A 72,089-nucleotide genomic window follows, 5' to 3' on the forward strand; every position below is an offset into this window, starting at 1 on the left:
GACAAACACTTCCTGTGAGGAAGGCAATCCCCACTTCCCAAGCTCTACTCAGATGGGAAACCCTACTGTACCCCCAATCGATTCCATCCATCCTCAGACTGAAGAGTTGCTATTAGTGAACCAGCCAGAACAGGAGATTGGGACGGGTGATTGGGGCCATTTCCTTCCCTAATTGCAGCACTCAAATACATGGTCCTTGTTTCCTCATGAGTGTAATACATTGAAATGGGCAAGTAGGCAGAGAAGGAGGTAAAACAACACTCTGGAGTGTGTATGGTGGGTGTATGTACAGTGGGAGCACTGAGAATTTGTCTCTGTGGGTTCTGAGCAGCTTCCTGGATCCATCCATCATCGATTAGTTGACGGTCAGTCCCAGGTGGAGTGAGAGGCAAGGCATCATCAGTCTGCCTTGTTCCCCATACTTTCATAATCCCTTGTCTAGAGGGAAAGTTCAATCTTTTTCCTCTTTAAATTATATCTGCATATTTACTGAATAGATTATATGTTCACGTGGTTCAATATTTCAAAGGCACCAGAGTATACAGTGAAAAACTTCTTCCTCACCTTAATTCCCAATGACCTTAATCATTCCCAGTTCCCTCCGAAGAAACACGCAGTATTACCAGTTTCCTCTTTTTTTTTTGAGATGGAGTCTTGCTCTGTCACCCAGGCTAGAGTGCAGTGGCACAATCTCGGTTAACTACAACCTCCACCTCCCAGGCTCATGCAATTCTCCAGTCTCAGCCTCCCAAGTAGCTGGGATTACCACCTAATCCACGCCTGGCTAATTTTTGTATTTTTAGTAGAAACAGGGTTTCACCATATTGGCCAGGCTGGTCTCACACTCCTGACCTCAGGCGATCCTCTTATCTCTGCCTCCCAAAGTCTTGGGATTACAGGCATGACCTAGCACACCCGGCCTCCTGGGCATTCTTTCAGGTATATTTACATATTTTTTCTCACTTGTTAGTCGCCATGGCATTGTAGCTTTAGGGTAATTGCAAGCAGGTGCTTGCTGGAGCCAGGGTGAGTCCCTGACCCTGCCCTGTCCCTCGCTCTTGGTGCCACCTGAAGGGCTGCATGGGGACTGTCATTTCCAGGTCAGTAACATGGTGGGCTTAGCCAAGCCCTCTGGCTCAGGATCTCTCACTGGCCACAATCGGGGGAAGCCAGAGAAGCACCCACTGCATGCTAACTCAAGTAGCAGTCTGCAGGTTGCAGGTCCTCAAAGGCTGCTGACCATAGACATCAGTTTCTTGCCACTTGGGCCTGTCCACAGGGCCACCCTCAGAGTGAGCACGGACACAGTCAAGAGAGAGCAAGATGGAAGCCACAGTTTGTATCCTGGTCTTAGAAGTGACATCCCTCACCTTTACATGAGGGTGTCAACTCCAAAAGGCCAGGGTCATTGGAGGCCACTCTAGAGTATCCCACAGTAGTTCTAAAAAGAATGTATTTTAATGCTTGTGTGGTGTTCCATGCACCATCATTATTTAACCTCGTCTTCATTGATTGGCATTTAGTTTTTATTATAAAAATGCTTTAATAAACATCATTTCACAAATATACATGATATCAGTGGGAAAAATTCCAGGTATTAAAATAATTTTTTTTTGGAGACAGAATCTTGTTTTGTTTCCCAGACTGGGCTTGAACTACTGAGTTTAAGTACTCCTTCTGCATCTGCCTCTCGAGTAGCTGAAATGACAGGTGTGTGCATCGCCGGCCCTGGTATATACGTGAAGTTTTTGATTCCCTCTTTTCCCTCATGTCCACCCAATCCATCAGGACATCCCATGCTTCTAGCCCCAGAGTGAGTCTCCAGGGCCTGCTCCTCAGTAAGACTCAGGAAGGTGTGGAGCCCGGTCCGCCTCCACCTCGCTCTCCACACCAAGTCACCAACTCTCTGAGATACACACCTGTCTGCAGCATCCTCACACAGGCCCTCTGTTTCCTGCCTCTTGTCCTCGTCTGGGCTCTCCTTTCATAGCTGGACAAATACTAACTCATGCATTACCACCTCCAGGAAGCCTGCGTGGATTTCCTGGGCTAAATTTCCCCATCAGGGTCCCATGATATCTCGTGCAGGGCTACATCTTCAACACGGATGCTGTTTCAGAATGACTGCTGGCGTGTCTGCCCCTGTCTCCCTGTAGCCCGAGAGCTCCCTGGGGACAGAAGTCTCCCCTGTTTCTCTGAAGCTCTAGTGCCTCAAGTGGGTGCCTCGTGCCAGGTCACTGCACTCTGATGGTCAATACACGAAGAATGGATTAAAAATGCCCCGCTGGCAGTCATTTAAAGTAGAATTTTCTGTCATATTTGGGACAAATAAAAGGAACGGTCAGTTCTGAATATTATGCCCCCGCCTGCTGCGAAGTATAATTTTATTCCTGGAGTTTGCCCCCTTGGGTTCCACATCTTTTTCAGACAGTGTTGGGGCACAGATGTGGCCACCTGAGAGCTGCTGAACTTTCATCCTTTCCAGGTACTCCGCCAGCAGCCTTGTGTCAATGAGACCCTTAAGGGTCCTTCGTCCCTAGGCTGAGTCACAGAGTCCATGGCTGGCTCTTTTCTGGACCTGGATAACCCGGCCTTCCCCAGGGCCCCTCCAAGGGCTGTCCCCTCATGGCCAGCTGTGGGGGACAGAAACGCAGGTTGCCTCAGCAGCCATCAGAGCCTGTCCCCCTTGGGATAAAGAGACTGATGGTGACCTCTGTGAACCAAAATTCTAAGGGTCAGCATAGTGAGGAGTGGTAGGAAAGGTGTGGACTGAATTCCATTTAGGTGAGTTTGCGATTGACCCTCCTAACTCTGTCCACCCTTGCTATGTGACACTGAGCAAGTAGCTCAACCTCTCTAAGCCACTGTTTCTTTATTTGTAGAACAGGCATCAAAGAGACCTGCCCCAGGGGACTGCTGAGGTGATTCAGTGAATAATGATCCTGGAAATGCCTGGTGTGGTGTCCAGGAAAGGAGAGCCCAGCCCCCACCACCTCACAGAGCCTTAGTCCCTCAGAACACTCTTCCACTCCTTCAGAGCACACTGTCCAGGTTGTGATTTTATACTCACTGGAGTTAGCCCCGTTCTCAGCCCCAAGTATCTAGTTTCCATACTGGACCATGAGCTCTGAGAGCTGGGACCATTTTGAGCACAGTTTTGATCACTGCCTAACCACAGGGCACTCAACAAATATATGTGGACTTGACAAATGCTGGTTCCCTTCCCTTGATGGCCTTGACTCTTTTCCTTTCCCATCCAAACATCACGCACTGCCTATAGAACAATCACACTTCACAGACACCGAGGACTTTCTACCTGCCATTGTTCCAGTACCTCAAACATATCATAGCAAGTCTCCACAGAGCCCTGGAGGAGGCACTATTGCTCCCACCACACTAACGAGAAAACTGGGAGCTTAAGTAAATTGCCCTAAATCACTCTATTTGTAAGTAGGAAAGCCAGGATCCCTGGCCTATTCCAGCCAGAGATCAAGCTTCATTTCCTCTGTAGCTGGTTTCATGGGGTATGAGGAGTCCACAAATGGGGCAGTGCTGCTGGGGGCAGGCAGGAGGTGGTCAGCCTTGTCCAGGACACACAGAGCCCAGAGCTGTTGAGCATCACCAGGGTCCCCCAACTAGGGGCTGCCCTAGAGACAGGAAAGTGGCCTGGAGGCTTTGTCTGATTATCATCACCGGTTCTTCACAGGTAGGTGCCCATCCAGGGCTGGTCCTCCCAAAGGGGGCTTAACCCAACAATTTCCTGGACATGAGCAACATAAATAACCAGGGGACCCCCTCTAACTTCCCAGCCAAGCAATCAGCCGCAGGAGCAGTAGCCGAGGTGGGTGCCAGGCCCCAGGACTCCCCTTCCTGGCTGGCAGCAGTTGCAAGCAGGTGCTTGCTGGAGCCAGAGTAGGTCCCTGACCCTTCCCTGTCCCTCACTGTTGGTGCCACCTGAAAGGCTACGTGAGGACTGTCATTCCCAGCCAGGGCAGCCAGCACCCTTGCAGATTAGATGCTTAAAAGCCAGCCTGGCCAGGGTTGTGTGCAGCAGGAATATGTGGGAAGTCCCCATTTCCAACTCAGCTCCAGCAACTCACATTACTGTCCACAGAGCACAGTTAGTAATTGTGAATTCATTGTGTGCCAAGGAAGACTGCTCTGGGCAGTGGCCCTGCTTGGCATGAACTTCAGCGTTGGAAGCATTTATTCATACTTTGGTTCATTCATTGAATGCTTTTCGCTATCTGTGTGGTCTCGGACACCTTACCTAATTTCTTCAAGTTTCTTCACCTATAAAAGGAGAATATTAAAGGTACCAACCACATAGGGTTGTAAAATTGTGACGCTTGTAAAGTACTTAGCATAATGGCTGGCACATTGTCAGTGCTTGGGAAATCTTTCTGATTATTGAGCACTTGCTGACCACCTCTGTGAGCCAGGGCCTGCAGATGCCAGGAAAACAGAAAGGAGAGAGATCAGATCCTGCTTTTAATGAGTTCACTCAGTAACTGCAGAGACAGATGTGAAAGCCCCTTATTTTAGTAAAGTAATAAATGCTGCAAGGAATCATGGAGGAGGGAGGAACAAGCTGCCTGTGGTACGGGAGCTAGAAAAAAATTATTTAGGCAGATAGTGAGGGTAAGAGAGTCCTCGGTAAGATTTTCTTTTAATAGAAAGCAGCCCCAAATAATTTCTTTCCTAACAAAAAGCAGCCTGAAAAATCAAGCTGCAAGTATAGATAAGCAAGCTAAAAGCTTGCATAGGTAAATGCTGGCAGCTGTGCCAATATAACACGGATACATGGAAGTCAGGTATATTCAACATGAAAGTTCCCTCTTTCCTTCTCTGTCGCCACGTGTGCAGTAAAAAGCAGGCAACATGGTGCTGGTCTCCTAGAGACCCCATCTGCGTAGTAAAAGATTAGGGCTGGATGGCCAGCTTCTTTGCCGTTTATGCAAACGGCACACCTGGTCTGACCAATCTTTCCTGCCCTGTGTAAATCAGACACCGCCTCCTTAAGCTTGTCTATAAAACCCTGTGCATTTCACCATGGAACAGGAAGATCCACTTAGGAACCTCTCTCTCCTGGAGAGATGTTCTCTTTCTCTTTTCTCTTTCTCTTTTCTCTTTCCTTAGCCTATTAAACTTCTGCTCTTAAACTCACTCCTTGTGTGTCCGCATCCTCGATTTCCTTAGTGTGAGGCAGGGAACCTCCGGTATTACACCAGACAAAGGATGCTGCTTCACCTGGAAATGTCAGGAAGCCCCCAGAGACAGTGACACTACAGCTGAGACCCCAAAGGGGGCACCTGGAGAATGGAGCTCAGACAGGAGAGGCTGTACTCAGCCCCCACCCTGGCTTGGCAAGGGGAAAGGAGGGCATGAGACAGCAGCCAGAACTGAATGGAGGCAGGGAAAGCAAGGCTTTTTATTGAGACAAGATCAAGGGAATGAGCCTGGTGGATCCCAGAAGTCACTGAGCAAGAGCATAGGTCCAGGATGGAAGAGCAGAAAACTCAAGAAGAACGCAGCAGTGATCTCACATCACCACCTGAGGCAGGGGCTTGTCTGTGGCTGGGAATGCCTGCTTTCCAGTGTGCCATGTGAGCACACAGCCACCTTAAAAGGACCAGAGATGGATTAGGCCCGCAGGGACGGGGTAAGAACGAGAGGCAAAGGAACTCCTGAAAATCAGCAGCCACGATGGAAAAGTGGGCAAAGGATAGGGACATGTAATTTATTAAAGATTCCCCCATATCAAACAAGCATATCAACAGATGCCCAAATTATAGTAAACAGAAATATACTGTACATTAAGGCAATAATGAAATAATATTTTAAAATCACTCAACTGAAAAAATTTAGAAACCTGCATATACGCAAGTGTTGATGAAGATGGGAGGGAATAAAGGAAGTGCCACGTTGGTCTTCAAGAGAGAATGTAGCTGCACTTCTGCAGAAGAATAAACATGTACCAAATCAAGCACATGTTTATTCTGTGACCCAGTTGTTCTACTCCTGGGAATAGTTCTCAAAGAAATTCTCACCTACATCCATAAGTGGCATATACAAATTTATGCCCTCCAGCTTTGTTTGTACTGGTGGCAGTTCAAAAGCAATCCAGAAGAATGAATGCATAAAGTTGTTTTAATCCGCAATTTGGAGAACTACAAAGCAATAAAAATTGTTAAATGAGTCATACAAAGAGCAAAAGGAATGTGTCTTAAAACACAGTGTTGAGAGAAATGGTTAAAAAAACCCAGAATGTAATATATAAAACAACACTATATATAGGCATTAAAAGACACACAATACAAATAAAAAACTCAGCAATATATATTTTGCAAGACCCAAATGAAAGATACATATTACACATTATTGCCTTTGGGAAGAAGGGAAGTGGGAGTGGTCTATGGAAATAGAAGAGATAAAATTGATCATTAGAAAGATGGGATCTCACATGGAGCAATGATCATATTGAGGAATATGAGTAACTAAACCTCTTGTACCTGAAGTAAAAAGCAAAAGCGAAAAACCATGGTGTGCTTGGGAGCCTTTGCTGGTGTTGGGTGCCCAAGCACAGGGTGGGTGCGAAGCTGTAGGGTGAGGCTGTGGGTGACAATCAAAGGAAGGGTGGTCACTAGGGGCCACATACCTGACATTGTTAAATGATGCAGTCAGACGTGGAGAATGGACAGGCATGGGGAAACCAGTTACAGTGCCATTGCCATGACTGAGGTCGGGTTGGCAAGCTTCTGGTAAGAGCTAGAGAGCAAATATTTGGCCTAAAGACAGTGGCCTGGGGGTACAGGGTATTGGGATCTGGGTCTGGTTGGTGGCAACTGGAAGAGAAGAAATGGGGCCAGATATGAAAGTTGCCAAGGGGACAGAATTGACCAGACTTGATTCCCAGGTTTTGGGGAACTAGGATGGTTAGTGGGACCATCAACCAGGACAGAAAATCTGGAAGGACGGGGAGTGAGCTTGAGGGCAAGAGTTCATTTCTAGACTTGCTGAATGTGAATGTTTGTGCAGCACTGAAGAAACGTCTAGTGCTGGACATCCAGTGTCCAGCTCTGGAGACCAGAGGAAAAGGTGAGCTTCAAATGCAGATTAGGGCGAGTGGCCGGCATGGCTGGTTGTCCACTGGTATTTGTTCACCACTTCCTCCATCCCAGCCAGGATATCTCTGTGCCTGAGGGGAGCCTGCTCCACTCCCAGCTGGAAGGGCCCTGGTTGATTGAGCTGTTCCATTCCCCCTGCCATGGTCATTGGTTTGGGATTGGGCATATGATCCAAGAAGTCCAATCAAGGTGAGCCTCAGGACTCCTACGCAATATCCATATTTTACCAGCTTAATACCTCGTGTGTGTGTGTGTGTGTGTGTGTGTGTTTGTGTGTGTGTGTGTGTGTGTGTGTTGTGAAAGGAAAATAAATCTCAGGACCCCCCGAAATCACTAAGCCAAAGGGAAAAGCTAAGCTAGGAACTGAGTCAGGCAAACCTGCCTCCCATTTTAGTCCTAAATAAGATAGCTACAAAATATATTTTTTTAAAGCTACATTCTTCCATCACGATTTGCCCACAAGGAATTCTTTGTAGATCGCAAGATCTTTACCTGAAAACAGTTCTGTTGAATTTCACCCTGGCAATGTGAATTGATAGTTTATGTTCACAGGTGTGGGACAAAGGACAGACAGAACTCAAAGTCATCCCTCTGCTCACCTGAGACAAATGCGTATCTAATTGCTTCCTCTGCCTTATTGCTTTTGTAAAGACGCAGATTCACTGAGTCAGATTAAGGCATAAGTGACTATTATTCTACCCCCTCTCACATGTAAATTGTGTATTCAGTGAAAGGCTGATCAAAGACCTCAAAGAATGCAACCATATGTTTCTTGTCCACCTATGACCTAGAAGGCCCCACTTTGAGTTGTCTTGCCTTTCTGCACAGAACCAATGTACATCTGATAATATTGGTTGATATCTCATGCCCCCCTCAAATGTAGGAAAACAAGTTGTGCGCCCACTACCTAGGGCACCTGTGGTCAGGACCTCCTGAGGCTGTGTTATGGGCACACATTTAACCTTGGCAAAAAACAAAAAACAAAAAAAAATTTCTAAATTGATTGAGACCTCTCTCATACTTTTGGATTTATTGTTTGTGTGTGTGTGTGTGTATGTGTGTGTGTGTGTGTGTGTGTGTGGTGTGGTTTGGTTCTATGCAATTTTATCGTGTGTAGATTTGTGTAATCACCGCAGCAATCATTTATCAGTATTATTTCTTGGTCTATATGTTCAGCAATGGTTTCTTAGGGGCATCTTTAATAGATACTTAGGGCCATGGATTTGGATGAGATTTCCCAGGAGAAGGTGCAGAGAGAGAAAAGGAGAAGGCCTGGAGTGGAATGCCAGACAGAAGAGGGGCTTTGCTGTGACCCCTGGTAGAAGCTTCCTGGAGAAGGGTCTGTGAGGGTAAAAGACCCCAGAGCCATGTGGTCTGGGGCCTGCCCTGCTCTGCTCTTGGCAGCCTCTGACCTGGGCTTTCCAGACAGGTCTATTTTCAAATACTCTGCTCATAGGTCCCATAAGCCGTTATCCCTAAAATGCCAACATTTAGGTGCCTGAGCTACACTTCCTAGAAAGCAGTTTGCCTCTGGGATGCTTTGTCACTTCATATGTACTAAATTTGGGCTGGAAAAATGGAGCTATAGTTGTAGAATATATCAGTCAGTAAGATTCAACAACTGTAGCTAAAGTTTGCTGAAGGGACCCTGAAGTTACTACTGCAAATCTAAACACTGGGGTCTTTTGCACCCCCCAGCACAAGGCCTGGCACATTAGCGACACTCCGTTGTGGAGCTCGGTTGTTTGTGGTCAAATTCTACAATTTTGGCATCTTTTTTCTAACAAGAGAGCAGAGCGCATAGCTGCGTGGAATCTCCTGCGAGCCTCAGCAAGTTAACTCCTAGGAAAGTAGGGAGGACGCTTTTCCCCAAGGGAGAGAGAGGTGCCCTACTTCTTGAGTAAAAATTTCATGCTCCATATATTTTTGTTCAGTTATGTGAGCATGAATTCTTCAGTCTGTGAATTCTAAAGTTGGAGGATTCTGACAATCACAGCCCCAGACACACACAGTGGAAAACGCTCCTGTCCTTCGCTGGGCAGAGGCAGCTCCTGAAATAAAGCAGCAGCGCCCCCTGGTGGCAGACCTCAGTGCTGCATCCCGCGGAAGGCCAATACCCTCCTTATGAGAGGTCCTGCTTGGTTAACCCACCCTCAGTCCTGGCCACTTCCCAAAGACACCTGGCTTACCAGCCTCAGAGGCTCCTAGCCCCATTCTCTCAGCCTGCCCAGAGAGCCTGGTGTGACTGAAGGAAGTGTGGACCTGGGAGATAGGGACCGACTGACACTGCTCCCTGATGTTTGTGCTTCAGGGGCTGTGCTGGTTGATGGGAACCCTGCATCTGAGAGCGCGTGCTCTGAGCGGGAGGCAGAGCCAAAACCGTAACACCCAGAGCTAGAGACTCCGGCCTGGGGTCCTGGCTCTGTCCCGTATCAGCTAGGAAACCTAGGGCAAGCTGCTTAAACTCTCAGAGGCTCAGCTTTTTCATGAGCAAACAGGAAAACAGGGCTAATGATTAGTCCTTGGCTTAAAATACATCCCGCGTGTGAAATTGCAGGTATATAATAGATTCACTAAATGGGAGGTAATTATACTTATTAATGTCATAACAACTGGTCAAAGAAGAGAGTACCGGGAATTGGGGGGTGGGGCGTGATCAGAAAAGGCTTCAAAAATCAGGAGACATTTCGCCTGGGTTTTGAAGGAGGAGTAGGAGTTTTCCAATCAAAGGGGGAAGGGCATTCCGGATGGGTGAACTGTGTGTACAAAGGCATGGGAGCAAGAGGTGCTATGGTGCATGTGGGAAATTGTGAAGTGTTTGGTCTAAGCCTGAGGCGGGGGAAGTGAATCAGCTGGAGCTGAAACAGGACAGGTGAGCTGGGATCACTCTGGGAGTAGGTTGCAGGAATCTGTATTTGATAAGGAGATTCCCAAAAGATTATGAGGCTGACTTCCCAAAGGCCTAAAGTCTAGAAACTATCACTGTACCTGACATCCTGCACAATTCTCTGTAATCTGCACCACCACCTGGCAAGACAGAGGCTATTGTCTTTAATTTACCCAGCAGGCAGCAGAGACTCAGAGAGGTGAAGTGACTTGTCCAGGATCATACAGCGAATGTGAACCAAGATCCAATGCCCGGTCAGCTTGACATCAAACCCCATCCATACAATGAGTGCTCAGTAAAAGCCAGCCATGACTCTATGTGCTGGTGCTCTTTAGGGTGGGGCAGCCAGGTGTGCTGATATCCTGTTTCCCTGACATCCATGCTGTTAGAATTTCAGGGAAGATGGGGCAGGGTCAGGGAAGCACACCCTGTGGGCCCGATTCTGAAGACAGGTACACACAGGTTAGAGAGCTTTTCCTGGTTAGAGTTGCTCATTGGAGGAAGAAAGTCCTGATCTTCTCAGGCATTTACAAGAGATAGTTTTGTGGGTGTGTGTATAATTTTCTTTAAATTTAAAACAATCTCAAACTTACAGAAAAGCTTCAATTGCAGCACAAATAATGTATGTTTCCTGAACCATCTGAGGGCGAGTTATCAACACTTACTCTCCAATGCGTCATCACCCCCAATACTCCTGTGTATTTCCTGCAAATAAGGATCTTCTCCTACATGGTCAGTCCGAACAACCTTCAGTCACAACTGAGAAGGTCAGGTGGTGCATCACTGCCGCTCAGTCTCCCCATGCCCAGTGATTTCTTCACAGTAAGTGCATCCAGTTCAAGTTGGCATGCAGCATTTTGTTGTCACATCTCTTAGTCTCCAGTCTGAGGCTGTGCTCAGTCTTTACTTGAGTCTCATAACCTTGACACTTTCGAAGATGAAGGACCAGTTATCTTGTGGACTGTCCCTTCACTTAAGTGTGTGCTGATCCCTTGGGATTTGATGGCAGGAACATGGCAGAAGCGTTATTCCACTGCACTTGATTTCAGTTTGCCCTGTGTAAGCATTCTTTTTTTTCTTTCTGTTTTTTCTTTTTTTTTTTTTTTTTGGACAGAATCTCGCTCTGTCACCTAAGCTGGAATGTAGTGGTACAATCATGGCTCACTGCAGCCTTAACCTCCTGGGCTCAAGTGATCCTCCTGCCTCAGCCTCCTGAGGAGCTGGGACCACGGATGTACCACTATCACACCCAGCTATTTTTTTTAGAGGTGGGGTCTTGCTGTGATGCCAAGGCTCATCTTGAATGCTAATGTTCACTTTGATTATTCATTTAAAATGGTGTCTTCCAGAGTTCTCTGTAAAGTTACTCTTTTCCTCTTGTAATAAATAAATATTTTGTGAGGTGGTATATTGAGACTGAATATTCCATTTCTCATCAGACATTCGATTTATTCATTTTTTTCACTGTAGACTTGTGGTTTCTTATTTAAGTCAATGGGTTCTAATCCATTACTCTCATGATTTATTTGATGCTCAAATTGTCTCCGATTTGGCAAACAGGGAGTCCCTTGAAGCTGGCTTCTATGTCCTTCTGACACGCTCCCTTGTTCTTTAAGTGTTCACTTGCTTTCTGGTTCAGCAAGGTATCTTGATATCCTGGGTTCAGGCCAGGTATGGTAGCTCATGCCTATAATCCCAACGCTCTGGGATGCTGAGATGTGAGGCCAAGATTTCAAGACCAGCCTGGGCAACATAACAAGACCTTGTCTTTACAACAACAACAACAACAACAACAACAACAACAACAAAAGTGGGCAGACATGGGGGCATGCACCTGCAGTCCTAGCTACTCAGGAGGCTGAGGTGGGAGAATCACTTGAGCTCAATAATTCAGGCTGCAGTGAGCTATGATTGCACCACTGCGCTCCAGCCTTGGTAACAGAGCAGGATCCTGTCTCAAATAAACAAAAACAAAAACAAAACAAACAAACAAAAAACCCTGAGTTCAACTTGTGCTTTCACTATCCCATCCCTGGAGTCAGCCATTTCTTCAAGGAGCCCCAGTTTCTTTCAGGGAGAATAGAATATGTGGGTGTGAGCTGTGCTCATTGCTACTGGGGGAGGTGCTGTTTCCAGGCCCCATCAGTGAAATGTATGTCTGTGTAAGTATAGATAAACACACATTTATGTGTATGTATATGTAGACATAATATTTACAGGTATATTTCTATATGTAGCTATACATTCATATATTTAGATCAAACATTTACTTATTTGATCAAGCCCCCTTTATGTTACCAATCTGTCTGCTAGATGACTTTCGCACTTTCAGAGTACTATGGATGTCAAAGCTTTTCAAAACCACCCAGTCTAACCTCTTTATTTTACAGATTAGGGATCTGAGACCCACAGTATGGCAGTGACAAGATCCAAGTCTTGGGACACCTAGCCAGGAGGGAAGAATTTGAGGGAGAGGTGGAAAATATGCGAGGCTGAACTGACCTTCAAGGACAAGAAGGCTGTGTTCAAATAGATGGAGTTTGTCTTCTGGGAGAGGAGTGGGCTTATCCAGGATGATCCCAAAGGCAGATTGAGGACCAGTGGGAGGACATCCTGAGAAAGCAGATGCCAGCTTTAGGCAAGGAAGGACTTCGTAACAGGCAGAGAGCCCATGTTGGAAACAAGCAGCTCTGCAAGGTGTGGGCTCACTGTCTGACTCCCTGGGGGGCTGCTGCCTTGGAAGAGGCTCCTGCTTAGAGAGGTTGGTGGAACCAGGGTGCTCCAGCTCCTTTCCAGCTCTGAACCCCAAGATTAGCCCACCCCTGCCCCAGCAGATCACCCTGAGGATCTGGAGGGTCCTTGGTCTTTACACAGCCTGGTTCCCTGGCTTGATTCTTTGAAAACTCTCTTCAACTCTAGGTTCTCCTGCCGCCAGCTGTCTCTCCTGAGTCCTGAGCACCACATCTCTGAACCCTCTGGAGCCTCCCCTCCCTTGGCTTACTGCTCCCACCACCCTCTCTCTCCACCTTGCAAGAGACACTCTCCCTCATCCTGGGTCATCACCCTCTTTAGAGGCGCTGCCTGGCCACGAGTTTGGATATGGGGGGTGAGCATGGGATTGGGGCCAGCCTCCCATGAAAACTGCAGAAGTACAAAGCCAGACGCCCTTCCTGAGGTCACTCAGACTTGTACGCCTTTGGGGTTGAGCCTTCCCCGCTGTAGGGTTGAAGACTCCTTGACTTATTAAGGGTCCTAGTCCTTTGGAGTCCATCTACGGAGTTGTAAATGAACTGCTGGGGATGTCTGAGAACCCTGTGACCCTGGGGACTTCATTCAGCGTCCCATCCCTGATATGGGTCAGATTCATCTTGACCTCTGAGTGCTCATAGCCAGGCTCTGCCAGGTGGCCAGAAGATGGTGCTGCTGGGTCAGAACTTGCATGGTTACATGTAAATGAAGCTCAGAAAGGCCTTGCGTGTAGGGCAAAAGGGAGGGCTGGGGACTGAGAACTAGAGGCTGTGTGGTCCACTAGAAACATTCTGCCTGTGCATTATAAGCACAAACAGGCATACATACCAGCAAATGTGTGTGTGCACACACACATATCCATACCAGTACACACACATACACCATACATACTAGTAAATGGATATATGTACACACATAACACACATATATCTCTCTATATATACGTGCATACATACCTGTATATGTATACACACATACATGCATGATAGTATACACACATATACTAGTATACATACACATACATACAAACCAGTATATATGTCTAAAATAGATATAATACATATACACACACATACAGAGCAGTATATTGTACACGCTATATGTTAAGTGTGAACATATGTATGCACACAGCCTACGTGCATATCTGTGTGTATGCACAAATGCATGAGTTGGCACATACCTGTGTGCAAATATATGCACACTGCAGTAACTTGGCCCTGGAGTTTGCACCACTGACTTCTGCCTCTGAGGCTCAGGAAGCCATCATGCAGGCTGATCCAGATCTCCATTCTCCTTGCAAATATTTTTTGGATCACAGGTGGGCAGGATCTTGGCCTTACTTGATGCAGTGCACACCTCCAACAGGCATCACATGGAGTGCAGCCGGGAGCAAGATTCTCATAGCAATTACAAAGATTCACAAGAAAATGTGCCCTCCACTACACAGCTGTAATTTACATGCTTTCAAACCTGATATGGAATGACTGTGGTTTCCCCTGAAAGAAGTATCACTGATCTCTGCACAGGAGAAACAAGGTGGGCACTGAGGGAAGGGCTTTGAAAGTGAGATGGGAGCCTGGCTCCCGCCCCAGCCTGGCTAGAGATCTTGAATGTGGGTTTCTGAACACAGCATGGGGCTGTGACTGGGTGTCCCTAAGAAGAGTGGTCAGCATGCCGTGCTCCATCACCAGGGGGTTAGATGTTGTGGGTCCAGCTGAGGCAGAGAGGAGATGGGAATATAAGACAGGCCAGCTCCTGGCCTGGCAGCTGAGGCCTGCAGGCTGCCTGGCCATGAGTTTGGGGGACCATGTCAGGCCGGTAGGCCACCTTTCCTAACAGAGACACCCTGTGGCAGTGGCCACTGCAACAGACCCTCAGATGAGGTGCTGTGACTAGGACTTGACCCTTTGGACTTGGAAAGCATCCATTGGGCTGGGGGGCTCTTAGAGTTATTTAGAAGGAGGACCCCGAGATTCCCTTGAAAGAGATGATGTAATCCCAAATGCTAGAGAATGTGACCTCATTTTATGCTCCAAGTAGCTGACATTGGAATTGGGTTATAAATGCATGTTTGCCTTTCCTGAACAAAGCAGTTTTTGCTTCCCAGGGGTGTGTGTGTGTGTGTGTGTGTGTGTGTGTGTGTGTGTGTGTGTGTATAGGCCCACTGGCCCAGATGAGTGTTACATGGCCACATCTTTAAAGCATATTCCAGCAGGGTAAGCTTGTTCCCCAAGGCCATGTGGGGTTGTGTAGTGACTGACTGGTCCTATACAGCCTGGAGAGCGCTGAAGGAGAATTAGCTGTTGGGGGGTCTTATTTCAGGTCTGCTTTCTTCAGGCCATACCTTGTTTCTGTTGGGTTAGGGGAAGTTGCTGGGCAAATGTGAGCAGGTGGCACACCTGCCACTGACATGACCACAAGTGAGTGTCGTGGCTTCTCTAGGCACACGGAGGCCCTGAGCACACCCAGCCTGAGGGCCCAGGTGCATCCTGAGAGTTGAGGACAGATGTGACGGGGGTAGGGTGTCAGGCCTGTTTTAATCAGAGAAGCGACTGCCTGCACAGTCGACGTTAAGCTCCTGAAACATCATGCGAGCTACTTGCTCGGCCTTCTGACTCAGGATTGAAATAAATGCTGCAATCCTGCTACAAAGAAGTTCACGTTCTGACTGTGCTGGAACATTCCTCATCCTTACTGGCTGTGATTGTTAAAGATGCAGTGCAGATGGAGGCTTGTCCTTTCCATTTAAAGGAGAAATAGGTGTCAGGATTGGAGGTGAGCCCATCTGAGGCAGGTGCCTTTATGTCGCCCAGGTGTCCTGCACCCCTCCTCTTGTAGACTATGCCTCTGGACGTGTGGCCTTGAGCCTGACCCCTGGAGTTTACCCCAGTGTTTGGCTAGGGGATCCCAAGACGTACAGTGTCAGTGGACAGATGGCGGGTCAGCCAGGGCCTGGGATGTGGAAGCGCCCACCTCCATTTTCAGGCTCTGTGTCTTTGGGCAAGTCATCAACTTCTCTGATCCCCATTCTCCATCCCTGTCAAATATGGATTCATGATCCCTGCACTTTGCCCCCGTGAGCCTGTTGTGAGGTGCCCTCTGTGTGTGTGGAAGGGCTTCGTACACATCATGTTGTATACCTGGTATGGGCCATCAGGCTCAGCACTGAGTATACAGCCCGGAGAGTGAGGCAGTTGCAAGGAGCTGCTGCCACGTGGCCTTGCAGAACCCTTTCTGGTGCCACCACTGACGTCCACATCAGGGAATGAGTCAAGGCTCTGAGTCCCTGTCTGCAATGCCACCTCCTTGAAAGTTCCCCTACCCCAACCATGTTCAGAGTCCTCAAGGGATGTGATATATTCAGTTCTGCTTTATGGCTTGATTTAAAACATGAGTTTTCTCCAATACAATTGCTAGATTAGGGAACAATTGAAAATGACATGAGTTTCAAAGTTCACATTTGCTCTGCATGATTTTGTCCTCAGAAATACCAGGTTAATACAGAGAAGAACACCTGGCCGACCTGAGCCTAGGAATACACAAGCACAAGTGCACACCCTAGGGATACACAACCCCAACAGTGCACACACCCTAGGGATACACAACCACACCAGTGCATACACCCCAGGGATACACAACCCCACTTCTGCACACACCCTAGGGTTACACACCACACCTGTACACAAAACCTAGGGATACACAACCACACCAGTGGACAAACCCTAGGGATACACAATCACACCAGTGCACAAACCCTAGGGATACACAACCCCACCAGTGCACAAACCCTAGGGATACACAACTACACCAGTGCACGAACCCTAAGGATACACAACCCCACTTCTGCACACATCCTAAAAATACACAACTCCACTGTGCAAACGCCCTAGGGATACACAAACCCACTTGTGCACACACCCAAGGGATACACAACCACATCCGTGCACATACCCTATGAATACATACTGCACCCACGCAAATCCTAGCATCTTCTGTCCCTCCATTCACAGGGTGTGTTAGGAGTTACATCCACTAACCTCTGGGGCTAGAATGTTCCTCCTAATTCCAGATTACCCAGCTTACAACCACAATGCCCACTTTCTCAAACAAGCCTCGTCTTTTTAAAGGTAAATACCATATTTATTTTAGTAGTTACATATTTCTTAAGCATTTAACCTGTAAACCTGTGCTATCATTTTTATTAGGTTCTAATCTTTTTTTAAAAATGTGTTGCTGATGAAGCCCCTAACTCTATTTCTCTCATAGCCCTGTGGGTCATATCACATGATTTTGCAGAGCCTAATGATTTTTAGGGATGCCTGTGTCACAGCATCCCAGAAATATTTGAATTCATGGTCTGGCCATGGGTCTGTGCTGTGGCCCGAGCTGTGGGTGGGGATGCCCAGGTGTCAGGAGCATGCCTTAGGTAGCACTAGCTGTGCAAACCTTTATGCTCATCCTGTTGCTTCCTGATGATTTCTCTGGAGAAGCAATGGCAGTTCACTTGCACCAAGTGCAGATGCTCTTCTGATTTAGGCTGGCTCATTCACTGAATCTTCACAACAACCCTAGAAGGTTGGTACTAATAATATCTTTATTTTACAGATGAGAAAACCAAGTCACAAACAAGTTGGGAAACTTGCTCGGGGTCACATAACCAGGCATCAGAGGGTCCAGGCTTTCAGCTTCCCTCCCTGACTGTGCTGCCTCCCTCTGTACCTGGATGAGTAGGCTTTTTGTGCAAAGGACCAAATAGTATTTTTAGCTTTATGGGCCATGTGGTCTCTATTGCAGATGTCCTTGTAGCACAAAACAGCTATAGGCCCTCCACAAATGCATGGGCCAGGCTGTGTGAGAACACAGTTTTATTTATGGACACCAAACTTTGAATACCTTATCATTTTTTATGCATCAGGGAATGCTATTCTTTTGGGTTTTTTTAAAACAATTAAAAGATCGTAAAAATCATTCCTGCTTATGTACCATACAAAAATAGGTGGTAGGCTGGATTTGGTCTGTGGGTCATAGTTTTCCCACACAGGTCCTTGCTTTAGAGTGAGAGAATTGGTCAAAAGGTCCCAGCATTTCAATGGCTCTTGAAGTGTTCTGGAAATAAAACCACCAGGCTTGTACTCATTTATATTGTTAACAGGATTTTAGTGTTCTAGTTTCACCGCAATTTTATGCTAATTTTTTTTAATGCTTGTTAATGTATCAGATATGACATATAGCCTTTCCCTCTTTGTTTTATTGGACTGACATATGTGCAGAGTTATAAAGTCAAATAGTTAACTACACTTCCAACAAAAACAGCCATCTCTGCCTTATACCTTTGCACCTGATTCCCACTCTTCAGAGGTAAGCATTTTAACCTCTTTTACAGTGCTGATATTCCCCTCCCTGCCTGTATTTCTTTTTTTCCTTCTTTTGAGACAGGATCTTGCTCTGTCACCTAGGCTGGAGTGCAATGGCACACTCACGGCTCACTGCAGCGTCAAACTCCCAGGCTCAAGTGTTCCTCCTACCTCAGCCTCCTGAGTAGCTGGGACCACAGGTGCGTGCCACCATGCCTCGCTAACTAAAAAAAAATTAGATATGAGGTCTCACTATATTGCCCAGGCTGGTCTAGAACTTATGTTTATTTTATTGTGGTACAATATATACAGCAAATTATACCATATTAATCATTTTAGATGTGCAATTCAGTGGCATTAATTATATTCACAATGTACAACCATCACACATCTACTTCCAAAACTTTTCTGTAATTTCATACAGAAACTCTGTACCCATTAAGCAATAACTCCCATCTCCCTCACTTCCCCAACTCTGGTAACTTATGGCCTGCTTCTCATCTCGTGAACCCTGCCTATTCTAGGTACCTCATGGAGGTGGAATCCTGTAGTATTTGCCCTTTTGTCCCTGTCTTATTTGACTTATTATCATGTTTTGCAAGTTCATCTATGTTGTTGCATGTGTCAGAATTTTGTTCCTTTTTGTAGCTGAGTGCTATTCCATTGTATGGATGTGCCACACTTCATGTATCCATTCATCGGTTGATAGGCCAGCCCGGTGTCAATGGGGGAGGCAACTCCATGGGAGTATGAACTCACTAGGATGTGGGGCTCACTGGGAGCTATCCTGGGGGACGGCTGCCAAGTGGAGAATGTGTTCAAAGCCAGGCTCTACTAGAATTCAACCTTCACAAGGTCAAGCTCCCAGTCTGTATTTTTACGCCACTTCCCAGCACAGGCCCAGACACAAAGCAGATGTGCAGTGGAGTGTGAAAGAGGCAGCCAACTCACTGGGGAGCTTCAGAGGGAGATGGCCCAAATTGCTGGGGCCTAAGAATCTCCCAGAATGAAGGAACAGTAGAAAGAACTGGGTAAGTTTGACTTGAGTGGCAGTTTGACTGTTGGGACAAGGTGGCTATGTGACCAAAGTCAGAATAGCATAAATGTGTAGATGGAAGGGAACCCAGAGACCACTCAGTCCAACCTTGTTATGTTTCAGGTAAAGGGGGTCACCCATTTCCTGGGGTGGCCGTAACAGACTGCCACTCACTGGGTGGCTTAAAACACTTGAAATGTGTTCTCTCACATCTCTGCAGACCAGAAACCTGAGATCACGGTAATGGCAGAGATCACGGTAATGGCAGAGTAGGTTTCTTCCACAGGCCATGAGGGATAATCTAGTCCAGGCCTCTCTCCTGGCTTCTGGTGGTCTGCTGGCCATCTTCAATGTTCCTGGGCCTCTGGAAACATTACTCTAGTCTCTGCCTCCATTGCCACGTGGTGTGTCTCTCTCTCTTTACTTTTTATTTATTTATTTTTTAAGATAGGGCCTCACTCTGTTGCCTGGGCTAGAGTGCAATGGCATGATCATAGCTCACTGCAGCCTCGACCTCCCACACTCAAGTGATCCTTTCATCTCGATTCCCAAGTAGCTGGGACTACAGGCATGCACACCCAGATAATTTTTGTACTTTTTATAGAGATGGGGTTTTGCCATGTTACCCAGATGGGTCTCAAACTCCGGGACTCAAGCAATCCTCCCACCTCAGCCTCCCAAAGTGCTGGGATTATAGGCATGAGCCACTGCACTCAGCCTCTTTGTCTAATCTCATAAGGACACCAGAAATATTAGATTAAGGACCCACACAGCTCCAGTATGACCTCATCTTGATTTAACTAATTACATCTGCAACAACCCCATACTTTCAAAATAAGCTCGCATTCTGAGGTACTGGGGGTAGGATTTCAAGATATGTTTTTGGGGAAACACAGTTCAAGCCATAAGAGAGAGAGAATATGCTCTGTTTAAATCTCACAGCTAATTCATTGGATCTTTGGAAGACCCAAGGCTCATTTCTGCCTGCCTCTATTTCTAATTACTATCAAGTTGTCTTTCTTACTCGTGAAATTCTAGGAGCATCTGGCTTGTCTGCCATTCTTGTGTCCCTGTTATTCAGAAAAATAAGGTTTACATGACAAATGGAAAGAAAGATCAGGCCGGGCGTGGTGGCTCATGTCTGTAATCCCAGCATTTTGAGAGACTGAGGCGGGCAGATCATAAGATCAGGAGTTTGAGACCAGCCTGGCCAACATGGTGAAACCCCATGTCTACTGGAAACATAAAAATTAGCCGGGCATCGTGGCGCATGCCTGTAATCCCAGATACTCAGGAGGCTGAGGCAGGAGAATTGCTTGAACCCAGGAACTGGAGGTTGCAGTGAACCGAGATCGCACCACGGCACACCAGCCTGGGCGACGGGGCGAGACTCCATCTCAAAAAAAAAAAAAAAAAAGAAAGATCAGCTGGTTGTCAGTGTAGTGTGTTGTTTTCTGCAAGACAGTCACAGTTATTACAAACTGGGAGAAAACAGTTGCATAAGAAAAATGCAGCTCTGACACCCCGGCCAAAGAGCCCTCCAGCTTTAAGTAGACATTTCCACTTCTCCGTGCCCAGGGGAGCATTAATGGACCTGTGTATCACTGCAGCTGAACCTTAGCAAGGAAGACTGGGTTTCTCAGGCAGAGAAGGTGGCTGCAGTGTAAGCCAAGAGATTGCAAATCTGCAAAATCGGAAATGCTGAAGGCTGCTGGATCAGCCAGCCCGGAGAGATACATGTCCACCTGGCACATGGCTGGATGTGGGGTCAGGGCAAGCTCACAGCCTGGCCAGGAGAGTTTGCTTTTGTTGGAGCCAGAGATCAGAATTGCTCAGATGCATCTGCTTTGCGCTAGGCATTTGTGTGACAGGGATAAGGGGCAGGCTGACTCCAGGGATGTGTGACTTGTGCAGTCACAGCCACACAGGTCCCCATATATGGAAAGGCCCTGAGCTTGTTTTGATGCTCTGCTGTCACAATCTTCATGATATTTGAACAAAGGGCCTGCGTTTTTATTTTGTACTTGGCCCTGCAAATTACATAGTAGGTCCTGACAAAGCATCTGTCTCAGTTTGTTGTCCTCATCACTTGATTATTTGTGAGGTGATTTGTGCCTCAGACAGCCTTAAGCCTGATGTCCTAGAGAATCCATAGCCAGATAAAAAAGACATGAGGCTGGAGGTCATGACCCCTTAGGCTTGAATTTCAATGTTGCCAGTGACTATAATAGCTACAAGATCTTGGGCAGGGCATTTAGCCTCTCTGGGCCTCAGGTTCTTTATCTGCAAAATGGACATGCTAATAACTGTCCTGCCTACCTCAAAGAATTGCCGTGAGAGTTACTCCTTTAGAACAAGGACTGAACTTCTTTCTTTTGTACCTGTGTGAAATTCAGCCCAGCACCAATGCAAGAATAAACTAATACTTGTTGATTATTAATAGTGCATACTTGTTGATTATTTGCAACATGAAATAATGGGGGAAACCTCTTAGGCAAAGCCTCAGAAATGATAGACTGGCACTAGGTTTTCCGTAACACACTGATATCTTGTGCAGATTTGCCATCTGGACTCTGCTGCTCTGAGGTTTTCTACAAGAAGGAGGCAGAGCCTGCTCACTTTGGGACGTGCCCTTGAATATGTCCCTTTGTGGATGAGTGGAATGCTGAGATGAACGTTCTACACAGGCACTCGCCCCTTGTCAGCCAAGTTTTAACTATCCAGCTCTTCTCTTTGGGTGATGTCATGTTTATCATAGCAACAACTAACTTTTTGGTGCAAGCCATGTAGAAGAGTTCGTTTAATTCTCACCACAACCCTATTATTACCCCCTCAATTTTACAGATGCGAGTTTGTCTTAGGTGACCTGCCCCCATCTCACAGCTGAGAGGTGGCAGAGTCAGGCTGGAACTCAGGTCCGTCTGGCACCACAGTGTCAGTCCTGTCACCTGTGCTGGACATGCCTTATGTGCAGTGTGATCCCTGAGGTGGGCTTTCTGTGGGTTTTGGCCACTCAGCAAGATTGCTTAAGATGGCCAGTCTTGTGTTTTAGCCTCCCACAAGTCTCAAGGCTTCCTAAAGTGAGCTGTGCTAGAGAGACTGCAGGTAGCTGTGCAATATCCTTAGAGAGTCTAGGAAGCTTCATCATTTGCTTATTTATTTGGGAAACAGCTTGATTGAGATATAATTCACAAACCATACAATTAACTAATTTAAAGTGTACAGTTTAATGCTTTTTACTCTATCTGGACTTGGGCAACTATTACCACAATTTTATTTTTTTAATTTAATTTTATTTTATTTTATTTATTTTGAGACAGAGTCTCACTCTGTCACCCAGGCTGGAGTGCAGTGGTGTGATCTCGGCTCACTGCAACCTCCACTTCCTGGGTTCAAACGATTCTCGTGCCTCAGTCTCCTGAGTACCTGGAATTACAGGCGCATGCCACCAAACCTGGCAAATTTTTGTGTTTTTAGTAGAGGTGGGTTTTTGCCATGTTGGTTAGGCTGCTCTCGAACTCCTGACCTCAAGTAATCCACCCATCTCGGCCTTCTAAAGTGCTGGGGTTACAAGTGTGAGCCACCGCACCCTGCCCACAATTCATTTTGGAACATTTTCATCTCCCCAAAAGAAACCTCATACCCTCTAGTAATCCCACACCATTCCCGTCATTGTGCAGTCATCAATCTACTTTTTATCTGTATGGATTTGCCAATTCAGAATCCTTCATATAAATGGGTCATAAAATATGGGGCCTTTTGTATCTGGTTTCTTTTAGTTAGCATAAAGTTTTAAGGTTTATCTGTGTCGCAGCATGTATCAGCACTTATTTTTTAAGGCTGAATTATATTCCATTGCATGGATAGGTCACGTTTTGTTGAGCCATTCACCAGTCAATGGATATGAGTTGTTTCCACCTTGGTGCTATCATGAATCATGCTGCTATGAACATTTCTGTGCAGGTTTTTGTGTGGACATATGTTTTCAATTATTTATTTTTATATCATTGTTTTCTAGAAGCCAAATATGGTGATAGAGACAATCATCAAGGACACTGAGTAAACCAGAAACCTGCTTGGGCTCACGTTCCTTGTCTGTAAGTTGGGTCTGGGAAGAGCAGCACAGAGTGTGTGAGTGTGTGTACATGCGCTTGTGTGTGTGCAGGTGCGTTTGTGTGTGTGCATGTATGTGAGTGCACGTGTGTGTGTGTGCAGAGGACAGGTGTATGTCTTTCTGTATGCCTGGCTAGGTGAGGGCGGAGAGAGGGTGCTAGTCAGGAGAACAGCTGTAGAGGCAATCATGACAGAAGGTAACTCTTGGAGGAAAGAGTGATGAATTGTTGACCCCCCCTCCTCCTCTCCTGCTCCTTTTTGCTGAGTTAGCAAAAGATACAGGAGAGGAGAATTTAAAGCAATTTAAGCTCAGACCTCAGCTTGGCCCTGTGACTTGGTAAGTGAATGTGGAATCACCCATCAGTGGGTCAGCCAACATGGACAGCCTTCCTATTGCCCCATGGCCCTATTCCAGCAGTAGCCTGCAATGCCCCCTGAATCTGTAGAGTGTAATGCTGCTGCCTTACACCTCATGTGGAGACCCAGGACAATGTAACCGTTCCATCTTTCACTGTCCATCGTGTTTCAGGATGACAGACATCTCTGGCTCTTGTGGGAGTGATCTTAATTTGGCCAAAATCATTTGGATTCTTCAAATGCAGTTTGGCAGAGTGGAAAGGGGAAAGCTATAAGTTGGGATAGACATGATTCAAGCCCTGGACTAATTACTTATTAGGTGCATGACCTTCAGCAGGCCCCTTACCCTCTGTGTTAGTCCATTCTCACACTGCTATGAAGAAATATCTTAGACTGGGTGATTTATAAAGAAAAGAGCTTTAATTGGCTATTAGATATGCAGGCTGTACAGGAGGCATGGCAGTGTCAGCTTCAGGGGAGGCCTCAGGAAGCTTACAGTCATGATGGCGGCAAAGAAGGAGCCAGCAGTTCACATGTTGGAGCAGAAGGAGGAGAGAGAGGAGGGAGGTGCTGCACACTTTTAAACAACCAGATCTCAGGATAAATCACTCACCATCATGAGAACAGTACTAAGGGGAGGGTACTAAACCACTCATGAAGGATCCATCCCCATGATCCAATCACCTCCCACCAGGCTTGATATGGTTTGGATTTGTATCTCTCTCCAAATCTCATTTTGAATTGCAATCCCCAGTGTTGGAGGAGGGGGCGTGGTGGGAGGTCATTGATTCATGGGGGTGGATTTCCCTCTTGCTGTTCTCATGATAGTGAATGAGTTATCATACAATCTCGTTGTTTAAAAGTGTGTGGCACCTCCCCCTCTCTCTCTTTCTTCTCTGGTCACCTAAGATGTGCCTGCTTCCCCTTTATCTTTTGCCATAATTGAAGTTTTTCCAAGGCCTCCCCAGCCATGCTTTCTGCACAGCCTGTGGAACTGTGAGTCAATTAAACCTCTTTTCTTTATAAATTGCCCAATCTCAGGTAGTTTTTTATAACAATATGAGAATAAACTAATACAGAAAATTGGTACCTAGGAATGGGGCATTGCTATAAAGATAGCTAAAAATGTGGAAGCAACTTTGGAACTGTGTAATGGGCAGAAGTTGGAACAGTTTGGAGGCCTCAGAAGAAGACAGGAAGATGAGAGAAAATTTGGAACTTCCTAGAAGCTTGTTAAATTGTCATGACCAAAGTGCTGACAATAATATGCACAATGATGCCCAGGCTGAGGAGGTCTCAGATGAAGATGAGGAACTTATTGGGAAGTGGAGCCAAGGTCACTTTTGTTATGCATGTAAAGAGATAATCTGAAACTGGAACATATATTTAAAAGGAAAGCAGAGTGTGAATGTTGGAAAAATTTGCAGCCTGACCATGTGGTAGAAAAAAAAAACCCATTTTCTCCGGAGTAATTCAAGCTGGCTGCAGAAATTTACATGAGTAAAGAGGAGCCAAATGTTGATAGCCAAGTTAATGGGGAAAATGCCCCAAAGGCATTTCACACAGCTTTGAGGCAGCCCTTCCCATTGCAGATCTGGAGGCCTAGGAAAGTGATATGGTTTTGGGGGCCAGGCCCCGGGTCCCACTGCTCTGTGCAGCTTTGGGACTTGGTGCCCTGCATCATGGGCACTCCAGCTCCAGCCGTGGCTAAAAAGCTCAGCCTGTCACTTCAGAGGGTGCAAGCCATAAGCCTTGGCAGCTTTCATGTGGTGTTAAGCTTGTGGGTGTTCTAAGTGTAAGAGTTGAAGCTTGGGAGCCTCTGCCCAGATTTCAGAGGGTGTATGAAAACACCTGTGTATCCAGAAAGAACTCTGCTACGAGGGGCAGAACCCTCGTGGAGAACCTCTACTAGGGCAACGGGGAGGGTAAATGTGGGGTTGGAGTCCACACAAAGAAACCCCACTGGGGCACTGCCTAGTAAAACTGTGAGAAGAGGGCCACCATCCTCCAGACCCCAGAATTGTAGATCCATCAGCAGCTTGCACCATGCACCTGGAAAAGATGCAGGCACTAAACGCCAGGACTTGAGAGCAGCTGCAAGGGCTGTACCCTACAGAGCCACAGGACCAGAGCTGCCCAAGACCTTCAGAACCCACCCCTTGCATCAGTGTGGCCTGGATGTGCGATATAGAGTCAAAGGAAATTATTTTGGAGCTTTAAGGTGTAATAACTGCCCTGCTGGGTTTTGAACTTGCATGGAGCCTGTAGCCCCTTTATTTTGGCCAATTTCTCCCTTTTGGAATGAGAGTATTTAGCCAATGCTTGTACCCCCATTGTAACTTGGAAGTAACTAACTGATTTTGAGTTTACAGGCTCATAGGCAGAAAGAACTTTCCTTGCCTCAGATGAAACTTTGAATTTGGACTTTTGAGTTAATGCTGGGATGAGTTAAGACTTCGGGGGACTGTTGGGAAGGCATGATTATATTTTGAAATGTGAGAAGGACATGAGATTTGGGAGGGGCCAGAGGTGGAATGATATGGTTTGGATTTGAGTCCCTGCCCAAATCTCATGTCAAATTGTCAACCCATGTGTCAGTGGAGGGACCTGGTGGGAGGTGATTAGATCATGGGGGCAGATTTCCCCCTTGCTGTTTTCCTGATGGTGAGGGAGTTATCATGAGATCTGGTTGTTTTAAAGTGTGTAGCACCTCCCCCTGCTCCCTCTTCCTCCTTCTCTGGCTATGTAAGACGTGCCTGCTTCCTCTGCCCCTGTAAGTTTTCTGAGGCCTCCCCAGCCATGCTTCATGTACAGCCTATGGAACAGTGAATCAATTAAACTTTTTTTCTTTATAAATTACCCAGTCTCAGGCTGTTCTTTATAGCAATATGAGAACGGGTTAATACAAGGCCCCACCTCCAACAATGGCAATTACAATTTGACATGAGATTTGAGTGGGGACAGAAATCCAAACTATATCACCCTCTCTAAGCCTATTTGTTTTTGTCAAATAAGGATAATGATTCTTACTTGGTGGGGTTGTTGAGTGCACCAGAAGACAAGCACTAAGTGGCTGTAGGGTTGACAGTCAATGAATTGTCACTGGTTATGTAGAAGATTGCTGAGTGACCTGCTTAAGACACACCTGACTCTCTTCAGTCAGTCTCACCTGACCCGTAGATAGAAGGCAGGAAATAAGGAGGCTTATTCTGCTGTTTGATGGATGCGTCTCTTCCATAAATGACCCTTCTGCTACATCTCCATAAACTCGTGGGTCTCCAGGGGACTCTGAATTTTAACCTGATGAGTTTTAGTAAGTTTTATTGTATGTCTGAGCCACAGTCACTTCTTTACAAATATTTATCCACAACATACTAATCTATTTTCTAGGCCTGCCTCTCTGATTGGTGTAGAGAAGGGAAAGTATTTGATAGTTGTATGTGAGGCAACCACTCTTCGTAGACATATCTGAGATTGGCTCAAGGGTCTACAGATGTGAATTTTATTTTTGATCTTGCTGCTGCTATTTCACTGTGTAAACTTAGGAAAGTCACACAACCTTTGATTCATAGTTTCCTTTCATTGGTAAAATAAGGGAGTTAAATTAAGTGATTTTAAGACCCCTCACCAGACCTAACACTCTAGAAGAATACACTATGACATGCAGGGGCAAGGTGTCCTCTTGCTACAAATGCATACATCTGTTTTCCTCCCACAGAGGGTGGGGATACACATGGCTTTCTCTACACATAGTATGAGATGTCATGGTCAACACCAGAAGAGGCGAGAGGCATTTTATGCAGAACTGGGCTAAGTGTGGAACAAGGTCACAGGGTTGGGAAACCTTTTTTCCTTCATATTGGCAGAGTATAAGTGGCTATATCACTTCCTTTGTTTTTAATTTTTATTAAGGAAATTTTAAACATATACAAATGTGGAGAGAACAGTACAATGAGTGTCAAATACTCACTACCAAACTTGAACAGTTATTAACATTTTTCCAACTTGTCTCTTGTCCATCTTGTCTTCCATTTCTCCTCCTCCTCCAACACATTTTATTTTTATTCCATTTTATTTCCTTTTATTTTATTGTATGGCAAATTTCAGGCACTTTATCAGTCCACCTATAATTCAGGATTTATCTCCAATAAAAGTACATTACATAATATATGTCTGTTATATAATATATACTTTATATAACAAAATAAACCCAGTATATATACATTATATAATGTTACATATATTACATAACTCTAAGGTCATTATTACACCTAACAAATTTAACAGTGTCATTTATATGCAGTCCATATTCCGACTTCATTGGGGGCATTTTTAAAACTGTCCAAATTGTAAAGAATTGGTTGGCCTATCAAATCATTCATTCATTCATTCATTCATTCATCTATTCAACTGACACTATGACATCCTTAATGTGGCCAGGTCTCATAGGAGCTTACTGTTGCATAGGGCAGACAAAGAAGTTCACAAATGAAAAATAGTGAGATAAGTGCAGAGTAGTTTGGTACAAAGTGTGACTATGTCACAAAGAAGGTCACAATCAATTCTGCAGGAGGTGGGAGGGTAATAGAGGAGTTCATGCAGGATAAGGATCTTGGGTTGAATTTTGAAGGCTGACTAGGTGTTGGCAGCAGGCTATAGAGGAAGGATGCACCACAGAGAAAGCGTGGGAAACATGCCAGGACTTCGTACCAGGAAATATCATCAGGAAATATCTCCTTAACTAATAGGAGTGCCAGGTGCTCTTCTGGGTCAGTGAACAAAATAGACAAAAATCCCTAACCTGGTTGAGCTTATGTTCTTTGGGGGAGGACTAGCAATAATAAATGAATATATACAGCATGTCAAAAATAAGGGCTACACAAAAGAAAAACACAACAAAAAAAAAGAGAACGTGATTAAGAGTGCTAGGGCTGTGGTGGTTCACAAGTTAACATAGGATGGTTGTCATGGTAAGGTGGTAGGAAATGGCCAAATGCTCACAGTTCCCTTTTTTCTTCTTTTGCATACAAGAAGATCATGTTGCTCAGCCTTTTCTGCAGTTAGACTTGGACAATCTGACTGGGTTCTGGTCCATAGAAAATAGTTGGAAGTGATGCATGCCACTTCCAGGCCTGGTCATCATGCCCTGAGTGGCCATCCATGTTCTTTCTCCTTCTTCCACCATGACCTTGGCAGTCATGTGCTGGAAGTGAGATGAAAGAGCCCATAACTTTGAGTCACCAATTAAAAACTGCATTAAAAAACTCTGAGTGTGAAACTAATATACATACTGAAGTTGCTGTCTACTCTCCTACCAATACCTTGTCCACTCTATGACCCACTTTCTACCTTTTCTTCTACTATGTGTGTGTGTTTAAGGAGTTAGTGTGTTTAATATATAAAGAACTCATAAAAATCAACTAGAAAAATATTAACTCTGTAAGAAAAAATGAGCAAGGGACTTACAAAGTAAAGCTACTTACAGAAATAAATAAATAAATAAAAACTCTATGTTCTACAGTTTCAAGTGAATAGAATCATAGAAGCCAAAAATAAGCATATAGAAAAATTAAGACTTTATTATGAATAAAATGCTACTCTTAAATACCCTTTATTTTGCAATCTGGCTATGTCCTTTTTTTTTTTTTTTTTTTTTTTTCTTTGAGACAGAGTCTCGCTCTGTCCCCCAGGCTGGAGTGCAGTGGCGCAATCTCGGCTCACTGCAAGCTCCGCCTCCCGGGTTCACACCATTCTCCTGCCTCAGCCTCCCGAGTAGCTGGGACTACAGGCGCCCGCCACGACTCCGGGCTAATTTTTTGTATTTTTAGTAGAGACGGGGTTTCACCGTGTTAGCCAGGATGTTCTCGATCTCCTGAACTCGTGATCCACCGGCCTCGGCCTCCCAAAGTGCCGGGATTACAGGCGTGAGCCACCGCACCCGGCTCAATCTGGCTCTGTCTTTAAAATTAATATGTGCAGTGTTGCTGAGGACATCATGAAATGGTTTTTACACACTGCTGACAAAAGCATACATTGATACAACCTTTCTGGAAGACAATTTAGCAATATTTTCTATTATTTCAGAGCCTTAAAAATGTTTCTCCCAGGTGCAGTGGCTCATGCCTGTAATCCTAGTGCTTTAGGAGGCCACAGTGGGAGGATCATTTGAACGCGGAAATTTGAGATCAGTTTGGACAACATGATGACCCCCGTCTCTTCAAAGAAAAAAAACTTAGCCAGGCATGGCAGCCTGCACCTGTAGTCCCAACTACTCAGGAGGCTGAGATAGGAGGATCACTTGAGCCCAGGAATTTGAGGTTGCAGTGAGCTATGCTTATGCCACTGCACTCCAGACTGGGCAACAGAGCAAGGCCTTATCTCAACAAACAAACAAACAACAACAAAACCTGTTTCTGCCTTTGATCTCATGGATAACACTTTCAGGAATTCAAATCAGCAGTGGTGGATTCAACAACCTATGCATATAACAAAAGATTTTCAAAACTTTCTTAAGAACTGGAAATACCTTTATACTTTTTGCTGAGATAAAAGAAATTCATTTTTCCAGTAGTCTTGTGTTATTTTATAATTAATAGCTCATTAAAAGTATTTAAAAGACTCTTCCTTTTTTTTTTTCTATGTGTTGCGTAGCTTCTTCTCAGATCCAGGAAAGGAGCTGTCCAGGACAATGAGGATAGGCTGAGGAAAGACAGGCCACGGCCTTGCCTCTGTGCCAGCTCTCATGGGCCAGGCAGAGTATCCCAGGACAACTGCCTCCACAACCAGCTCCATCCTTCATCAACAATTCAGTACCTGATTAACAAATCTGTACCCCAGGAGGTTATGCCAAGCCCAACTTCTTCCAGAGACCACAACAATAAATCCAAGCCACTGCTAATGTCATTTATAAGCTGTGGGATTAAAACAGAGAAGCAATCAATTAATTAAAATTAGCTCTTTATTGAAACTATAAGCATCTTGCTTCCTAAGATTCTAGACCAAATAATTGACCACCAATTCTACTCTTATAGAATGAAAGAGTTTGCCATTTTTAATGTAATGAAATTTTTTCACTCTGAAATAAGATTAATTCAAAATGGTCTTAGCCTAAAAAAAATTATCTTTATTCACTAGGAAGAAAACACCTCTTATTACCTATGTTACATTTGTCAAGTTACATTAGCAATCTGAGTCTTAGTCTCCATATTTGTAAAATGGAAAAAAATAATGTATCCCCCACCTGGCTATTGTGAAGATAAAGTAAGAGGACACATACCAAGTGCCTAATACAGGGCCTGGAATATGGAAGTACCCAGCAAATATTCCATCTCTCCATTGGGCAAGGCAGTACTGGACAGTACCAAAAGGAGTATTAAAGGTGGGAGGAAGAAAATAAGATCTTGAAGCAGTCATACACGACAGAATTCCAAAGTTATAACCAAAAGGGGTTAGGTATGTTTTACAGAAAATGTTTAAGAAGGATAAGTGAAAAGTATTATGTAGATATATTTGTGTATGATACGCTTCTGTAATAGATACAATCTGAATATGAAATCAGAATTTCTGGGCTCTGGGAATCAGGGTTTTGATTTTTTTCTAAGAAAGATTGGTTTCTTCTGCTCCAGAATTTCATACAGATTAAATCCTATAGCCAGGCACTATAGCTCATACCTATAATCTCAGCACTTTGGGAGGCCAAGGCAGGAGGATCCCTTGAGTCTAGGAGTTAGAGACCAGCCTGGGCAACATACTCAGACCCTGTCTCTACGAAAAATTATTCAGGCGTGGTGGTGCACACCTGCAGTGAGGAGGTCGAGGTGGGAGAATGCCTTGAGCCCAGGAGGTTGAGGCTACTGTAAGCTGTGATTGTGCCACTGCACTCCAGTCTGGGTGACAGAGAGAGACCCTGTCTTAAAAAAAATCAGTATGAAATCTCTTGCATAAGCCATCCTTTACCCAGCATAGTGATTTTGCAATTTATTCACGTTATTGCATGCACCAGTGAATTACTCTTTTTTGTTGCTGAGAAGCATTTTATTGCATGAATATACTACAATTTATTTATCTACGAATGGACATCTGGGCTTCTTTGAGAATTTGCAAGTTATAAAGAAAACGGCTGCTAATGTTTTTGTTGAAGTCTTTTTGTGAACTAGACTATCTCTTTCTACTTTAATGAATGAGTCATCTTACCTTTAAATTGTCACCACTTCCACATCTTTCATTGCTAGTGATGTTGTGCATTTTCTTCCTCTGATAATAGAATAATTATTAGAATAATTCCTCTGATAATAGAAAAATCCCATTTCTTGAATACTTACTATAGTGACAGGCTGTCTAATTTGTCCTCATAAGATTTCTGCAAAGTAGATATAATCATGCCCATTTTACAAATGAAGAAATAAGTGCAGGCTCATTAAGCAGTTAGATCTGTGGACTCTGAATTACTACTGAAGTTGGGGCCTCTAGGCCACAGTGTGGCTCTCTTGGGCTGTGACAATGGCTTCTGAGAAAACCACCTGGACTTGTCCTTTGCTCATGTCCTGGAGGGGCATCTAGACCTACACATTATGCATTTTTACCAATTTTAATTATTTTGGCTACCAGTTCCTTGCAGTTAGATTTGTGATGTATTTTTCTCAACACGCTGCATATGGGCCCCTCCCAAATGATGACAGGCCATGGCATGTGGAGACAGCCCACCCTAATGGAAGAATCAGGAGAGAAGGGATGCAATCCTCTAGAAGTCTGCCTACATATAAGACCCCATGTCAAATGTTATACCATGCACTTGACTCTCTCAAGTTGCCTGCTTGGCCCTCTTCCAAGTATACTTTAACTTCTTTCATTCCTGCCCTAAAATATTTTAATAAGCTTTCATTCCTGCTCTAAAACTTGCCTCAGTCTCTCATTCTGTCTTATGCCCCTTGGTCAAATTCTTTCTTCTGAGGAGGCAAGCATCGAGGTTGCTGCAGACCCCTGTGGATTCACTGCTGCTGACATACTTTTTTGCTGCATGACTCAGATACATTTCCTGGCAATAAGACACATCTAAGCCTCACCTTTTCTGTTTGCAGGCGTTCAACCCCTATAGAGAGTTTCCTTCTCTCCTTTTGCTCTCCTGCTTATTAACCAACCCTAAAAATTGTTTCTCTTGGCCACACTGCCTCTGCTCCCGCTGGCTGATGTCTCAACTTACCCTCACCGGTGACTTGCAGGGGCGGGAAGAACCCTGGAGTCAATACCAAGTAGACCTGAGACACTACTGGCTTTTCTGGACAGGAGTGGTAGGGCTAAAGCCTAATACCATGCAATATCTGGGGTATCCTCTGCTTTTTCAACTAAAATTGACTCTTTCCCAAAAACTCACACTGCTTATTCTTCTGTTCTCTCTGTGTGTATTCTAAAATGCTCTTGCACACTTACCAGACCATCTGCCTCAGGGGCAACTCTGCCTCCTTTGCTTTCATTTTGAATGCCCTGTGACTTCTTAAATACACACTTTCTGTTATTTGTGTACCTGTGGCTCTTGTTGCATTTGCTTGACAGCAAAGACATGGGCTGCCTTGCTGATATCCCCTGAGATTTATACTTGTTTCTATCCTGCCAGCTTGGAAGACCTGTCTGATGGTGCATTGCCAGAACAGACGCTAATCAGAACCCCAGCTCTCCTATTGCATCATCACTTACCACACACTTTTCATTCTTGTTATGCTCCAGGGCTAAATTGTTTGGTGGCTTTTGAAGCAGTTTGTCTGCCTGCATAGGGCCTTAAACAGTAGCCTTTTAAGGACCCCATCTACTTGCTTTTTTTTTTTTTTGAGGTAGTACCTCTTTGAGAGGAGAAGAAATTCTTTCTTTGCCATTTGCAGGTTCTTACCCTAAGCCCCAAGTCCTCCAGAGGTTACTACTTTATGTCAGGAAGGCAAATAAACGTGACCCTCTCGAGTCCAAAGGCTGCTGTCTTGGGGAGCATAGAAAGGCTTTCTGTGAGTATTCCTCTCACTTCCTTCCACTTCCTATTGTAGCCTTCATTTCTCTAATCAATTCCATGCCCTTCTTAATATACATCAAGACTTTACAGTCCTATTCGAAGGGAAGGAAGTCCAGCCCTTTTGGAGCAGTTAGCTAAAAGGCAGGCTTCTCATCTACTTAAAGAACATGGGAAATGGAAATCTGAGAAAAGAGATAATTATTTTGTTGCTCAAATGCTCTGAGTGACGGTCATTCTAAGGTCATAGAGACAAGGTTGGAGCCTGGCCAAAGGCCACAGGCACAAGAGACCCATAAGACAGAGATGAAGGTTTGTCCCAGGCTAACACATGACCATTAGAGCAGAGATGAAGGCAAGGTGAGAAGTACAAAATAAGACTGGTTTATTCCAGAACCCCAAAGATAAAAAGGGGCCCACCTTGTTCACTCCAGTAGGTTTTCTGTCCTCAAGTGGGTAATCATGATGAGATGGTACCAAGGTTAAGGGTACATGGTAAGACCAGTTCATTCCAGAAGGCTGGCTAAGGATGAATTTGGGATACCCCATTTGGGATAATAGAACAGTAAGAGGGGAGGCCTTCTTTTTCCTTTTTCCTTTATTTCTCCTCATTCTCTCTTTGCAGGTGGGTAATTCAATCTCCATACCACAGGCCATGCCCCTCAGATGAATCCTTAAGGACTGGGAAAAGTCTGATCACCTAAACAAAAGCTAGGTTTCCTTGGTAATACTGTTTGGCCTAAAAATGAACTGGGAAAAATTACAAAAGTCAACCTTAAAATCCAGGGTTCTTAAGCAGAAAATCCTCAAATTAGCCTCCTGAGTCTTTTATAACCAAGATCAGAACAAGAAGGACAGAGCTAAGGAAAAAAACAAATGCAGGGAGAAGAGGCAGTTTCAACTATTGGCTGCTCTGCCAGTCCAACAGCCCCCTCCAGGTTGACCTAAGGACACTCCTCCAGGTAACTGCAATCAGTACAGGAAGCCAGGCCACTGGAAGGCAAACTGCCTAATGGGATAAATAAGAAGAAGCCCTGCATGGAATGCCCCCTCTGCCACAAGCTCAGCCACAGGAAACAGGACTGCTCTGAGGGCTGAAGGGCCCTTGGGACAGAACCTCAATCTCTGATGGTTTTGAGCTGAAGGGACCCTCTGCTCCAGCTGGCTCCCAGATCAGACATGGTCATCAATAGGACAAAGCCAAGGACAACTCGAAGTGGCAAGTAAAATTGTGAATTTCTCTTTTGCATTTAAGAGCTGCTTACTCTGCTAATTTCTTTCTCTAAGCAATTCTCCTCCAAATCCTGCCCAATAATGGAGGCAAGTAGCACCCTCTCCCTCCAAAAGAAAAGATTCACACCCCTTTGGGGTGAAAATATACTTTCCAAGATGGGTGCCTGCTCAATATTCACCCAACCTCTAAATTTCATCTCTCCCTCTAATAGTCCTATCTCTTCTGGGAAAGCAACCTAAATCTTTAAGCAATAACTTTAATTTGGATAATCTTACCTCAGTGGTTTAAAATAGCCCACACTCATTCAAATGTGCCCTAGCAATAAATCTAACCACGCAATCTCTTGAGGGGGGATAACTTCTATGGTATGCAGACAACCTCTTTACTTGCTCCCTCTTCACAGGACTCACACAGCAACATGCAGTACAAACCATAACTTCCTAACAGAATGAAAATGACTTTTGTCTAGTTCAAAGGTTATAAAGGTAAAGGTATTTCTGGGAAGAAAGGGTATAAAGAAAAGAGATTTTATATGAAAAAGGATCCAGTATGGTAAATTTTTGTCCTACAGTAAAATAACTGGTTGTTTAAAAACAGATGTTTGGGAAAAGTCAGAAAGTCCAAGCATGTCATAGATGGTCTGGGTAAGTTAAAAACTCATGAAAGGGAATTTATAAAAGAAATCTTATACAATTTTAAAGATTATGAGATCTACTAAATGCTTCATAAGCTGTTACTGTGACTCTTAACTGTACAACTTGTGTGCTTTTAAGCTATATAAGGCTGGAGGCATACAGAGTTACCCATGACCCCTAGCTATGCTAAAAAGTGTCAGAGATTGCCTGCATTTCTGTCTGGTGTCCTAGGGTCCACATTTAGTACATAATTAAAATAACTTACCAGGTTTTTCACCAAAAGTAAAAGTTAAAGTTGCTAAGAGTTAACAGTGTTACTGTATTTAAGACTACTGGAAAAACAGTTTTACGTGCAAGGTGTGTAAGGAAAGTAGAATGTGCTTTTGGTAAAAGATTACAAGAAAGCATGAAAATGTGGGTTTTTCTGCTTAGTTTAGATGGTTAAAGGATTGTTTTAAGTAAGACAGAATAAATCTGAAGTTTTGAGTACGTTAGGAAAGGTTTGTGAAGGATTAATGTTGTAAAACAAATTCTGTTTGTAAACCTATTGGCTAAAGTTAAAGGGGTATTATTCAGTTTATCCATACATTGAACATTGGAAAAAAAACACCATAATGTTTTCTTATAACATTGTACTTCACTTAACCAATAATTGGAAATAGTTATAAAAGGTTTATGAGAATCTTACCTTATGGTCGAACTGATTAAGATTGAATAGATTTGTCTATAAGGTTTCATAAAGAACTGTGTTTAATATCAATAATATAGATGTGTTATTGATATGTGTTCCAAAATTATTTAAAACTCCAATTATTATGATATATATCACTATTAATTATCAGTAATATTTATAAGTGTTATGTTAATCTATTGTGTGCCAAAGAAGTAACAAAGTTTCTTGTTAATTTTGTCTTTGACTGTGGCTGCCCTAAGACATTTTGTTATCCACAGACAATTGTTGTCTTATTTTTATTCTCTTTAAAAGGTAGTTTTAAAATTGGCTATAAAACTTTGACAGGTGCTTTGGCTGCAGGTTTCTGATAACTTTGGAGATTGTTACATCAAAATGAAGATGAAAGAAGTTTCAAGACTCTCTTGGAAAACAAATGTTCATAAATTTTGAGCAAAACAGGAATTAATTAACCAAAGTAAATCTTTTTTAATTTCTTGCTTAAAGCATTGCTTCTTTGTTTTGTTTTTTGAAGTTAAGAAAACTTTTCTTTTGAGCTATTTACAGCATTTAACAATTGAGTATTCCTGTAAATAATATTTAGAGCATATTTGTTTCACTCTACCTGATTTCTCTAGAATTTGGAAACTATTTGTGAGTATTCTTAACTTATGACAATATTGTTATTTGCACAAGTACAATAAGAATCTGTTTTCTTTTGTAACAGGACACAATTAGATAAACTGGTTATTTTACCAAGGCTTTGACTGGAATGGCCTGCTTTCCTTTAAGGAATCAAATTTGACTTATAAAGCCCATAAAAGTCCCTTGGGAAAATTGGCCAAATTCATTGTCTACACAGTCCCTGTATAGGGTTTCTCACCTGTAGTAAGTAAAGAATGTCACTTTCTGACAAGTCTGGGAGCCTCAAGTTATCTTGTGACATCAAAATAAGAGGAATTTATCCAATTCATACAGGTATTTGATGGCACAAACCCATGGCTGGGCTTAAGGCTCTAGAAAGTCTTGTCTGAGATTCCTTATGAAAGGATGGTTCATCAAAGCCAATTTAAAAAGGAGTATATATATATATATATATATGCAGATAATTATTCTTGCTGTTCTTTTTGCAAATAATCAGGCCACATATAATAAGACTAGAGCTTATTATGTAGAGAAATCAGTCCTATCATAACTTGTTTTTAATAAAAATGAGAACTGGAGAGAAAAACAATTATGTTAAAAAACTATGGTACATCTGTTACTAGATTCTAGTCTTAACAGTTGTTTTTAATTTTGTTCTGCAATTTAGACTACCCTTGTTTATTCCTGTGAACCAACCAGTGATCTCTGGCTGCAGCTAAGAAGAAACAAGAGGAATGTGCTATCAAATTCCAGATGATCCTTAATAAGGGATAACATTCTCTCAATATTCAAGAGTCACCCTTTTACAGGGGACCTTTAGACTGCCCATCAGTGGGACATGACAGAGGTGAAATCCTGCTCCTGTCTCACTTAGACCTGACCAGATACTGCTTTCAACAACCTATGGAGCCACTTTGCCCTGACAGCTAGCAAGAGGCCAAGACCCACAAAACAACCACCACCATGCCTTTGTCAACAGGAAGCAGTTACAGAAGACTGAACTTCATCCATTGTCTTAAAGAATTGGACTGTTGTTCTCTTGAGAAGGGAGATGTTACAGTAGGTAGCTAGTTAAACACAAGCAGGGTAGGAGAGACTCCCCTGGCAACCCACCACCAGGAATGTCAGGCAATCACCAGGTGATGTTTAGGTGGTTGTTACACTGTCTCTCTAACGCAATAATTGGTCACAGCAAGCACTAGGAAAAGGCAGTCTTCCAATAGATAGAAACACCTGAAGTTGGTGATCAGCAGCTTCCCAATAAGGTCTCAGAAGTTGGGAGAGTGGGCTCAACATGCACACTAAGAGGAAAAATGGTGGAGTTTAACTGGTATATGATCTTTCTTTGAGAACATTTGACTGGTAAGGGAGGAATTCCTCAAGTGAGCCTGTATACAACTACAGTAAACACACTGTGCATGTGGCCCCTATCAAATGCTGAGAGACCACTGCATATGTGAACAGCCCATCCTGAGGGAAGAATCAGAGGAGAAGGGATACAACCCTTCAGAAAAGTGCCCCCAAAGTCAAAGGTTAAACCACTCTCTTGACTCTCTCAAGTTGCCTGCTTCACCCTCTTCCAAGTATACTTTACTTCCTTTCATTTCTGCCCTAATATTTTTAAATAAACTTTCACTCCTGCTCTAAAACTTGCCTCAGTCTCTCCCTCTTTCTCTCTCTCTCTCTCTCTCTGCATTATGCTGCTTGGTTGAATTTTTTTTTTTTTTTTTTTTTTTTTTTTTTTTTTTGAGGAGGCAAGAATTGAGGTTGCTGCAGACCTGTATGGACCTGTCACTACTAATACTAAGTGAAGGAGTCATGGTACAAACTCAGGCCATCTGGCCCCAGAGCCAGTGCGCACTGTGCCATTGTGCTAATTTCTTTCATTTTTCTTATTTAACTGGTCTAAATGCCTGCTTTGGTTCTCATTCTATCAGGTAGCGGGAGGTCTACCTCAAACAAGTCTAGCCTTCTTCCCAGCCTCCCTGGGTCCTCTAGCCCTCCTTTCCCTCTGTTATGGCTCAATCCCAAGAAACTTGCCAAGGAGCAGCCCTGTGGGGTTGGGGGTGTGTTTAGGGAGAGAGGGATGAGTGTGTTGGGGGGGTTGTCCATGCTGTGTTGAGGCATTCTCTACTCCTGCAGCCTCAGTCACAGGTCCCTGCAGGCCCCAGCAGTGGCATCCTTGCCCTTGACTGCAATATGGCTGGGTTCTGGCAGAAGAGTTTAGCTCCCTGCACCCTTCTTGGGTACTCTGTGAAGGCTTCCCTCTGCTCCTGTCTTCCCTGGGGTTCTGGAAGATTCCACCCTTGCTGCTTCATCCTGTGCACAACCACATCTGGTCCCCTGGCCTGTCATTGAGCTGGGCAAAGGGGATGCTATCTTCCTACCTTCTCGGGAATTACATGGGGACAGGTCTTTGTTCACCTCTGATGTAGGATTCTTTAATCATATTTGGAATTTCTAGCATGATTTTCCTGAACATCCTTTTAAATCAGCCTTAAATTCAACGTTTTGGGCAAAGAAAATGTAAGTTTGTGATCTCTTGGGCCCGCCATTGGCCTAAATAGGCCATTCTTTGCCACAGTGGAGCTACAGACTTCTCTTGCTCCCTGCTGTTTCCTGGCTCTTGGAGGGTGGAAAGGCCCCGAGGCTCTTGCACACCCTGAGGCAGAGAGGTCTGAGGAAGGCGGTTCAGGCTGCAGAACTTCTGGAGGCCTGTGGGGTGGCCCCTCTGGAAGTGGGCACTCATGAGAATTACAGCCAGAACTCAGGGCTCCAGGAATCTGGTCTGAGCCAGATAACAAGTCACCTCTTATTTAGGTACAGAGGGGACCCTGGAGGTCATCAGGGTGGATGCCTGGAGACCAGGGGGACAGAACACTGCCCAGTAATTGTGAATCCAAGGCTCCACCTTCTTCACAAGCAGCACATATTCTAGAACCTAGTGGGATCTCAGGCCTGATGGGATGTGCCCTAGTCCTAGAACATTTAAGTTGTTGTAGTGAAAGGTATGTCAATTCAGAGACATGACTTAGGGATGGGTAAACTACTGCACAAGAAGGCAAATCCCCTGCTTCCCACCCTATCTGAGAGTGTTGTCCTGCAGCCACTGACCCCAGGTCTCCAGCTCACACCCAGTCTGTGTTATCTGCAGGGGGGACAGCTGCAGAGCTCTCTGCTCCTAGAAGCCAAGGGCAAGATTATTGAGACCACAGGGCTGGGCCCTTGGCACTTGAGAGGTTCCAAGCACCCACACCTGAACTGCTGACCAGAGTGACTAGAAAGCATAAAGACTCCTTTTGCATCCAGGTCACCATCAGGTTACCTTCTGCACCAGTCTGGCTCCTCTATGGTCCCCCATACAACCAGAATCATTCCTTTGCTCATGCCATTTCCCCTTCAATGAATGCCCTCCCACTAGAAGAAGTCTAATGGACTACAGGTACGCAAGAGGTGGTGAAATGATAACCCTGTGGCTTACAATGCTATTTGCTGTTACAGGCATGGCCCTACTTCCTTAGCTGTATTATAGGCCACATTTTTTTTTTTTTTTTGAGATGGAGTCTTGCTCTGTCAACCAATCTGGAGTGCAGTGGCACAATCTTGGCTTACTGCAACCTCTGCTTCCTGAGTTCAAGTGATTCTCCTGCCTCAGCCTCCCAAGTAGCTGGGATTACAGGTACCTGCAACCATGCCTGGCTAATTTTTGTATTGTTAGTAGAGGCGGAGTTTCACCATGTTGGCCAGGCTGGTCTCAAACTCCTGACCTCAAGAGATCTGCCTGCCTCCGCCTCCCAAAGTGCTGGGACTACAGGTGTGACCCACGACTCCCAGCCAGATCACATTTTAAAGTAACAAGATGAACACCTCTGAAGCCACCATTTAGCCTGAAAGCTAGGGCCTTAGCAATGGCTGACATTGGCTGTGTGTTCCACCCCATCGCACCTGATCCCCGCCTTCTCCAAGGTAGTCAACGCCCTGAATCTCATGTACCTTCTTTCTGTGTTTTCCTTTTTCTTTTCTTTTGAGACAGGGCCTTGCACTGTTGCCCTGGCTGTAGTGCAGTGATGTGAACACAGCTTACTGCAGCCTCAACTTCCTGGGCTCAGTCAATCCTCTTGGTTCAGCCTCTTGAGTAGCTAGGACTACAGGTGCATGCCACCATGCCTGGCTAATTTTTGTATTTTTTGTAGAGACAGGGTTTCACCATTTTGCCCAGGCCAGTCTTGAACGCCTGGGCTCAAGTAATCTGCCTGCCTTGGCCTCCCAAAGTGCTGGGATTACAGGTGTGGGCCACTGCACCTCTCCTATTTTCCTTTTCTGTCCTCTCATCTTACCTATTCCTTGGAGTCCTAAAATGTGTATATTACATTTTAACTCTCTTTACCTGCTTTAAGAAGGTGTCATGCTATTTGCAATGTTTTAGGACTTACTTTTCTTACTTACTAATAAGTTGATAGGCATTGTCCATACTGTTAGGGGTCACTGCAGTTCCTCTCTTTTGACTATTGAATGGCACTCCATGGTAGGAACACCCCTCAGTTTGCTTATCCATTCTTCCATCAGTAGGCATTTGAACAGTCCTACCGTAAACATTTTTGTGTAAAAGTTTTTCTAAGGTATACATCTACGAGTGGAATTGCTGGGTCATTGTGTATGAGACTGTTCCTCTGAAGGCTGTTTAGCTATTTTCCTGAGTGGTTGATTCCTTTATACTCCCACAGCCAACAGGTAGACAAGCTATGCACCACCTCTTCCCCAGCACTCAGCATGGTCAGCCTTTTCCATTTGTGCCACTGGAGTGGTGGTAAAATGGCATCTAACTGTGTCTTGTGCCATTTCCTGCTCATCTGTGCCTCAAGGCCCAATTCATGAATGACTTTGCTAGAGAAGCCCTCCTTGACCAGCACACATGTCCCAATCTCTGTTTTGACAGCCACTTACTGTTTGATGTTTTCTGCTACCTCCCCACGGGGTTCTTCACCTCTTTACCTCAGAGGATATCACATTTCTTTTCTAACTCTTGATTCAGGTGCAAGGGCAGTGTGTTGTACATAGTAGATCCTTCAATCGATTATTTCTGTTTGAATAAAGCAGAATTCTTGTTTGCAAAGATGAAGGAAGTCAAACACCAACTGTGAGACATGCAGCAGGGTCCCAAAGGTACCGTGGATAGGAAGCTGGGCAACGAGTTCATGATTGCACGTCAGAGCTGGCCAGGTGAGACCCTAGTTAGCCACTCTCTGGAGGCCTCACAGTGGCAGCTACTTGGAGGAGTGTGAGTTCATCAGCAGGCTTGAAGCCAGGCCTCTGGGGGTTGAGACCTGTCATGGGTCAGCTGATGTTTCTTCTGGGAGGGATAGACTTCTCCTTCTGTCGGGAGGAAATCAAATCACCAGCTCATTATAAGGCCTGCTCCAGTCAGAACACTGTCTTCAGATTCAGCTCCTGCATGTTGGAAGCTGTCAGCCAGGAGCATGGGGTGGGGCGGGATTCCAGTGAGTTCCAGTCTATGACTACAGGTACTTGGCACCACTCCATGTGCCAAGTCACCCCATGTGCCATGTGCCAGGCCAGGCAGGGGCTGTGGTGGCCTGCCTGGTGGGGTGCCCAGGGACTTAGGCAGGGGTTCAGGGACAATACCATTTATCAAAGCCTGCCTGGAGAGGGTTTTGTCTCTCTGAAGAAAGTTGGCAGCTCGAGGGAGGCAAGGACTAGCCCAGGATGACCAAGTCCCACAATGCTGCCCCTTTTTGCTTAGCTGGAGGGTTTTTGCCAAGGGCCTCTACATTCCACTGGGGGCCAAGGGAGCTGCCTCACTGTGGCCTCAGACCAGAGGATGTGACAGAAAACAGGAGAGGAGTGGGGAGGGGACTTTTCAGATTTTGCTTCTCAAACACAGACTTCTCCGTGTGAGTCACAGACTGGGATTCTGCCCTGGTTTTTGTTTCCCTGCCATCTCCCTACAACCCAGGGAAGCACTAACAAGCCTCCTGTTCACCACTGTTTCAGGCTTCTGCTCTTGATCTAAGCAGTGACCCCTTCCATTGTCATGGGCTTTCGCATTTTTAAGGAATGTTCCCATCCATTGTGCCATTTGATCTTCCTCATGTGTGCTCGTCACAAGCTTCCTCATGGAATCCCCATTTGTGCTAGTTCTATGTGGGTTCAGTTTTGAGCTCTGACCCAATTCCCCTTGGGTCCATCCCTCTTCCTATCCTGAGTCTTGCATCCTGGCAAGCTAGCCTTAGAGTTGCTCAGACTATTTTTTGATATGGAGTGAAGGGACCTCGTGTCCCACCAATGTGGAAGACGCTGAATTTATTACACACACAGTGAACACCTGTTGTGCAATTATCTGCACTTAGCTTAGTCCATCTATTCTAGGTGCTCCTGAATTCTGCTATTCACTTAAGGAATACTAAAGGTACCATGTGAGAGGATGCTAAGGATACAGAGACCTAATGCATGGTCTTACTCTCAGTGGGGAGAGACTTATATCCAGCCACTGCAAAGGTGGTCATGAAAGGTATGGGTTCAGTGGCCTCCAAGCAAAACATCCGCCCTTGGGAGGGAGGCAGGCCTAGCTCTGCTGTTTACTAGCAATGTGACATTGGCCAAGCATCCTATCCTTCTTGCATGCTTCTTTGTAAAGGCTCACACAAGAGCTATCTTTTACCCCCTGCCTGCAGGGTTTCAGCTGCTTCATGGTCATTGCTACAGTTAATTCTCACAACACACTGAGGCCAGCATTATTTCCATTTAACAGATGAGAAAACTGAAGCTCCAACAAGCAAGTAGCTTGCCCAGTTCACCCAGTAAATGGTAGAGTACAGAATCAAATCCACCAATGTTTGGCTTCTAAACTCAAGTTCTTTTCGTTCCTGGATTCTGCCTCATAGGCCTGTTGTGAAGATTGATATTTTTAATGCAAAATATCCAGAACAAAGCCTAGATCGCGGCGGGTTCCTGGTGAGAAGTAGCTACTGTGATCTCACGAGGATTTGTCGTCCCTTCACTCATTGCTGCCCCATGGCACCATGCACTTCTCACATAAAAGATAGGGGCCTATATTCCCCTTGTAGTAATTAATCCATGTGCCAATGTGTTTATAGAAAGTAGCTCATGCTGTGTCTTTCGTTTCTAAGGATCCAATCGTGTTTAGCAAGCAGGCTCCCAGATGCAAGGCCAGTTTCTTTCAGCTGAACAAAGGGGAAGAAATTATCCAGGAATTCTGACAAAGAAAGCAATTACTCCAGTCTGACATACATCAGTTACTGGTGCCCAAACTGGGCTTTTTTGTCTAAATTACCTGAGTGATGTGTCTGCATTGATTCAGGTTCATTTGTTTATTTTTCTTATTGGCTCTTTCACCAAGCAGGTGTTCATCAGCCATCACTCCTCATCCTGCACATGCAGGGCAGCAGAAAGGCGAGGGGTCAAGCCTGAGCTGGGCTGGGCAGCTTCGGTTCCCTTGTAAGTGCACACGGTTGTCTGGGGAAAAGAGGAAATTTCTAGAGCCCCTCCCCACCCACAAAACTTCCGTGATTGTGCCAGCGGTGAGTTCTCTTTCTTTCCTTTTCCTGAAGTCTTTCTCCTCGCTGTAGTCCCTCTGCCTCTTCTGTTGTGACCACCCCAGGTGCCCATGTGGTTCTGGTGAGCCATCAGCTAATCCCTCCTGGGCATTATCTAGCCTGGACATTTCAGTAACTATGATGCTGCTTACATTTCTGCAACACTTGGCTTTCACATCCATTATCTCATCTAATCTTCACATTAGCGCTTTGAGACAGGCATCAGCATTGCCATTTTAGATAGGAAAAAAAAAAAAAAACTGAGAAAGAAAGAGAATGCGCTTATCCAGGTCACCAGGCCAGTGAGGGCAGAGCCAGCACCAAAAACAAGGGAGGAAACTCAGGACTATGCTTCCTGGCTCCTGGGCAAGTTCTCCTTTCATCACCACATTCTATATTGTTCAAAAAAGCATCCAACACCCATAAAGGAGTGAATATTTAGTGGAGAAATTTCTGGCCCCCATGAGAAGTAATGGGGGAGTTGCTTTTGAATGTGTGAGGCATTTGAGAAGCTTGTCAAAGTATACCTCTCAGGCAGCTGCCTTCTCATGGGGTGGAGCTAGATGACGGTACAGGTCTAGTGTCGCCACCTCCCCAAACAAGATGCCTTCTCTCTATAGGGCTTTGGAATCTCAGCAGTAATTGGGATGCAGATAGAAAACCACAGGAGTTGGATACACCCCTGACAACAGCAATCGTGTTTGACATCTTCCAGGGCAGAGATGCCATGCTGAGATAGAAGCAGTGGCAGCTGGAACCTGGATAGTTAGAGCCAGCCAAACCCCTTTTGACAAAGATCGTAAAGGTCTTTGCAAACATTAATTAGTTCTCCCCTCCCAGTGAAGAGAGAGAAACTTGCTTTCCAAGCACATCAAAGGAAGGCTTAGGTGACAAGGGGATGGCCTCACTCCTCACCCCGCAGGAAGCTTGCTTCCCTTCACCTCCAACAGCCACACACCAAGGGGAGACCAAATCATCCAGCAGAGCCTCCTGGCCTTGAGTCGTGGCATCTGGCTGCTGTTCTGGTCCAAATCTTCCACACTCAGAAGAGCTTTCACTCCCAACTCATCCAGCTCACCTGTTTGTAAAGAGACCCTGAAGATAAATGTAGGTTTGGGCTTCTTCTCCCCCTACCCCTTCCCTTTTATTTGTTTCCTTCTGTAATTATTGGTGGAGAATTTACACCATCCACTCACCTGGATGCTGGAAATGATCAGGGCTTGGTGATGTAACAGAATTCATGTGGTTTTACTTTAAATGAATTTATCATGGTCATTTTTGTGTCTCTAAGATAATGGTCTGCTTTTCTATGCCCCTCACATCAGTCTCCTCCAAAACTGAAAACTCTGGAATTGCAACAAATGCACTTTGTAACCTGTAAAGTGTCACATGGATGTCAGTTCTGATCGATATCTTCCTGTTCCTTAGCAGAACTGCTTCTCAATTCTTTGTGCTGTATATCCATGAAATTGTGTGATAGTTTAAGACACCATAAAACAGTATGCTAAAGTAAAAGAAAGAAAGAAATATGAAATTACCATCACTAAAGGTAAAGTATTTAAAACATTGCTATCTGCGCAGTGCTAAATGACTAGCTGTCTGGAGGAGTTCTTGTGACACTCCTGAATTGAAGCTTTAGTGACTTGTCATTTGTTCACTCCTTCTACAAGTGTTTGTGGAATGTTCCAAAGGGCAGGGCCAAGTCAGGCCCCAAGGTAGAATGGTTAGACCCAGAGCAGGCCTCTCAGCCTCAGTGGACAAAGATTTACATGTGGTCCAGGTTACATCAAGGAGAGGATAGGCACTGTGTTTCTCTGATACAGCTTGTCTTCCCTTTCCCTATTTTCCAGATTAGCCAATCTGCCTCCCATGATTTTTTCCACCTCACTCCAGTGAGTTCAAATCTGCTGAAATCTCAGTCTCAGCCTCTAATTTTTAGGTCCTGATGATTTTCAATAATAAGCTGAAAGACTCTTTCAGATTTCAATATCTTAGTGAAAAAGAAAAAAAAAGAAAGCCAAAACCAAACAATTCCTAAAATGGCAAACCAATTCTCCTCAGTCTCCCAAAGGGCTTAATGGGCAGTTTGCTTTTTTTTTTTTTTTTTTTTTTTTTTGAGATGGAGTCTCACTTTGTGGCCCAGGCTGGAGTGCAGTGGTGCGATCTCAGCTCACTGCAGGCTTTGCTTCCCAGGTTCAAGCAATTCTCCTGACTCAATCTCCTGAGTAGCTGGGATTACAGGTGTGTGCCACCATGCCCAGCTAATTTTTGTATTTTTAGTAGAGATGGGCTTTTGCCATGTTGGCAAGGCTGGTCTTGGACTCCTGATCTCAGGTGATCCGCTCACCTCGGCCTCCCAAAATGTTGAGATTACAGGCATGAGCCACCGCATCTGACCTACATCTTTGCTTTTAAACATCCAGTTGCTATGCAGACATGAAACCTTATACCCTTCAGCTTGGCTCCCTCAGGCCTGGGTGCCCTGGACACCCACATGAAAGAGGATCTTCTCCATTTCTGCACAGCTTGAAGTCGGAGGTCAGAACTGCTCGGACCCCTCCCTTTACCCTGGGCTCCCCTTTCTGTCCTGTTCCAAAGCTTCCTGTCCTTGGACCTCAAAAGGCAGCCACCTGGCCCCTCAGCCCCACACATGACTCTGACCTTCATGCCCTCCTTGGTTACAGTCCCCATCTCCATCTGGGGTGAGCTACCCTGAAGAATGCTCTTACCTGGTGAGTGGCTCACCCAGCCATGCATCACCCTATGTCTCCCGGCCTGGCCAGTGGTACCAGCTCAGACCTGCCTGCTTTTCTGACAGTTCTCTCTGCTCAGTGCTGTTCTGCTTCCTGGGGGCAGCATTGCTGTCCTCCATGAGGCTCATTCTTGGTCTGCTCTCCCTGGAAAATAGAGTGATGGCCTCCACCTGTAACCACTGAATTCCACCTTTGTTTCTGATTGGCCTGGCTGGTTACTTCCAGAAGCTTCCCCAAAAGAACAGTGCATCAAAGAGGATTTACAAAACAGTGTCACAGTTGATCATACAAATTGGGTCTTTCTTGTCATATTCAACTAAAACAGAGTCAAGAGGCCTGAGGGGAAACACTCAGGGCACATAGCATTGCTCGAAGGATGCGATTCTCTGTGCTCCTGGCTGCTGAAACTGCCTGCTGTTAACCTCAAACCAGTTTTCTCTAACAGTCACTGAAATAATCTGCTGAAATCTAACACCACCATTCACCAATCAGTGTTTGCCAGTGCCCCCAAAACTTTACTAGTGCCAATGAACTTTCTATCAAAACAATTTGTAACATTTATCTTTTTATGAAACCTCCAAACTTCTCTGCCCTTTGGACAAACAGAAGACCACCTGGTCTGTGTGTATGCCCTGAACTGCAATTCTTGCTTCCCAGATAAAACATTTTTAACTTACAGATTTGTGTCGGTAGTTTATTCAACTTCAACAACAGTAATGTCTTTCTGTAGCGTTAGTGACACGCCAGTGAAAGATTAGTATCTGCATGTTTTTACAGCATCCTTTCAGTTATATATATAATATTAGAATTATATATTATAATATTATTATACAGCATATATTGTATATAGTATATATATTATATTATATACATGTATAATATATATTACATATGTGTATAATATATAATATAATGTATAATATATATTACATTATACTAGATTATAATATTATAATGTTATAACATTATAATATATTACATATTATAATATTATAATCTAGTATATTATAATATAATGTAATATAATTATATAATATACCATTATAATACATATTATACATATAATATACATATATTATAATTATATATTATAATGTTATAACATTATAATATATAATCTAGTATATTATAATATAATGTAATATTATTATATTATAATGTAATATATAATGTAATAATATAATATATTATATATTATATGATAATATATTATATAATAATATATTATATATTATATAATAATATATTATTATATTATATAATAATATATTATATATTATATAAAATATATTATATATTATATAATAATATATTATATATTATATAATAATATATTATATATTATATAATAATATATTATATATTATATAATAATATATTATATATTATATAATAATATATTATATATTATATAATAATATATTATATAATACATTATAATATCTTATAATGTTATAATATATAATCTAGTATAATATTATATATTATATATAATTGAAAGGAGATATATATATATATATAAAAAAAGAGAGAGAGGCAGGATCTTGCTCTGTCATCCAAGCTGAAATGCGGTGGCATGGAGTGCAGTTCACAGCAGCCTTGGCCTCCTATGCTAGGGTGATTCTCCCACCTCAGCCTCCCAAAGTAGCTAGGACTACAGGTGCATGCTACCAAACCTGGCTAATTTTTGTATTTTTGGTAGAGATGGGGTTTCGCTATGTCACCCAGTTCGGCTGCTGTTGAACTCCTGGGCTCAAGCGTCCTCCCACCTTGACTTCCCAAAGTGCTGGTATTACGGGCGTGAGCTATCACACCTGATGGCAGTAATATTTGTTAGCATTAATTGATGCTTACTCTGCATCAGAGAAATATTTTACCTGGATGATATCATGTAAGTCTCACATTAACCCTTTTGAGGGAGATTTGATTATTATCTTCTCTTTATGTATGAGAAAACAGAGGCATAAAGAGCTTTGGTAAATTACCCAGAATCACAGAGCCTGCAAGTGCGTACTCTAGCTTTGGCCTGGGGAGTTCAGCCCGCACCATGCTGTGGACCTCCATCTCATTCTGCTTCATTTCCAGCACTCCTTCTCTCCTGGAAGTAAATTTGTTGGGCCCTGTCTTCATGGCACCCTCTACAGGGGCAGTTCATTGAGGTCATTGAAGCTTTACCACACAGGAAGAACCAGTGGAGAGTACAAGGAGGTAGCCCTGTCCTAGGAAACTTAATGGGGGGCTGGGGAAGGGAAGGCAGCTTGGGAGCCCTTCAGCTTCTTCTGCATCAGTGGCTGTCTTTTCTGTTCTCTCTTCTACGGGATAGTGATAATTAGATTCTCTGAAAAGGGAAATGGAGGAGCTTGAACCAGGATCCTGTCTCATCCCTGACATCTAGCACCTTTGGAGCATTAGAAAATCACATCTTCTCTCTGGAGCTCCATTTTCTCACCTGCAAAACAGGCATGGTAATTTGTACATGAATACAATGGGTCATTATAAGGGTAAATGAGATGAACAGTGGAAAAGCACCTAGTAGACTCTAATGTACTGCATGAATGTCATGAGAAACATTCTTTGTTATTGAGTGATTAATATTGAGGATACTGTTTAAAATGTGATCTCATGGGTACCTCTGCCCTTGGTGTTTCTTTATATACCTTGGCCAAGTTAGGTAGCTGCAAGTAGGCCAGGGTGTGCTCATTATCACAGCAAAGAGGAGTAGCAGAACAGGGTAGAGGAAAAAAAGGGGAAGATCTTTTTGGCTTTTTTAGTTTTCAAAAGTCTAGGCCCTTTTATTGGGAACCTTCTGGGCTAAAGAAAATGCTCTGTATCTTGTTCAAAGTGAATGCTTAAGATCTGCGCATTTTCTTATGTATAAATGATACTTAAAAATGCAAATCAAAACAAAATAAGTCCAGGTTCTTTGAGGAACAAGAAAGACTCAGTGCATGCACAACATATCTGGCAGAAAACGTGGGAGGAGACGATATGGCTAAGCGCAAGGCTTTCTTGCCTCCTCCCAGGCGAGGGGTTGGAGACAGAATCAAGAGTTAAGTGTGGTGTTCAGGTGGACAGGTTCTGGAGACAACAGGACAAGCAGCCCATTCCCCAGGCTGTGAGCCTCAGGGAGGCCCCAAATCCTAAATAAGCTTGCAGCCTTCAACACTCAGAAGTCATGGCTTCTAGGAGAAGAAATGGTATGATGTGACCAGGTGGACTGGACATTTGTCCACCTCCCATTACACAAGAGATGTTGAATCATGTTCATGGGTCCAAGAGAGGACACAGATCAGGAGAAGTCCTTGTGGACAAATTGTGTGGATGCTTGGTCACAGGCCAGATGGGACAGTGGAAGTTTCTGTTAATAATACAAGTTGAAACTAGTGTGTAAAGATGAGAGGTCCCCTTTCCCAAAGCCTCAGAACCATGTAAGTCTTGCCATCATTACCCTGTCCCTGGAACTTACTAGAATCCCAGAGGAAAGAGGGGAAGGGAACTCCAATATGACCGAGATTAGTTGTTAATGGCCCAGGAGAGTTGGAGGTAGTAATATACAAAAATAATGTCATTTATTTTGCATAGTCGTGGTTTAAAAAAATTTTTTTTATTTGAAACAGAGTCTTGCTCTGTCACCCAGCCTGGAGTGCAGTGGCACGGTCACAGCTAACTGTGGCCTTGACCTCCTGGGCTCAAGCAATCCTCCCACAGCCTCCCAAGTAGCTGAGACTACAGGTGCCCACCACCATGCCCAGCTTTTTTTTTTTTAATTATTTTTAGTAGAGACGTGGTCTCACTATGTTGCCCAGGCTGGTCTTCAACTCCTAAGCTCAAGCAATCCTCCAACCTCAGTTTGCCAAAGTGCTAGGATTATAGGCTTGGGCTACTGCACCTGGACAGCATAGTCATGTCTGATTTCTGAGAGTTGCACCACTTCATTAAATTTTGTTTAACTATATTTTCAGATCATGTAATCTACAGAGAATGTCTCTGTAATGTCCCAAAAATGCGCTCAGAACACTGCACAGCTTAATTCAATTAAAGCAGAAATCTGCATGCTACAGAAAGTGTTCTGAGTTAAGAAAGAGGTGTTTCCATTAAGTATGCTTGCCATCTAAAAGTCTTGGTAGTGACATTCCACGTTTCTTTTTGACACTTGCTTCAGCTCAACACAATGGTTTTACAATCTAGGACCATGGGGACTGTATAATATTCTCCAAGATTTTCTTAATTAATGGAGTATCTTGGAACATTTGCTTAATCTACAGCAACATCCTTTCTTTTTCTATCCCAAGCCTCTCCCAGAACTGTTGCTGAAGCTGTCTTCCCAATGGAAGGCTGATGACAGAAGATGCCTGCTGGCTGTCCACTGCAACTCTGTATCTAGAGTGAAATTGAGGCTTGCTAGAAAGATTTTAAAGGCATTTTTTTAAAGATAAGAGGGCATCATTAACAACTTTATGCCAGTACATTTTGGTAAAATGTATAAATTCGTAGAAAAACAAGAGTTACCAAAACAAACACAAGAATAAATAGAAAATCTAAATAATTAATGCATCATTTAAAAATCTTCCCGTAAAGAATACCCCAGACCCAGATGACTTCTCAGGTGAATACTACCAAACATTTAGAAAAGAAATGGCATCAATTTTACATAAGTCTTCCAGAAAACAGAAAAAAAAAAAAAACACTCCTCAAGATTTTTATGATGCCAGAAAAACCTGATTTCAAAATTTGATAAGAACCTTATAAGAAAGCAAACTTAGAGGCCCATTTCATTCAAGAAGATAAATGCAAAAATCCTAAACAAAATATTAGCAAACCAAAAAAAAGCACTATATGAAAAAAAAGAATGCATCATAACCAAATTGAATTTATTCCAGGAAAGCAAAGCTGGTTTATCATTGAATAATTCTTCACCACACTAATGAAATAAAAAAGAAAATTGTACAATTATCTCAATAAATGTAGAAACTGCATGTGATAAAATGCAACACATATTCCTAAACAATTCTTAGTATATTGGTAATAGAAGAAAACTTCCTTAATAAAAAAAATCAGTTTTTAAAAATTCACAGCAAACATATAAAGGTGAATTTTTCTAACTTTTCCCTGTAAGAACAGAATAAGACAAAGATACTTGCTTGAATAGTGCCTTACTTCTCAATATTTTACTTAAGGTCATAGCCAGTGCAAGAAGGTAAGAAAAAGAAATAAAACGTATAAGGATTGTAAAGGAAGAAATAAAGCTAAAATTACATGCATATTACATGATTTTGTGCTTAAAAAATTCCTAAGAACCTAAAGACATACTATTAGATTTAGTAAATAAATTGAACAAGGTTGTTTGAAACAGTCAATTTATAGAAATCACAATTATAAGTTATATTCAAAGGATAACACTTAAAAATCTCATAAATTTAACAAAATAGATTTTGTTAGAAATAAATCTAACGAACACGTTTAAGAGTTCTATGCTGAAAACTACAAAACATTGTTAAAAATATAAAAGAAGAGCTAAATAAATGAAGAGATGTTTATGGATTAAAGGTTCATTTATCTCAAGATGTCAGTTCTCAAATCGATCTATTCCAATGCAATGCAAATCCAATAAAAAATTCCAGGTATTTTGTAAAAATGAAGAAGCTGATTCTAAAATTTTTGTGATAATGCAAAGGGGCTAGAATAGCCAAGCAATTTTGAAGAAGAACAAAATTGAAAGAATTTCTTAACTGGATACCAAGACTTTGGAAAGACTTCAGTGTCATATCGACACAGGAGAGACAAACAGATCTTCAGAACAACGCAGAAAGTCCAGAAGACCCAAATATACATGCACACTTGATTTATGAGAAAGCACCATAGCAGAGTAGTGGGGACAGGATGGCTTTTCAACAAATGGTGATGGGTGAAAAAACAATGAAAGTTGGTGTATACAACCAATACATTTAAGAATCAGTTCTGTAGGTGGAAGAAACCAGACACAAAAGGCCACATTTTGTATAACCTTAATGTATGAAAACTCAAAAATAAGCAAAACCAAGATGTGGTGTTAGAAGTCAGGCTAATGGTTACGTTTGGGGAGGAGCAACAGGTAGTCTTTGGAAGGGCCATAAGCACAGCTCCTGAGGTTACATGAGGAGTGGTTACATGAGTGTGTTCACTTTGTAACAATTCACCAAACTATTACATGAACTTAAGGTATGCGCTCTTTTCTGTATACATGTTATATTTTAATTTAAAGTTAAAATTTTTTTGACCTTTCTACTTTATAGCTTCATAATGTTTTATTTCTCTAGGCCTCTTTTTTTATTTTTTATTTATTTATAGAATGGGGATCATGTTACAGTAGGTAGGTAGTCAGGCAGACATAAGTAGTGCAGAAGAGCCTGCCCCTCACCCAACCAGGAATGTCAGGCAACCATCAGCCAATAGGCAGTTGTTAAGCTGTCTCTCTAAAATAATAATTGGTTGCAGGCAGCACCAGTGAAAGGCAGTCTCCCAATAGACAGAAACACCTGAAAGTGATGATCACCAGCTTCCAAATAAGACCTCAGGAGTTGGGCAAGTGGTCTCAAGCATGTGCACTAAGAGGCAAAGTGGTGGAGTTTAATTAGTACATAACCTTCTTCTAGAAACACTCAACTGATAAGGGAGGAGCACCTGGTGTGAGCACGTGTACAACTCCAGGAAACATACTGCGCATGCAGCCCCCCTCCCAAGTGCTAACAGGCCACTGCACATGTGGACAGCCTGACACAAGGGAAGAATCGGGGAGAAGGGATGCAATTCTCTGGAAGTTTGCCAATGTATAAGACCCCCAAGGCAAAGGTCAGACCATGCACTTGACTCTCAAGTTGCCCACTTGGCCCTCTTCCAGGTGTACTTTACTGTATTTTACTACTGCTTGAAAACTTTTTAATAAGCTTTCACTCCTCCTCTGAAAGTTGCCTTGGTCTCTCACTGTACCTTATGCCCCTCAGTCAAATTTCTTTTTTCTAAGGAGCAAGAATTGAGATTGCTGAAGACCCACACAGATTTTCTGCTGCTAAATATTATAATAGCCTCTCTCTTTTAGTATGTGAGAATTAAATATGATATGTTTCATAAATAAGTACTTTGTTCAGTGACTGGCCCATACCAGAGGCTTGATAAGTATTCAATGTTCTTAGGTGTTAAGGTCACTTGGATAGTTAGCGGTGGAACTGGAATTAAAACCCATCCAAACAAGGTACTTTTAAAAAAAAAAATCACATGTCCTATATCACATGGCTGCTTATTAACATGACTTGAATGAAATGCTGGATTTAAATAGCATTTGCTGTGAGTTATCGTAGCTAGTCTCCATTCTCAGTTTTATGTTTTGCAAGAGATCAAGTGTATTCATTCCTCCCAGTTCTCAATTCCTATGAGTATACTTTGGAATCTAAAGTATTTTAGTGTATCTACCCCCACTAAAAATGAAAATAAGCCCTAAATATTCCAATCACCTCATTAGAAAACTGTTCAGAATTGTTGGCTCCATCCAGCCCCCAAAAGGGAGAAGAAAATTCAGTTTGAATCAGATTGTAACCAAGACCTCATTAATTGGCATAAAGGAAAAAAAAATTAAAAGATATATTAGCTATCAAGAGGAATGTTTGGAAAATCACTCAAAGATGATGCAACTGAAAAAAAGAGCTGTGTGCTCATTAATTAGCACATCAACAGACTTCTGTCCAGTGGATTTGATCACAGTGAATGCACTTTTGGATGTGAATCAGCGGTTCCCGAATCTTAATGAAACCAGTCAGCAAGAGTTAGTTACAGCTGGATCCTGGGCCACAAAAAAGACAGGGCTCAGACCAGGGTAAGAGTTTGAATTCATCTGAATTGGACCCTTCTAGATCTCAAACATGTTTTTGGAGGGCCCTGTTTAAAAGCAATTTGAGTAAAGATGTGTTATAAGATTCATGGGCCATATAACTTTTAATGACTTATCAACAAAGATTTAGAATCATTGGTAGAAAAGAGAGGATTATGTCTTAATCCTGCAGTTAGGGCACATGAAGAGTCTTTGTAGTGTACAGACACCATCTCTTCTGGCTCTGGTTCAGGAGCCATTGTGTCATGTTCTTTATTGTAAAATGTGCCTTGGCTGGCTTGTTTCATATTTCTCATCTTAAGGAAAAAGTAGCAACGCTGTTATTGCTGGCAATGCCACGGCTCTTTAGGACCTGTTAGTATTGAAACTATAGATCAACTTGCCTCTGGAGTTCTCTGATGTCATTTATTTCACGCTGGGTGCATCATTACTCATGACACTGCATCCTCCATCATGGCCCTGGTGAATATTGGCTTCTTATGGGTCCCTAAAGGTTGTCACTGTGCTTTGTTTGTGATGACTACAAATGCAAGTTTCACCTTCAGTGTGCAGGAAAATGTTTTCTGGTCATCTTGAACTTACCATCTTAGATTTTGTGGTGCAATACATTCTGCAGCCATGTCTTCTCTTGATTGCCTTAGGCCATGATTGCTGCATTCCTAGAATGGCATCTCTTTCAATGCTGATCTCATCCCTGCCTTTCACAAACCCGTCTGCCATGGGAAGGCTAGACTAGGGAAAAACAGTGATCCTATTCACCAAAGAGGTCCATCCCTCATTTGGCATGGCTTAAGATTGACCTATGAAAACAAAATGTCACCACATGATTGGAGGCAAGAGAAAGAGGATATCAATCAGATGGGCTGCTGACATTGTGGAGCAAAGACTCAAAAACCCTTGGAGGAAGTGTTGTTCTCCCTAGACGACTGCCTAACATGTGGCACAGACCTGCAGAGAAGATAGAGTGGCCATCCCGGGTGCCAGCCACAGCAGGTGCACAGGTAAATGACTCGACTGCCACCTCCTGCCATCTTTGATACTGTAGAATGGAGGCTGACAGCTTCCATGCAGTTGGAACATGGAAGGGCATGAGCCAAACCATGGGCACACAGATGTGGTTCAAGAACAAAAGCTTGCCATTGATTCTTAGTAGCCCAGAGCCCTGAACTTGTCCTTTGTCCAAATCAAGTGAGAATCAACCCAAATCAGCACATCAGCACAGCAGAATTCTGATGAGGCACCTCTTCCTGTGTGCTTTTCTTTATCGCTGCACTGTAACAATCACATGCTGTTGTAACAGTTTCAGTGTGTTTTCCCAAGTAATTGGTGATCTCCTTAAGGTCAGAGATTGCTTCTATTTATCTTTGTATTTGTAGTCACTGCGGAGTAACGGATACATAATTAGTGTCCAATAAAATGCCTGCTGACCAATAAGTGACTTAAGGAATGTGTGATGGGCGTGAGACTTTTTAGTAATAATTGTAAGAGTATTTACACAGACTCATTATCATTTATAACATCAAATTTAAAATGTTTCTTCCACAGTAAACATGATGTACCTTTCAGTTTGTCAGGCTTCTGAGCACAGGCTAAGCTATTGTATCACCTGTGACATGCACGTATATGCCCAGATAGCCTGAAGTAACTGAAGAATCCAAAAGAAGTGAAAATGGCCTGTTCCTGCCTTAACTGATGACATTCCACCACAAAAGACGTGAAAAGGGCTGGTCCTTGCCTTAACCGATGACATTACCTTGTGAAATTCCTTCTCCTGGCTCATCCTGGCTCAAAAACTCCCCTACTCCTGCCCTCCAGAAGAACAACCCCCCTTTGACTCTAATTTTCCTTTGCCTACACAAATCTTATAAAAACAGCCCCACCCCTATCTCCCCTTCGCTGACTCTCTTTTCCGACTCAGCCTGCCTGCACCAAGGTGATTAAAAAGCTTTATTGCTCACACAAAGCCTGTTTGGTGGTCTCTTCACACGGACGCGAGTGAAACAGCTCTCATTATCCCTATTTGAATTGTCCTGGGTTTGGGAGCTTGCTACTTAGGGCTGCAGTCCCTTCCATGGTTTCATTCTAGATATAATGTATATAACACCATGAGGACAGTGATAGCCATAATCTTAGTGTGCAACACATTTATCATGATTGTTGGGAGACTCAACTTCTAATTTCTGGTTATCGTGAGCTATTTTTCAGGGCAAGCACTCCTAATAAAAACAACTAAAAATGTTAAGTAAGTTATTTTTTGACATCCTTTTTTAACCCAGCATATAATGAAGCAAGCAGCATGTGTGACAACCATCTGAAAAACAGACAACAGACACAAACATGGGAATACTTTTAGATCTTGAAATTATTGGACATGGACTATAAGGTAACTATGTTTACTGTGGTGGGTTGAATCATGGCCCCTGAAAGACATCCATATTCTAATCTCTGGAACCTGTGAATATGTTACTTTACACGGGAAAAGGGACTTTGTGGAAATGATGAAATTAATGATTTTGAGACTGGGGGGCTTATTCTGGAATATCTGAGTGGGTCCAATGTAATAACAGGGGTTCTTATAAAAGGGAGGCAAGTGGATCAGTGTCAGAGAGAAAGAAATGAAAGAATGTAAAAAAAAAGGTCAGAGAGGAGATAAGATGTAACACTGCTGACTTTGAAAATGGAGGAAGGGGTCACAAGCCTAGGCATGTAGGTGGCCTCAGGAATCTGCAAAAGCAAAGGGAATGGAGTCCCCCACTAGACCCTCCAGAGGAAAGCAAGCCTTCAAATACCTTGATTTTAGCCCAGTGAAACTGATTTCAAAATCCATACTTCAAGGACTGTAGGATAATAAAATCATGTTGTTTTAAGCCACTGAGTTTGTGGTAGCTAGTTAGAACAGTAATAAGAAACTAATAAATTTACTATGTTTTAAAAAGTAAAGATACGTTTAAGGATATCTCTGAAAAGATAAAACTATAGTTAGATTTCAAAAATTACTAAGTAGTACTTCCAGAAGTTAAAAAATACAATAGTCAAAATGTAAAACTCAATGGAGGAGTGGATGTGTATAATAGCCAATTCAACACAACTGAAGAGAGAATTGATGGCCTGAAAGTTAAATCGGAAGAAATTCAGGATGCAGAATAGGAAGACAAAAAGATATACAGTAAATAAGTTAGAGAGGCTAAAGTGTGAAAGTCTAACTTAAATTTAGTCAGATTCCAGAGGGAAAATAGTGGATAGGAAATAATAATATCTCAAGAGTTATTGGTGTCTTTCTCACTTCCCAGCTGTATTACTGGCTGCTCTTGGTTAGGGGGCCACCTTGTACCTAAGGTAGGAAGATGGTGGCCACAAAGAAGATAACAAAGTCTCTGGAATTGATCAACTCTGGTTATGAAAAATGGAAAGTACGTACTGGGGTACAAGCACACTCTGAAGATGATCAGACATGGCAAAGCAAAATTAGTCATCCCCACTAACAATTGGCCAGCTTTGAGGAAATCCAAAATAGAGAACTATGCAATGTTGGCCAAAACTAATGTCCATCACTATAGTGAAAACAGTATTGAATTGGGCACGGCATGAGAAAAATACTACAGATTATGCACAGTGGCTGTCATTGATCTAGATGATTCTGATATCATTAGAAGCATGCCAAAATAGGCTGGTGAGAAATAAACCATGCAAAATTTTTATTTAGTAAAACTTGCCAGAGCTTGTTTTAAAAACATTTTTAAAAAGAGGCATTGTCTGAAATTTTCTGCTACTAATGAACAACATCAAGGAGCAGATTTAAGAATCCCAGTCAATCCTAGATATTTTTGGATGGTTTTATAGAGGCAATAGAGCACAGTGGTCTAGATCAAAGTTTTTTAAAGTTTTTAAGATACTACTGAATTCTAGTTTTGCCACTCAGCTACATAATTTGGGGCAAGTAAATTGACCTCTCTGAGCCTCCATCTCCTTATATTAAAAATAAGGATAGCGTCTGATTTATTGGTTGGTTATAAAGAATAAATATATATAAATGTGATTAGCACAGGAATAGGTCCAAAGTAACATGAAGTACGTAATTGATAATATTTTTAGTAGTGTACAGAGTGTATTTTCTCATGATGAGTTGAAGTCTGTTTTCTGATAACTTCCACTCATTTATCTTAATTCTGATTTCTGGAAAAATACAGAACAAGTCTGCTTTCTATTATATCTACACATTCACTCTTTAGCTTTTTGAAGCTTGGCAACTGCAGAAGAGCAGGGAATAGGTAAGTGGCCAGGTAAACATCAAGGCTCCCTGACACTGGCCATGATAAGCCAATAGTTCATATGGTTGGAACCATTTTCTTGGCAATATGAAGCCTCTCAAAGACTCTTGGGGGTCTTAGAATTCTAGAGTATCAGAGAAGCAGTGGGGTATTAGAATCCAGCATCCTCATTCGGCAGGTGAAGAATAGGAGGCCCAGGGAGTGGAGATGGCTTAGCCAGAATCAGCTGGTGGCCAAGCCATGGAGGAGCCTCTGAGATATTGAAATACTATGGATGCTTGGGGATAAAAATTTGATTTCCTTCTCATTGGAACAAATAATTTGGGAAATGTCCTATCATAATTGAATTAAATCAAAAGGAATTATCTTCCAATGGAAACAATGGAAGTGCTGTGTGATGGAAAGACTATGGGCTTTTAGAATCAGTTCTGCTTGACCTTGGGCAGATAACCTTTCCGAGGCTCAGTTTTAAATTTGGGTGGCAATATCTCCCTGACCAGGTTTGTCACAGGGATTAAATAAAACAACACATAAGGTCTAGAATAGAGTAAGTGGACAACAAATGACTAGTTTTTACTATGTTATTTCCCCATGAAACAAACTTATATTAAAAATGAATAAAAAAACCAAGTGACCTCAGAGCCCTAAGAAAGCAACCAAGGAGTTCAAGGTCTTTGCAAACTACTTAAGTCATTCTTTGATTTTTGAATTCCACCATTTATTTGCCAATTATGTTAATTTAAAGAATAGATTAACAATTATGATTTTGAGTATTACATTATTCTTTTTATTTTGTTGTTTTTTGCTTTAATTTTATTTTAAAATATTTTTTTTAATTTTTGTGGGTATATAATAGGTATTTATGGAGCACATGAGGTGTTTTCATACAGGCAGGCAATGTGTAATAATTACATCCTGGAAAATGGGGTATCCATCCCCTCAAGCATTTATCCTTAGTGTTACAATCCAGTTATACTCTTTTAGTTCATTCCTCATTTTAGGTAGATGGTAAAATACTAGGAAATGCCTAAAAAAAGTTTGCAAATCATTGTATAGTGATAAAAATTTTATAGTCATAAAATTCAGGTATGCAAAAATTAAACTTTATTTTTGCATATCTGGATTAAACTTAACTCTTGAAGTCCTCATTTACATTTAATAATGGAAAATTTAATTTTGCTAATTCAGGATAAACTCAGATCACTTCCAATTTAAAATTCATGTAAATAATTTAGTCATTCTGATTTACCCCCTCTTATCCCCTGGTTAGTTCCAGAGAGCTGAACACATGTGACCCAGGGGAGAGGGTGTCTGGTCCTGATCATTCTCTGTCCGCATGGTCTCTGCTGAGATGTCTCTTGTCTCATCTGGACCTTGTGTATAGAAGGGCATCTACTGCCAATGCCCATGGTTCTACCAGGTTGTCAGGTGCCAGGCCCACGCGTTCTGTGTTATCCTCACTGACCACGCTGTCCCTCTCTGCCTGTCTATGCTCCTCTAGTGGCCCTCAAAGATTTTGGTGCTTCCCACATGATGCTGGCTTGTGCAGGATACTGGGAGGCTTCCATGGACCCCCTTAGATGCTGTTTCTTCTCCTGATTTTCTCTTTTCTTTATATTTTAAACAGGTACGTGGGTGATTGTTACACTTGCCACAGATTTCCTCACTCACCACTCACTCCTTTCTCCTTTTGGCATCCCTTCTTCACAATAGATGCTAGAAGGTAAAGATTACATTTCCCAGGCTTTTGTGCAGCTAAGACTCCACATGTGACCTGTTTTACTGAGATTAATTACTTTTTCAGGATGCATAACAAATGGCCACAAATGTAGTGGATTAAGACAATACTCATTTACTATCTCATGGATTCCATAAGTCAGAAGGCTGGGAGGTCTTGATGGGGTTCTCTGCTCAGGGTCCTACAAGGCCCAAATCAAGGTTTTAGAGCCAGGCTTTGTCAGGAGGGTCTACAGAATAACCTGCTTCTATGTTCATTCAGATCATCATTGTTGGCAGGATCCACTTCCTCAAGATGATAGGACTGAGGTCCCTGCTTTCTTGTTGGCTTGATCTGTTAGGCAAGGCTACTCTACTCCTGGAGGCTGCCTGCATTCCTCCTCATGTCACCTCTTCCATCTCCAAAGCAGCAATAGTGTGTTGAATCCTTCTATTGCTTGAAATCTCTGACTAGCCCTCATGTTACCAGCCAGAGAAAACTCTCTGCTTTTAATGGGCTCATGTGATTTGTTTGAAACTGCTCAGATCATCTTCCTTTTGAATAACTCAAAGTCAACTGATGAGTAACCTTAATAACATCTGAAAAATCCCCTCTGTCATGTAATAGAATCATGGGTTTGATATTTTATCATACTCACACTCCTAGGATTAGAGTGAGAAATCTTACACTGTCATCTTAGGCTCCAGTCCACCACACAGGCCATCGTACCTCTGCAAGACTTGAAACAAAGAAGGAGCAATGTGAGATGGTGGCTGAGCATGTGAGGAAATGGGACCCTCTGGTAAAAGCAAGGTGGCAGGAACATTGAATTCTTCTGGGGCTGGCTGTGGGAGCAGCAGTTCCTGATCAAGGTAGAAGCAGCATGGCCCTGCGGGGGCCCTATTAGGTCCATTTTTTTAGTGTGGGTCAGAGGATTTTTCTCAGGAGCTAATGCTATTATCCATTTCTCTGGAGCTCCCAGTGATTCTGTCAGCTATCGCTAGAACTTTCTGTTTAAACTAGCCAGAGTAGACTCTGTTAACTGCAGCTAAGAACTCTAACCAATACAGTGGTATAATCCCTAATTCTTCCATACCTGCAATATTTTTTTTTGTTCATCCCAGCTGGGTATAGGACCCTTGGAATTGTGTTATTATTTTTCCCCATTAGTCTATATATTCTACTTCATTGTCTAGCTTCTAGAGTTTAAGATGAGAATCTGAAATAAGTCTAATTCTTTGTCTTTGTAATAACATTCTTTCTGATTGGAAGCTTGGAAGACTTTATTTTTAATTGTGTGTGTCATGTTAGGATGGTGATCAATGTCTGGAAAATCCCAGTGAATACCATGATGGGATAGGAAGTTTCCTAAGTCGAAAAAGACATGAACACTTTTCTGCAGAGCTGGCCACATAGGGAGGAAATGAGGCAGTCACCTCACAGCAGGATGTGTAGCATCCCAGAGCCCCCAGAATCCTCACAGATGTGCCCAGTGCTGAAGGCCCTGCCCTCATGGAGGGGCAATCCACCGGGCACAAGAAACCCACTTTTGCCTTTCTTAGGTTTTTTAAATGCCCTTCTGGTTCTTCCAAACCATTCTTGAGATCTGATTATGTACTCCAAAGACAACCAACAGGTACCAACAATACCAGCACATTCTTGAGTATTCAGTGTGTGGTTGTTTTAATAAAAAAAAAAATCCAGTCTCCAGGCATTCCTGGGTTTAAACCATTTTTTGGAATGATTCTTGCTCTTTGGAATATGAGGATTTTATGAGAATATGCTCATATGTGTGTCTCATTTCTTCTATCTTTCTTGATTTAAGGGATTCTTTTAATCTTCAAATGAGATCTTTGTTTCTATTATTTGATCATTACTCTTCTTCATCACTTGTTTTTTTACCACCTGAAATTTGTATTTTTCCCTGTTAAGTCTCTGGACTCTCTCCTTTGAGCATCTTTCTTTTCCATTATGATTTTCAACTCTTTGTAATTTTTGGTCTGTATTTATGTATTTATTTATTTATTTTTGAGACAGTCTCACTCTGTTGTCCAGGCTGGAATGCAGTGGCATGATCATCACTCACTGCTACTTCTGCCTCCTGGGCTCAAGCGATCCTCCCACCTCAGCCTCCCAAGTAGCTGGGACTGCAGGTGTGCACCACCATACCCAGTTAATTTTTGTATATTTTGCAGAGATGAGATTCCACTATGTTGCCCAGGCTTATCTTGAACTCCTAGACTTGAAGGATCCACCTGCCTCAGGCTCCTAAAGTGCTGGGATTATGGGCATGAGCCACCACACTCGGCCTTTGCTTTGTATTTAGAGAAGACTTTACATCTGCCTGGTCATGATGTAGGGTGCAGAGGATATTCTCCTTGGAGTTTGATGATTGCACTCCTAAATCTGAAAATTCTTTTACTTTAATTTCCAAAATCATCTTGTGATTTAATTGAATTCCCACAGTGCTTTTTTGTTAAGGTGTTATTTGACTCCTCCAAGAATTCCCTTCCAATGGGAGTTGTTTTAAATCGGCCTGTCGCTCATTTACTTGCTGAACGTTCCTGACTCCACATGCCTCCATCTTTGAATTTCCTGAGTTTCATCACTTCCTTTTATCAAGTTCCCTTCTGAGCTCTATTTTTGTTTATGTGTTTCACATTCCTTGCCTTAACTCTTAGCAAGGCAAGTCATTTGCTCTTGTAAGTGGAGTCAAAGGGAGAGGTAAACCCTAGCAATATGCTACCAGCAATTCAGTATCATGTAAGCAAGATACACTTTCATGTGCGTCTCAAACCTCCACCGTTCAATTGAAGCACACAAATAAGTCCCTCTCAAGGTGTGAGTCTTTATGAGGACTGGCTATTTTATATTCATTATGTCCTGATTAATAGTGACTGAATTATCTGGGACACTTATACACAATCCTAGCCTATTAGGGGATACATCCTCCCAAAATGTATTTATTTAAGTTTTCAATATCTCAGTTTATAGATGCAACTTCAGTGTTTAGGGCCCAATAGCTTTTGAATTACTCTCAGATGTTTGAGGCTCCATGCATGGGGGACACCATTCTACAGAATCATTTTCTGAAATACGGTGGTAGAAATGAAATGGTGCTGCTTTTATGAATTAACTGGGGTCACAATGCCAATAGTATGAGCTCCATACAATGAGGGCTGGGAGGAGTAATTTGGCTTTTTTTACCCACAGAAAAAAATATAGGCCTTTTAATGCTGTAAGAACCATTTTGTTCAATTCCTAGGAAATTACATTGGCATACAGCCAAAAACTGTAATAATTTTCAGTATCAACCATGATAATTTGTAATACGTCAAGGTGGAAAATTGGACTCACAACTCTTGGCAAGCCTCCAGTCTGAGAGAGAACTTCCGAAAGCAGTGCTGGAATGAGGTGACTGTGTTACTATGCTTCATGTCAGACCCATCCAGATGTTTTCTGAACTTGCTGGTCACATGAACTGACTTATTCTGTAAATTTCATTTTATAGTGCCATCAGGGTTAATACAGTGAGGGTCGGTGGAGCCAGCTGGCTTATTCAATAAATATCTGCCTTTCTGAAAGGAAAAGAATGAAGAAGCCCATTCCTTGTGTGCTTGTGAATTTCTAATAGACTGACTATAGAAATCATCTCTAGCATGTGGCCTAAAGAGCCAGAACGAAAGGGAACTTCTGCAAAAATCCCTGACCTCAGACTTAATCATCTGAAAGTCTTTTTCCAACTGTGGTCTAAACCACCAGACATGTTATCACAAAGGAACAGCAATGTGACTAATGGACAGGTACAGTTAGAAGAAGTTACAAACTTAATTTAATAGCAAAAGGTAAAAAATTACATAGCAGTTAGATATAAGGCAGAAGCCCACACAGCTATAAATGGGGGTTTCCCAGAACCCCAAGGGCTGGCCGGCTGATAGTATCACTGCCCAGGCTGAGGACTCCTGGGGGAAAGTAGCTTGTCTCTGCCATTCTTGTGAGGAAACCACGATTTAAACTCTCATACCCCACCTGCACCTGACTTTGGAGACTCTGTTTAGGTGTCCACCTCCTCACTACATGAAAGGACTTGGTACAAAACACTCCCAGCACTTACAGAATGTTTATATGACTGGATTAATCAAAAGTCAACTGCACATCTTATATCACTAAGCAAATCTAGACTTTAGCCTCAGGTTCATTTCTGCACTTCAGTAGAAATCATTTCTCTATTGTCAAATGACAAAATTAGAACAAATTTAGCTTTAAAATCTTTTTTTCTTTCTTTCTCCTTCCTTCCCTCCCTCCCTCCCTCTCTCCCTCCCCCCCTTCCTTCCTTGCTTCCTTCCTTTCTTCCTCCCTTCCTTTCTCCCTCATTCCCTCCCTCCCTCCTTCTGTTTTTTCTTTTCTTTTCTTTTTTCCTCTTTCTTCCTTCCTTCCTTCATTTCTTTCTCTTTCTTTCTTTCTCTTTCTTTCTTTCTCTCTTTCTTTCTCTTCTTTCTGTCTTTCTTTGTTTCTCTGTTCCTCTTTCTTTTCTTTCTTTGTTTCTTTGTTTCTTCTTTCTTTCTTTCTTTCTTTCCTTCCTTCCTTCTCTTTCTTTCATTCCTTTTTGCTTTCTTTTTCCCTTCCCTTCCCTGTCTTTCCCTTTCCATTTCCTTCCCTTTCTCTTTCCCTTTCTCTTTTTCTCTCCCTTTATCTTTCTTTTCTTTTCTTTCTTTCTTCTTCTTCTTCTTTTTTTTTTTGAAACAGAGTGTCTCTCTATTGTCAAGACTGGAATGCAGTGGCACAATCACAGCTCACTGAAGCCTTGATTTCCTGGGCTCAAGGAATCCTCCCACTTCAGCTTCCCAAGTAGCTGGGACTACAGGAGCATGACACCATACATGGGTAATTTTTGTATTTTTTGTAGAGATGGGGCCTCACCATGTTGCACAGACTGGTCTCAGACTCCTGGGCTCAAGTGATCCATCTCCATCCACCTCAGCTTCCCAAAGTGCTGAGTTTACAGGCATAAGCCACCATGCCCATCTAGTTTATACAGCTTGATTGGCTTTTATTTGCAATTCTATAACTGGGCAATACCTCATTCTATAAGATAGAGTGTTCCAATGAGCCAAGCAGTGAAGGCTGCTTTATAGAGAGAAAAGGGCTGAAGAAAGCAGAAACAGAACACAACAAGGAGATTGGTCATTGCAAAGTTATTTTCCTTGTGAAGGTTAAAGCAGAAGGGGACTTCCTTATCATGCTGACTAAAACTGGCCTGTTTGGGGGACTTTGCTGTTAACTTTCTCCTGATTTTTCAGAAGGACAGATAAACAGCTTAGTTTCAGTTGAAAACTTCAGCATGAGTGACTCCATTTTGGTTTGGTCTGTTGTGTCTAGTGCAGGAGCTCAATTCAAACCAAGAGCCTCCTTTGAAACCACCTTTGCCAAATTATAACTAAGGCAGTGAAATAGATCTGACCTAACCAACTCCATTTTGCTTCTATCCTCTGAGCTATCCTTGTTCATTTCTGGGCATAGGCTGAACTAACTTTGGGAAGAACTTAGTTTATAGTTTATAGTTTAAAACAAAGATGATAACAACCCTTTCCAAAACAAAACCCCTTCTTGCCTGGGCACTAGACTGCCTTTGTAGGACTAACAAATTAGCTGAACGATTAGAAATTATGGTTTAGAAGTCATACAGCTAGAGGCTACAAGATTCTGACCCTCCCCAAATTGTTCCTGGGGATAACATCACTATTGTAAAACCTAATATCAGTGCTTGAGATATATTACAGACCCTATATTTGTTAGATCAGCTGACACCACTCAGATCGATAAACTGTCTCATCTGATCTTGTGGCCCCCACCCAGGAACTGACTCAGTGCAAGAGGACAGCTTTGACTTCCAATGATTTTGTTTCTGATCTGACCAGTCAGCACTCCTGACTCACCGGCCCTCATTCATCAAATTATCCTTAAAAACTCTGATGCCAGAATGCTTCGGGAGATTGATTTTAGTAGTAATACAACATGAATCTCCCACACAGCTGGCTCTGCATGAATAACTCTTTCTCTACTGCAATCCGCCTGTCTGGATAAAATGGCTCTGTCTAGGCAGCAGTCAAGGTGAAGCTGTTGGGCAGTTACACTATAAATTTTATTAAACACTATGAAATCCCCTTGGGGCAGCATAGCAATTGCAGCCTAAATGATTCAGATCATTCCAAATTGAGGGATGGGAACTGAAGGGGCAGAAAGTGGGCAATCCCTTTCCTCCCCATCATAAGGGTCATGCCCAACACCCCTATAACAAGAATGAGTTAACAAGAATGAGTTAACAAGAGAAAAGCACAAGTTTATTTGATTATAGTTATGAGTTAACAAGAGAGAAGCACAAGTTTATTTGATTATAGTTTTATGTGACATGGGAGCCTTCGGGATGAGTGGCCAAAAGATACAGGGGAACTGATCTGTTTTTATGTTTAAGTTCAATAAAGTATAGAGAGGCCTGTGGAAAGGTGATTGGACAAAAAGCCTAGGGTCTAATGCTAATAGGCTGAGGGGGGAAACCCAGAAAGACCTGTCTGTTCAGATTCTTCTTGGCCTTTCTGTGAAGCATTCCTTCCTCTCTGGTATGGGGCAAGACCTTTCTGGAATAAGGGTCTTAATTTCTTTATGGCCAGCTATCACACAGAAGGGCAAGGAGGTGGGGATTAGAGTAATATTTTTGGGCTTTATGGCTGGCTTTGGGGGAATGGTGTTCTGCTTTTTATTACCAAGCTTTGGGAAGAGGGATTCCATTTTCTATGGCTTGCCTCGGGGGAGAATGAGAGACGAGGGAAGATAGGGCAGGAGAAGGTCAGAGACTTTGCTTTTGAGGCTGCTTCTTAGGCATCTACTTAGGGTATCATTTTCTGGGCACCAACAAGGCCAATGTTTTTGCTTTTTCCCTTTAACATCCAGTGAAAGGGAGCTGGAGTATTTGAGCCTCTAGTTTCCATCTTTGAGACACATCCCCATTTCCTTTTCCTTGGGAAGGCCACAGTTAATTCTCTTTTGATAAAAGCACAGGGCAGAGATAGTCATCAAGATGTCAAATAGCTACAATTGCTATGCCTGCCAAGCAGTAGATAAAGCTGAGTAATAAGATGAAACCCATAGATAGCCAACCCTTAAGACTGTAAGCCAAAAATAAGATTCTACAGCTCCCCAGCCATGTGAATGGATCCCTCCTCTCAACCAAGGATATTTCAGAGTTAACTTGAAAACCTAGTTCAGACCATGATGAAAGAGGAGGTTGGACATGCCTCATTATACTCCTTCAGCATTAAGATCAACACAGACCTTAAGTCTGATAAGAAACATTTATCATTTATTCTCTCTGAAGACTGCTCCCAGGAGGCTTCAACTGCATTATAAACCCTCAGTCTCCACAACCCCTTATCTTAACCCAGACATTCTTTTCTACTGATAATAACTCTTTTAACCAATTGCCAATCAGAATATTTAAAAATCTACCCATGACCTAGAAGCCCCCCAACCCATTTTGAGTTGCCCTGCCCTTCCGGATCGAATCAATATAAATCTTACATGTACTGATTGATGTATTATGTCTCTGTAAAATGCATAAAAGCAAGCTGTACCTGGAACACCTTGGACATATTTTGTCAGGACCTCCTGAGGCTGTGTCATGGGTGTGTCCTTAACCTTGGCAAAATAAAACTTTCTAAATTGATTGAGACTTGTCTCAGATACTTTTTGGTTCACAAGGCAGAGGAGATATTACTAAATAACTTTTGAAGCTGTGACTACCAGCTCAGGTTTCAGGCAGCTGGGGCTGAACTCAGTCTGGATAGACAACTACTGGTCAACAGGCCAGCGGAGAAATGGCTCCTGTAGAAATGGAGCTTTCACTTATGGGAGAAGGATGAGCCAATAACCGACTTCAAAGGATAAGGGCATAATGACTGAACCAGGACAGTAATGTACCAACCCCTATAATCAGGGGTGCGGGTCTCTTACCACAGGAGGGTAGGAGAGGTGTTGTAGGCAAAGAATAGCCACCACGGGTGGGTGGGATTTTAAGCCTATTTTTTCTGCCTGCAAAGATGGCAGGTGTCCATTTCACTATTAATCCACTAGAACAACATATCACCTAGCATAGAGTGGCCTCATTATCTGAGCAATCATTATTCAAGTTGTGCCAGTTTTTGTTTAAATTAATTAATTTTTCAAATGACAACTTTTATTTTAGATACAGGACGAACATGTGCAGATTTGTTACATGGCTATGTTGCACCCAGGTAGTGAGCACAGTACCCAATGTGTAGTTTTTCCCCTTCTCTTCCCCTTCTAGTAGTCTGCAGCATCTGTTGTTTCCATGCACCACAGTTTTTTAAAGACTGTACTAAGAAATGATTTTTAGTTACATCAGAAAATATTTATTAAAGGACTAAAGAACTGACCACTTGAAAAACCAGTCCCCATTCATATGTCATTCCACTTAATATGGGCATCTATCCTTGATAACTCTAGCTACATCTTCACCAATATCTCACAAACTGTAATTATATATGAAAATATAATGCAAACACATGTAAATTGCTGGTGCAGTGGTATTATAAACTTTTTCAGAAGATGTGGGATCTTTATGAAGTTGATAAAGTGATTCTGGAGAATTGGCTGATACCCAGTGAAGATGGGCAAATGACTGAACAAGAGCAGAAGAATGCTGCTTGACAAGAGAAGGGTTTGAAAAACAAAGGATTAAGATGAACCATGGGGAAAATTCATGAAGCTTGGAATGTTTTGGCAGACTTGCCTCTTGTATTAGTCCATTTTTGCACTGCTATAAAGAACTACCTGAGACTAATTTATAAAGAGAAGAGGTTTAATTGAGTCACAGTTCCACATGGTTGGAGGCCTCAGGAAATGTACAGTCATGGCAGGAGGTGAAGGGGAAGCAAGGCACGTCTTACATGGTGGCAGGAGAGAGAGAGAGCTAGTGAGGAACTGCCAAACACTTTTAAAAGATCAGATCTCATGAGAACTCACTCACTATCATGAGAACAGTATGGGGGAGACTGCCCCCATGATCCAATCCCTTACCACCAGGTTCCTTCCTCAACACGTGGGGATTACAATTTGAGATGGGATTTGGGTGGGTACACAGAGCCAAAACATATCACCTCTCTTTAAGATCATTTTTTGTAAGGCAAATGGCAAGTGAAGAATATGGTTGGTAGTTATGGGGTAATAATGCCAATAAAAGCAATCAACACTTAGTTCCTTCTTTGTTCATCCTAAGAAGCAGATTGTCATCACAATTATAAACATAAGGTATATTTTTATCTTTGAAAAAAAGTTCCAGTCAATCTTTTTTACTCTTTTCTATAAAAATTTATCCCTGTTGTATTCTTTAGTTATTCTTCCCAGTATCAGTTATCTTCAGAATATGCTATTATAATGATACATGTTTATCCTTACACCTAGAATGACAAGTATTTTAAAACATTTAAACACAAGCATTGAAATGCAACTTCTTCCCTCAATTACCCTTAGTCAATTTCACGTTCTGTTAGTCAGCACATCCAAATCATGAATTAATTTGCATAAATACTGGTTAAAAGTTTCTAGATTTTGTTGTTTATTTTCTAAGCAAACAGGTGTGCCAATTGAGTTACCAGGTGAAGTTAAGTAACCTTCTAAAGGCCTGCAGTGCTGCACAAAACCAGCTTTATTTTTGGCTTTGCCACTAATTAGCTGCGTGACCTTTCACAAGTTACTTTTCTTCTCTGGGCCTCAGTTTCTTCATCCACAAAGCGTGGAGGTAAAAATAGATCAATGTTCTTAACACTGGTTGGGCATTAAAGTCACCTGGGGGAGATCTATAATTTGTGTTTTATTCTAAAAACTCAGAGTGCTCCTCCCAAGATCAACTGAATCAGAATCTCAGAGGTGGGGGAGGGAGGGTTCCTAACACATGCAGATTTCAAATTCCCCCAGGTGAGCCTAATCCAGCTAAGAGTATAAATCACTGAACACTGTGGTTCTTAACATTCATTCCAAGTTTCTTATTATTTATTTCTCTTACAACTTGGTTTTAGTTCTAGGATATGTATAGATGCAAAGGAAGTGTTTAGATAACCCCATCCCACTCTGATTAGGTTTTAAGTCTTTGTCAGACATAGCTTTCTAAGAAACAATGAAGTTTTGGAGGAGAAAGCACACCACCACTGTTTTTGCCACATTTTCTGGTGAGCACAGCATTCTCACCTAACATGAATCCATGTTTCAGTGAAACAGGGTGCTGCTGCCTTCCCATAGAAATACCCCACAACTGCTGTGACCAAAATGAGGTGACAGACAGAAAAGGAGCAGATATGGCAACACTCTGGTTTGAAATACTCTTTGGACTTTTCTTGGCCACAGAAAAGGGCTCCCATGTCATCTAATTCCTCTGGGTTGTTCAAAATGGCCTGAGAAACTTCTGAACAGGGACAGCTGCCTGGCCCAGTCATGTGCAAGACTAATGCTGATTGGGCAGTGCAATCAGCTTGACTTCTGCACTAGCCAACTCCAGGCATGTCTTCCTGTTTTTATAGTAGATTATGCCAGTAATTACCCTGAAATGTAGGATTCCCTTCTTTTGTCCTTTTTGGAAAATGAGACTGTTTTGAGATTGTTTCCAGAGAAATTGAAAGAATCTGAATGATAAAGATTTCACAGCAGCTGCTTGTTATGATTAATTAACGCAGACAGTCTCAGTGACAAAGATGCTCTCCTTGACCAAATATTAGTCAAGCTCTTCTGAGCCCTCTTACTCACTAGGCCTTGTCCTTGGGCCTTGTCTTCAGCCTCCTTAGTCCAGTTTTAGCAAGAAGTCCAGACTCACAGCTCCTAGTTCTTAAGCTAAATCTCTCTGTTAATAATCAATATTTACAAATCAGCAAATATTTATAAGCCTCCTGCTACAATATCTGTATTATGCTCAGAAATCACATTGTATTAGTTTGCTAGGGCCACTATAACAAAGTACCATAGACTGGGTGGCTACGATATAAATACCGTATGATACACAAATGACAGAAATTTATTCTCTCACTGTTCTGTAGGCTGAGTCTGAGATCTTGTT

At 42.9% G+C, this 72,089-nt stretch overlaps 1 long non-coding RNA gene and 1 pseudogene across 1 annotated transcript; both read left to right on the plus strand.

Annotated features, from left to right (window-relative positions):
• Window positions 1-9,483: 9,483 nt before the first annotated feature.
• On the plus strand, window positions 9,484-30,589 carry LOC104007615 (uncharacterized). The gene is made up of 9 exons (XR_681880.4): window positions 9,484-9,711; window positions 10,660-10,836; window positions 12,405-12,775; window positions 12,934-13,120; window positions 14,081-14,298; window positions 18,199-18,316; window positions 19,010-19,147; window positions 23,171-23,249; window positions 30,274-30,589. It is a non-coding gene; the product is annotated as an uncharacterized LOC104007615 (long non-coding RNA).
• A 27,740-nt stretch (window positions 30,590-58,329) lies between these two features.
• Window positions 58,330-58,666, plus strand: LOC107976497 (large ribosomal subunit protein eL30-like; annotated as a pseudogene).
• Window positions 58,667-72,089: the final 13,423 nt, after the last annotated feature.

The sequence above is a fragment of the Pan troglodytes genome, chromosome 7 (genome assembly GCF_028858775.2).
Source record: "Pan troglodytes isolate AG18354 chromosome 7, NHGRI_mPanTro3-v2.0_pri, whole genome shotgun sequence".
NCBI lineage: Eukaryota > Metazoa > Chordata > Mammalia > Primates > Hominidae > Pan > Pan troglodytes.